Source organism: Typha latifolia, chromosome 5 (genome assembly GCF_019914945.1).
Source record: "Typha latifolia isolate L0001 chromosome 5, TyphaL0001v2, whole genome shotgun sequence".
Lineage (NCBI taxonomy): Eukaryota > Viridiplantae > Streptophyta > Magnoliopsida > Poales > Typhaceae > Typha > Typha latifolia.
In genome coordinates this window covers 10,108,397-10,180,485 of record NC_133090.1, presented here as the reverse complement: position 1 = coordinate 10,180,485, position 72,089 = coordinate 10,108,397, and the positions used below count along the sequence as shown (strand labels likewise).

General features: G+C 35.8%; 3 protein-coding genes and 2 long non-coding RNA genes across 16 annotated transcripts; 2 read left to right on the top strand and 3 right to left on the bottom strand.

Moving 5' to 3' along the window:
• Nucleotides 1-2,488: 2,488 nt before the first annotated feature.
• Nucleotides 2,489-9,528, bottom strand: LOC140788928 (ubiquitin-conjugating enzyme E2 28-like). Of its 3 annotated transcripts, none has more exons than XM_073138466.1 (5): nt 9,282-9,528; nt 8,957-9,063; nt 3,984-4,111; nt 3,492-3,596; nt 2,489-3,103 (listed from the first exon to the last, which is right to left on the bottom strand). In XM_073138466.1, the coding sequence occupies exons 2-5, from the start codon at nt 9,024-9,026 to the stop codon at nt 2,960-2,962; spliced, it is 447 nt and encodes a 148-aa protein (XP_072994567.1). In that variant the 5' UTR covers nt 9,027-9,063; nt 9,282-9,528; the 3' UTR covers nt 2,489-2,959. The 3 variants fall into 3 exon arrangements, with proteins under 3 accessions (XP_072994567.1, XP_072994570.1, XP_072994569.1); XM_073138469.1 differs by having other exon boundaries at nt 9,258-9,418; XM_073138468.1 differs by having other exon boundaries at nt 9,226-9,398.
• Nucleotides 9,529-19,484: 9,956 nt separating this feature from the next.
• On the top strand, nt 19,485-34,453 carry LOC140788748 (uncharacterized). 10 transcript variants are annotated; one of them, XR_012109089.1, is made up of 15 exons: nt 19,485-20,023; nt 22,199-22,678; nt 27,064-27,145; nt 27,251-27,354; nt 28,109-28,235; nt 28,310-28,404; nt 28,826-28,949; nt 30,145-30,225; nt 30,777-30,875; nt 30,977-31,162; nt 31,403-31,490; nt 31,560-31,636; nt 31,708-31,753; nt 32,461-32,604; nt 33,887-34,453. XR_012109089.1 is itself a non-coding variant. In XM_073138162.1 (14 exons), exons 2-14 carry the CDS (start codon nt 22,632-22,634, stop codon nt 34,079-34,081), a joined length of 1,428 nt encoding a protein of 475 aa, XP_072994263.1. In that variant the 5' UTR covers nt 19,489-20,023; nt 22,199-22,631; the 3' UTR covers nt 34,082-34,379. The 10 variants fall into 10 exon arrangements, 9 of the variants coding, with proteins under 9 accessions (XP_072994263.1, XP_072994264.1, XP_072994261.1 ...); XM_073138162.1 differs by lacking the exon at nt 31,708-31,753 and having other exon boundaries at nt 19,489-20,023; nt 28,109-28,214; nt 33,887-34,379; XM_073138160.1 differs by lacking the exons at nt 22,199-22,678; nt 31,708-31,753 and having other exon boundaries at nt 19,491-19,842; nt 19,920-20,023; nt 33,887-34,379.
• A 6,230-nt stretch (nt 34,454-40,683) lies between these two features.
• On the top strand, nt 40,684-44,849 carry LOC140789953 (E3 ubiquitin-protein ligase WAV3-like). Its single transcript, XM_073139879.1, has 3 exons — nt 40,684-41,055; nt 41,470-41,553; nt 43,312-44,849. The coding sequence occupies exons 1-3, from the start codon at nt 40,954-40,956 to the stop codon at nt 44,629-44,631; spliced, it is 1,506 nt and encodes a 501-aa protein (XP_072995980.1). The 5' UTR covers nt 40,684-40,953; the 3' UTR covers nt 44,632-44,849.
• A 2,944-nt stretch (nt 44,850-47,793) lies between these two features.
• On the bottom strand, nt 47,794-48,503 carry LOC140789591 (uncharacterized). Its single transcript, XR_012109212.1, has 2 exons — nt 48,387-48,503; nt 47,794-48,091 (listed from the first exon to the last, which is right to left on the bottom strand). It is a non-coding gene; the product is annotated as an uncharacterized lncRNA (long non-coding RNA).
• Nucleotides 48,504-56,858: 8,355 nt separating this feature from the next.
• Nucleotides 56,859-58,674, bottom strand: LOC140789545 (uncharacterized). The gene is made up of 2 exons (XR_012109205.1): nt 58,567-58,674; nt 56,859-57,341 (listed from the first exon to the last, which is right to left on the bottom strand). It is a non-coding gene; the product is annotated as an uncharacterized lncRNA (long non-coding RNA).
• Between the last annotated feature and the right edge of the window lie 13,415 nt (nt 58,675-72,089).

The following is a 72,089-nucleotide window of genomic DNA, read 5'->3' as shown; positions in this document are numbered from 1 at the left end:
TAGGCCGGATATTTCACAAGCTATTAGCATTGTTAGTAGATATATGCATGCTCCAGGAAAAGGACATTAGTAGGTTGTGAAATGGATTCTGAGATATATTCATGGTACTGTGGGTGTTGGACTAAAATTTGTGAAAGATGATAGACTTGGTCTACATCTTACTAGATATGTGGATTCGGACTATGCAGGTGATCTGGATAAGCGTAGATCCACTACGGGATATATTTTCACACTTGCTAGAGGGCCGGTGAGTTGGAGGTCTACCTTACAGTCGACTGTTGCATTATCTACCACAGAGGCCGAGTATATGACAAAGGACGAGGCGGTAAAGGAGGCTATTTGGTTGCTTGGTCTGACGGATGACTTGGGTGTATACCAGGAGAAGGTGGAGGTACATTGTGATAGCCAAAGTGCAATTTGTTTGGCTAAGAATCAAGTTCATCACACAAGGACAAAGCATATTGATGTCTGTTTCCATTTTGTGAGAGAAATTTTGAAGGAAAAGGATATTTCACTTTGCAAGATTGGAACTGCTGATAATCCGGCTGATATATTGACAAAAGTAGTGACCAAAATCAAATTCCAACATTGTTTGGATTTGATTAATGCCACTCACTATTGACCAAATTGGTTTGGCGTCTTAAGACGCAAATTTGCAGGCGAAGTATTTTTTGGATGATTAAGTCACTTTGGAATGGTGGAGAGTGATTTGCTGAAGTTTTGAGTTCTTCGCCAAGGTGGAGAATTGTTAAAAATTGGCTCAAATTCAGTTTCAAAAAAATTCAAAGATGTTTCAAAGATTTCGTGCCGCGCGTTCGAACGCGCCCTGAGGGCGTTCGAATGCGGGCTCAAACAGAGAGCAGCCTGTGAAGCAGGCGTTCGAACGGCCCCAGCCGCGTTCGAACGCGAGCCAACCCGAGAGCAGACTTTCTGCAGGCGTTCGAACGCCCCAACCGCGTTCGAACGCGAGCCAACCCGAGAGCAGCTGTTTCTGTAGGCATTCGAACGGACCCCTCCCGCGTTCGAACGCCCCTTGAGTTTTGCTGGGTTTACATTGGGTGAGTTCGAACGCGCCCCGAGGGCGTTCGAACGCAACACTGAAAAACCCTTGACTATAAATACTAAATGGGGTTTTTTTTAGGGCTAGTGGTTGGAAGAACATAATGAGGGTTGAGCCACCATTGTATTGAGAGTGATTGGAGTTCGTAAACTCTTTGTAAGATAGGGATTTGCATAGTAAAGAAGATTGCTCCGCCCGTGGACGTAGGCACATCGCCGAACCACGTAAATCTTGTCTCTCTCTCTCTCACTTTTGTCTCCATTGTTGTCTTGCTTGGTGTTTGCATATATTAGGGTGTTAATCCGTGATTAGAAGTTGCTTAGGGCTTTTCTATCACCATTAACATTCTTATTGGGGGTTTTTTTCAAGCTTTGCATTGTGTTCTCTTTCACTATTCCCATTTGTGATATTTGAGGGTGAAGGTCTTACTTTCTCTTCCTTCACCCATTTGGTAGATTTGCACAATATGACCTTCATTGTCTTCCAAAGAACTTATATGCAAATAGTCGATGTATTCATGGCTGAGACATTTACTGAAAGAGCAGAAGCAAGAAAGGTGCTCAAACTTGACCTAGACTTTAGCTTGGGATCCATTGCAAGAAAGGTGCTCAAACTTCCAAAAAATCTTTATCAAAGGGCTCTCCTAAGCCCTTGTCATCGGAGTTTTTGAAAGAGGTGAGAGAGATGCTCATGACCACATCTCAGGACTCTTTAGGGCTTTCCAAGCTCCAAGCTTTGGTTAGAGCGGATTTAAAACTAGAGGAGTTGAAAGACTTGTATGAAATAAGCTTGCCCACAAGACAAAAGGAAAAGTTTTTTATTAGGAACTATGTTGTCATTAATAAGAAGAATGTTTTCCTCCATAGAATTGTCATTGAGAAATTCAAAGAATTTTCACAGTAGCTCGAGGGAGAAAATAGAGAAGGCAGAAGAAAAACTCTTCAAGGAGAGGAGACCTAAGTCACTAGTCGATCGGGATAAAATTAATTGTTTGATTTAGTGTCCTTTGTAGGATTCAAGAAATCTAATGTTAACTTTAAAAGTTTGGTTTTGGGCAGTTTGCTTCTATATATTTGAGGAAACTATATCCATACACCTCGTTTGGTTTTGACAATTTTTATTTTATAATACCATAATATAGCCTGAAATTTATTTTAATTTTAGAAACACCGTAATATAGAAGTGCCTAAGTCAAGCTCATATACAGCATCTAAGGCCGTATGCAATATCTAAAAGTGCACTTAAATTATGTAGTCTCACATTTATAAATCGGAAGCAGCATCTAAATATACACGAAAGGAAAGGACATGGCTCGACGGCACAAGTCCATAACGGTACTCCTGTTTTAATGAGATGTACGCAGGTTGATCCTTAAGTCGATCATCCCACAATAATCCACCCAATTCTTTGTTGGTAAGGCCTACAAAGTTAGATCAAGCTTAATAAATGGTTTATTTATTACACCGGGCTAAGACTCCCGACTGGATTACATTCTCGTTGACTTCCATGTAAAGTCCTCCAGGGAAACTAAAACAGTGTTAATGTATAACGTTTTCAGCTTGTACTACTGAACAGCTCAAAGATTTCTCGACAATATTGTATCGTTCCTTCCGAATAATGCAGCAGCTGATGAATGGATAGAGATACTACTCTTTCTCGGCAGGCTTCTGTATTGCTTAGATCATATTGACCACGTAATAATAACTATTTTACTGCTTAAGTAAAAAAACAAACCATACTTCCATAATAGTAGCTTAGTCAAGGAGGGAAATATAAACTACCAGACCCAACCATTAAGGTGATCAAAAGACAACTTTGTAGGACCAAAGGAAGTTCCATTTGTTCATTGGACGAGAAATTTGAAGGCGTTAAGATTTGGATCAATATTCATCAGATGCCCTAACCCATGGCATACTTCTGGGTCCAGGAACGAGCAGTGGACTCATACTTGGCTCCGTCGGTCTTGTACATGTGAGCAATCTCTGGCACCAGTGGGTCATCAGGGTTGGGATCCGTAAGCAGTGAACAAATTGATAGAAGCACCTGGAACAGGAATCATGGACCTCAGTTTCACATAACAAGTTGATACTACTGGAAGCACTAAAGTTTTGATGTATCTAGAAGAAAAAGGCTCTGAATTATTGACTAACATCAAGCTCAGTGTTCTCGATAAGTGTTTCAACACACTAACAATAATAAGAAGAATGATGATGATGATGATGATGATGATGATCATAATAATAAGATGATGATGATCATAATAATAATAATAATAATAATAAACTGATAGATAAAATATTAGAATCTAAAAGAGAACTAGTCAAAAAATATTGAGGAAGGAAAAGCATTCTAGAAAGACATTCATAAGCATAAAAAAAATTATCTAAAAAAATCTTCCAATAAACAAGAATTGTGTAATACTTAGAATTACCTTCGATATAGTCAGAGCAGGGCTCCACTGCTCCTTGAGTATGTCAAGGCAAATGCTACCATTGCTGTTGATATTTGGATGAAAAACCTTTGTGCGAAAGGAGACCTAAATTGACCAACAAAAAATTTTCCGTTTATGATCCACATAATACGCATCCCAGGAAAAAACAATATATATTGAGACCATGTATTGCCTTAAAAGGACACTACTTTTAATATTTTAGGATGCACATGTTTCCAGACTGCAAAAGCATCTCCCATACAAGGTAAACAGAGTTACCCCCCACTTATCTAATAGCCAACTTAAGAGTTCATCAGTCCAGTTCAATGATTAGCATAAAATCTGATGATTGCTACAATAATGATTGTTAAATCAGCAGTCACAAAACTTAAACAAAGGTCAGGAACTGACTGGTTGATTCTTCAAACATCACATTACTAGATCGATGCACATGTAAACTGTTATACTAGTCAGACAAACTGAGTGAGTTACCTTTGGTGGCTTGAAAGGATAGTCTGGTGGGAAATGAATGGTGACCAAAAATATTCCACCAGCAAAAGGGCTGTCCGCAGGTCCCATAATAGTTGCTTGCCAATGGAACATATCCTCCCCCACAGGGCCTACCACCAAATAGGGAATTGAAATCATGAGAAGCCACAGAAGCATTTACAAACAACAGTAAGGAGCATAACGTATCAAGAATGTCGCTATTTGAGAATTATAACAAGTCTATATGGCCCGAATTTTAGACAGTGTCAGGCTTTAAACTTATAGCTTTCATATTACAAAGTTGAACTCAGAAAAAAAAATTAGTATAGTTGCCAGTGGATATAAGCAGGCTTTCCTTGTTTGGTTTATTTGGTAAAATTGGCTTTTATCTCTCCTACTATATGGAAAGTTTGCTGACAAGTTATGTGACAACCAATGTAGCACAGACATGGAAACAATACGGACACGACGATACGACAAATTTTCAAAAAATAGGACCCAGACAGAGAATTGGACAAAACAAATAAATAAATAAATAAATAAATAAAATACATATAATTATTGATAGATCTAAAGTAAAACTTTGTAATCTAATAGTATAAAATGCACATATATCAAGTTATAAAAACTAAGAAATATCATTCAAAGAACTAAGAAATGTACATTAAGCTATAAGAGCTAAAAAGTACATTGAGTCTCTACCTTACCAAAACCTACACCTCCAATTGAGCTATTGGAAAATGCCACTTGCACAAATTTTGACAAAAGAATTTATTTGGGCATCAAATTTCTAATTCTCAACTCGGCCATATCAACCCTTTTTGTTTCCATAATATGTTCACTACTCACTTTTGAACAACCTATAATTTCATACACTTATTTTTCAGCAAATAAACATTTACTCTATAATATGATCATTTGTAGACTTATTGATAATAGTTGCATCTAAAATTATGAGTGTCTCCACATTCGCCCAATTTCCACAAATAAGCATTATTATCCAAGAAGATGCAGTATTTTGACTAGTCTCTGTATTTTCATATTCATTTTTCTTCCACCGTAATAAAACTACATCAATAGAGAAATATGTTTTAGAATATTAACAATCTAATAGACCAAAGAGGCTATAATATAATTTAACAGAGGAAAAATAAAAGAGAGCAAAGAGGTATGCTTGCGGTATCACATATACAAATGCTCAGTAGAGGTAAGCTTGCGGTATCACATATACAAATGCTCAGTAGATACAAAGCTTGCCTTTTAGGAACAGGAGTATAAATAAACTTGCACATATACAACTAATTTTATATGCTTCTATGAAATGACGAATATACACAAATATACTTTTTGCAGATAATATGGGCAAAGTTCTACTCAATTCTTCCTATCTATAGTTCATGTGTAATCCACTATTAACTATAAGAGACCAAATACATATTTGAATTGCCTACTCAATTCATTGCAGGAATACTGAATAAAATATGCACAATCAGATTATATTTGCTTGATCATCTCTTCTCTTTTCCTAATTTTTATACTTTAATTATATTTACAAGTTGTAAATAAGAGGCTTAAATGGCCAGGCAAGTTCAAAAGTCTGCCAAACAAGGTAAAAACCAAAGTCCCTATCTTAGAGAATTACAATCTTAGCAAGTTCCAACATATGGCCCTATTAACAAACATACAACCAGCAGATCTGATTATCTCACCAACATGCAACAAAAATATCACCAGAAAAAATATCAAGCCTCTGAAACAACATATACAAGAAAAAAAAAAACAAAAAAAAAACTGGAAGGAAGGTTGCAGGTATTAGCTATATGTACAATTTCTACAGTGTGAAATATTTGATAGTAAATAAGAAATTACACTTCTACCATGTTTCCAATTTCAAAACAAGTTTATGACACGCATAAAATTCAAACTATTTGTTGGAGAAAATGTTTCCAAAACTAAACCAGTTTCAACACCTTAAGCACTTGGAATTCTGATTCAAATGAGTGGGGGATAAGATTTTGAGTCAATTGTTTTCTCAACATTATTCAAAACTCCACTGAAATAGCAGGCCCTAGAAGGCTAGAACCATATTGTGACTGATCTGTAGCACTCTGAAGGAAAAAGAAAAGGTTTCTAACTTTCTTCTGGTTATTACAAGTTACTTCAAAAGAAACGAAAAACCAAGGACATATTTGCAAATAGAGAAATGCAGGATTTGAGGCAGAAATTTTCTGAAATACAGAATGCTACATGCAACTCCAAAACACCTTGCCCTGAAATCGCAATAGTACAAGGAATGGAGGATGTTCGAGCTGGGTTGCAGTCGATTTAGATCGAGGGTGGCCTAGGAGGAGAGGTTGCTGCTGAAGTGGGCATAGCCACACAGGAAAGGCCAACAGTGAAGAGTGAGAATGGTAGAATAGAGGATGGAAATAAAGAACTTCTAAGGATTATCATTTCTTGCTTAGTGATGGAGGCAGCGGATGAAGAGGGATTGAGGGAAAGAGATGGATATGGATATTGTTAGGGCGGGCATAGTGTTAAACTGTTAATGAGTCAGATTGAGATAGGATGCGGTAGACAAGAAATCAGGTTACTAACTTACCAACTGTTATAAATATTGTGCAGGTCAACAGATACACAATACTTACATCCAACAAATATTCATATAACCATTTTCGGATCTGAATTCGAACATTTTCTATAACTATTATTTGTATCCAAATCTGAATTCGAGACGCTTCGCAAATTTTCATACGTACCAAGACCAATCTAGATAAGAAAGCAGGTTTGGTCGGATTTTATCCAACTGATTTTCAATGTTAAACATACAACAACTCATCATATGTTTTTTTTTTCCCTTTTGGCAGTGAGTTGCTAGGTTTAGATTTAAAATAAGATCTTGAAATTAGCAATGATCTCACTTAAAGATCCATGAGACATGGAAAGTGCAATCAACTAAAATTTCTCTTTTTTTTTATTTATTTAGGAGAACAAATCCACATCAAATGAGTGAATAAGGTACCATGAAATAAGGCATATACCTTGCATTGCTTTCGAAAAGAAATAAAATAAAACTTCAGAAAAAAAATCTCAAAAGAGTAGGCAACTTAGAAATGCGCTGGGCATAGTTCAGAACTTTGCTTTAGCACACAACATAACAACAATATACATGATTGCATGTAGAAACAACATCACACATATATAAGATACCTCATCACATTTAAATATGGCCCTTGAGTATATGCATTAGCGTCATCTAGAATGGCAAGAATACAGGCACATACCTAATATCTAGTATAAGGAACATATGCCAAACCACTAAATTCTATGAAGCTGGACATAATTGCAAAATCTAATTTCAAAAATAAACAACTTTAACCTCGTATATGTGCCCTAAAAAAATGAGGTAAATCAGATGGGACTTCAATAATGGCTCATCCCACAAACAAAATCGAAAAGCAGTAGTGAAATGATTGATCTCAGCAGTTAACCTAATTAAATTGCTCAACCAGCACAACACAACAGGTTGTGCAGCCATTATAAGTGAAACAAACTAACAATTAGAAAAGAAAGCCACCTAATAAGCAACCAATGAATGCAACATCAAGTCTTCCTCACCAAATTCATAAATAAGAGATCAATTAAAGGTCAATAATTACGACCATGAAATTTAAATATGATGTCGTATGACTAGTCTTTAATAATTGAATGAATCATTGCACCCACTTGTCACTTCACACAGTGAGAGATATTTCTGTAATTAGACTCAGTACATTAGGAAGTACTCAAGTTAGTTGATTAGTGGAACAGAAAGGATCAGGTCGTTATCAGAAATTTGTCAGTACATCATTAGCATAGAAGTTAGACATTGAAACCTGTAGCCAAATCAATCAACAACCTAACTCAGTGGCAGAGCATGTCTTCAATAATTGCACCAGGCACCAAATGGGAAACTGACAACATGGATAGTCCAATTTACTTAGCACAGCATCTATCAATGAGGTAAAAAACTAGAAACCTAACTACCCTTCAACTAATTTAAAAAAACTACAAAAGGCAGATACATCTATCGACCAAAGAATTTAAGGCTATATTATATCCACAAAAAGTTGTCCTTTTAGAATATTAAAAGCACAAATCAAATATGCCCATGTCAATATATAAAGAATACTTTGTTTAATATATTTAAAGGCACTAAGGTTCGTTCAAGATTTGCTTGCAATTAATTTCAAGCCTAAGCTAAAGGATAAAGCTTGGATTGATTAATTCAAGCCTATTTTAAATCAAAATTGAATCAGGTTCAAACAAAAGCTTGAATTGGATCAAGCCCGAACCAAGCTTGAATTAAATCTTGAGTGGCCTACATTTTCTAAAACCAAATCAAACATGTAATCAAATTAAATCTTATATATTATATATAGTTATATATTATTTATTATTATTATTTATATATAAAACAAGCCTTATCGAGCCGGCTTGTGCTCAAGCTCAGCTTTAAATTAAATTCATGCCCGACTCAATTGATCATGCTTGGATCGTTTCAAACATGAAGAATTTAATAAAAGCCATGCATGATGTGAAAAAGAGAAACCCACGATATGGTAGGGAATTCTATGCCTCGGAAGGTCCAAAAAAATCTTGAATCAACATACTAAGAATTACTCCCTTTCTGGATTATGTTCATGCATCTAAGAAAAAGAAAAACTCATCCAAAAAAAAAAAAAAGCAAACTGCCTTCACCCACTCATAACAGGAGTAGATTATTACGAGATGTGCCGAGATATAGAATCTCGGCTAACCGAGACCTGAAATGTCACTTCAACCAATCACACAGCATACAAAAAAGAAAGACGAAGGAAAATATAAAAAAGAAAACTACTTCGAAAAATCATCAAGGCTCCCAACAAATGAAGGTTGCATCCTGCCTTCGAAGTGGTAAAAAATAAATTCACAACACGCATCAGAATAGAACATACCAGCGCTGCATGACGTCGGAGGATCCTTTTGCAATTCCTTCAACTCCTTCAAAATCCTCTTCGACGCCATCGCCAACTACGCAAACCCCGAAACCCTAACAGACGCACTACAAACACACACATCGTTGTTCCAATCATCAAAACTATTCAGCAATCAATCGTATTCCACTCGACGCATAAAAAACAAAGAAAACCCTAATACAGAAGCATCGTCGCATCAAAACCCTAGAATCGCAAAAGAAACAACGGAGAAAAGGCGAGAAATCAACCGAATCGAAGAATACAAAACAAAGAATCGCACGACCGATCGGAGGGAGAGACGCACGCGCACAGGCGATCGAGAAGAAGGGGGCCTGTGAAGCTACAGCTCCGCTCTACCGTCCGCCTATCTCAAAGTACGCGCTCGAGCTTCGATAAAATAAATCTCGAGAGATAGAGAGGCAAAAGCCAACAGGGGGCGATGAGGTGATCTCAGCCGTCGGAGGGACCGATCAATGGGAAAATTGCGTCAGGGTCACGCGCGGCGCTGGAGCCAAGCAGCGCGTTACACGTCCAAAGTTTGAGGTGACTGTAATGGGAAAGATGCGCCGCGTTGAATTGATGATGCTTCCTTTTTCTTTTTTTCTTTTTTCTTTTTTCTTTTTTTCTTTTCGAGCGATGAAATTAAAAAATAAAGAATTATTAGGAAACACCCCTTGTTTTAACTTAATTATCGCTAATACCCTACCATATTTATTATTTTGAATAAAAAATAAAAAAAATTATATATCTAAAAAAATTTTATTTAATTTACTATATTAGATTAGCCGATACGCAATTAAAATAGGGAAAGTTATGGAAAGCTAGTAAAAAGAGTGTAAACGAAATTAGTTTTATTAACACTGCCCTGTTTTGAGTAAAATCACATGTCAATAAATTAAAACAAACTTAAGTTTATTTAGTCAGGATTATTTGCATCAAAATTTTAATTGGTTTTTAGTTTCCTTTGCAAACTTAATATTTTTCCTTTTCTATCTTCCAAATTTACTTTTCAGACATTAAATGCTTATTAAATATGGATGGGACAACGCAGGAATATACTTTTACTTTTTTTCATCCTCTTCTTCTTCTGCCCTGCTTCTTCTTCTTCTTAGTCTTTTTTATAATTGTTTCTTTTCCTTGTTTTGTTGCTATTATTTTTTAATTACTCTTTAATTACTATATGGATTATAACATCATTGACATAGTTGTTATATAGATTATGACACATTGAGATATTATATACTTATGCGTGTTATGAGTAAATGAAAGTTTGTTGTAAATTACATTATACACATTTATCCAATTTATTTCATATTATTTAGACGTTAGATTAATATTTTTTGAATATCTTTTTAAAACTACACAGAATTAAAATTTCATAGTTTAAGTATGAAAGTTATGGGTTAAGTACAAATTTAGTATTTAAACTATTAAATTTTAGTTTTGCACAGTTTTAAAAAAATATTTAAAAGATAATCATCTGATGTCTAAAAATTATGAAACCAATTAAATAAATCTATGATATTATAATGTAGAACTTTTGTATTCAAAGTTTCTTTCAAAATTTATCTAGAGTGAAAATAAGAATGTAAGTACGATATTCGTTGTTTAAGTATGAAGTTCTAATAGTAATTCACAATTTTTAAAATATATACTATAATTTATTTACAATATAAATTAAGTTCTCTTTTTAAAACATTGATTAAAGAATTTTTATTTATTTAAACTATCTCTAGTTAGTCTTTTATTATATTAATTAAAGAGCAATTAGAGAGATATGTATAAAAAAAATTAAGAAATAAAAGAAAAATAGTGGCGACAAAAGAAGAAAAAGAAATAACAACAAAAAAGAAGAAGGCAGAGAAGAAGAACTAGCATAGCATAAGGAGAAAAAGAAAAAGATGGTACTAATGATTTCACTTATATTATCTCATTAGTATTAATGAACACTAAATGATAGAAAGACAAATTTGGAAGAAAGAAAATTGAAAATAGGTCTAACTCACAAAAACAAACAGCAAGTGGCTTTTTGGTGCAAGAAATTCATCTGGTTAGGTAGAGCAATTATGTGACGAAATTCTTTTTTTAATATTTTCCATAAATTAGTTAAGCTTTCATTTCATTTTTTCTAAAATAATTTTGAGTCTGTATCGATAATGAAAATTCTATGGGTTTATTTGCATCGAAAATCCACTTGGTTTTCAATTTGGTCGCTCAGGGTCATTTTTTGTTTTCCTTGCATTTGAGGTTTTTTCTTACTTTTTCTTTGACTTTGCCCTTTTTGTCGTTTAGTGCCTCATTGAATGTTGACAGGACACTATAAGAGAAAAAGAGAAATGACATATACTCATTTTCTTCTTCATCTTCTTCATCTTCTTCATCTTCTACTTCATATGCTACTGGTAATTACTATTCTTCATCTTCGTCATCTTCTTCTTTTACTGCTCCTTTTTTTTAATCTCTTAATCTTTTTTATTAAGTTTCTAATCGCTTTCTAATATTTAATCTTCTTCTTATATAAGTCTTTAATTATTTTTTCTACTGTATCACTGAAGTTTTTAAAAGACAACGAAATATAAATTCTCACTACTATTTTTAATTAATCATTTATATTATTAATTAAAGTGTGATTATAGAGACTTGTATAGAAAAAAAGAAAAGAAAATGATTAATAGAGAGTTGTATAGAAAGCATATAGAGAAAATAACAGAAGTTGTTGTTATATTTATAAAAGTTTTTATTACATTTACAAAAGTAGGTTAATATATTTCTTCTTTTTCTTATTTTCTGTTGTTGCTATTTCTTTAATGGTGAATTAGATTAAGAAGGAGTAATAACAAAAAATAAGAAGAAGAAGAAATATATAATAACTTTTGTAAATGTAATAACAACTTTCGTAAATATAATAACAACTTTCGTTGTTTTTTCTATACTCTTTCTATACAAGTTTCTGTTAATCATTCTCTTTTTTTCTATTATGAGTCTCTATAATCGCTATTTAATTAATAAAGTAAGAGATTAATTAAAGATAATTGTGATAATTTATATTTCATTGTCTTTTAACAACTTTCATTTTTTTTCATACATATTTTATTTTCTTTTAATAACTTCAGTGGTGAAGTAGAAAGAGAATAGAAACTTGTATAAGAAGAAAATTAAAGATTAGATAGCGATTAGAGACTTGTATAAAAAAAAATTAAGAGATAAAAAATGAGCAGTAGAAAAAGAAAATGATGAAGAAGATGAAGAAAAATGGAAGAAAAATAATAATTATCACAATAACATATGAAGTAGAAGATGAAGAAGATGATGAGTACGGGTTATTTTTCTCTCTCTCTTATAGTGTTTCGTCAATATTTAATGAGGCGCTAGATGACAAAAAAAGCAAAGTTAGAAGAAAAGTAAAAAAAAGCCTCAAGTGCAAGGAAAACCAAAAATGATCTTGCCTCGCCAAATCGAAAACCCAGTATATTTTCAGTACAAATAACCCAAATCTTATTAGAGATTCAATTTTTATATAAAATAAATTAACATGATTAAGATAAATCACAAAAAACTTATTTTCTGAAGGTAAAATCACCTCAATTTGAATAAATCAGGACTCATACCCCTAGTGACATTTTGGTTTATTTTAGTTTCTAGTTTCTACTTTCCTATATACCATTTGAAGGTGGGAGTAAAGCCCACTCCCTATATGCATTCTCTCTAGAACTTTAAAACAGGGCAAAAAAAAATTCAATGAGAACTAGCAATAAGTTTTCTTGCTTTGCATAAGAAGTCGCACAACCCCAAGCCTCCTAACTGAGTAAAAGGCTGCCCTACTAAAGAGGTCGGTGTGTGCCCTCGCTACTGTAGGTAAGGTTCTCCCTAGGGACTACTGAAACTGTTTTAGCCACCAATTTTGAGACCAAAAAGAAATTTAACCTCACCTTGTGAGCATAGTTCTTCAAATGATCTAGCTTCACTTAGTGGCCTCATCTTCCTTAGCTTCTTATAGTTTCCATACTACAACATCTTTAAAGCTCCTCCTTACGTTCAATTGACCTGGGTTTGGAGCACCCTAAAGAAAGCCACGCAGAATGACGATTTTGCATGATTGAAAAATTCTAAGTGGTCTTCCTCCCTTGGCCTACCTTATTAAAGAAAAGCATGCCAATTCTAAGTTATTGATATAACGACTGATTTCTTTACGTTTAATATTTCTTTTCAGATGGACATGATAAATGTTCTTACCAAGGGATCTTGGACCTTCTATAGAAATTGTGCTCAATCTTTCTCCTTTGCGTCCAAACTTCTAGCCATTAGTAGAGGAGATTAATTTATTGCTAGTAATGGTGCAATTTATAGGCTTACTTACAAAGTATTAGTCTCATGATATTCTTTTGGAAGTTGTCTCGGATATCAGATGGCCACTCAAGATGGATGCTTATATACTCGCTCGGTTTATAGGGCATTTTGCTAGAGTCTGCATTGAGATTGACCTTATTGGTCCCTTGAAACTGTAGATGCCGGTGGGATTGGTCAGTAAGTAAAATTTCAACGCGTTGCCTACAAGAATTTACCATATATTTACTTTAAATGTAGTCATCATGGTAACAACCTTGTTACCTTGTTACCTAGCACGTGCACTAAATTTAATTTAATTTTTTTAACAGGGGTGTTATAATTACTCCCAACAAAATAAAATTTTGTCCTCAAAATTACATATCTGAGTTATTAAATAATTGTGGATAAGTGAACTAAATCTCCTCCTCAAGCTCCCAAGTAGCTTCATTTAAACCATGATTCCATCAAAGGACTTTGACCAATGGTACACTCTTTCTCCGAAGCGTCTTCACGCATCGATCGATAATCTGAATTGGCTGCTCCTCATAGGATAAGTCCTTCTTTAGCTGAATAGGTTCCTCCTTTAACACGTGAGAGGTATCATGCAAATATTTCTTCAATACTAACACTTGAAAAATATTGTGAACATGAGATAACTCTAAAGACAGATCCACATAATATGCAACTCATCCTATCTGCTAGAATATCTTATAAGGACTAATGTTTCAAGGGCTCAATTTGCCATGTCTTTCAAATTAGACTACTCCTTTCTAAGACGAGACCTTAAGAAAAACTATATCCCCAACTTAGAATTAGGCCTTGAGCATAGCTCTATAGCTCTTTTGTCGACTCTGGGTAGCCTGCAAATGCTCACGAGCTTTTTAGACCTTATCAATGGTCTCTCGTATCAACTCTAAGCTCTTTATCTTCTGCTCTCCCAATTCATCCCAACTAATAGGTGTTTGGCATCTCTGACCATATAAAGCTTCGTAAGAGGGCATCCCAATGCTGGAGTTATGACTATTATTATAAATAAATTTAATTAAAGGAAGGTGTTGATCCTAGCTAAGTCCTAAATCAATAACTAAAGTAAGTAGCATGTCCTCCAATGTCTATATCATCCGCTCTAATTGAACATTAGTTTGAGGATGATAATTAGTGTTGAAATGTAATTTGATACTTAGAGATCTAATAAAATGCTGTCATAATCTAGATGTAAACCTGGGGTTCCAACCTGAGGTGATAGAGACCGATGCCCCATGACGAGCAAACTTGGTCAATCGATTCATGACTAGCGAAATGCTACTCTATGGAATCTATGGTGCTAACTAGAAGAAAATAAGCAAACTTAGTCAATCGATCCATAACTACCCATATGGAATCTTTCTTCTTTACAATTTTTGGCAACTCAACCACAAAATCCATAGTGATATGTTTCCACTTCCATTCAAGAATGGGTACAGGTCTGAGGATCCTCGTAGGTCTTTAGTGCTCAATCTTTACTTGCTAATAAGTCAAGCACTTGGATACAAACTCTGCAATACTCCTTTTCAATCATGGCCACTAGAAAGATTTGCAGACATCATGATACATCTTCGTCTTTCCAATGGAACGTTGTAAGAAGTCTGATGGGCTTTCTCTAAAATTTCCTTTCGAAGATTGCCAATATATGGTCATGTAGAATCTATTTACAAATCTCAATTCACATATCATCAATATGAAAACCCTATTTATCGAAATTTTGGACTTGTTGTAATATTTGTAGGAAATGTGGATCCTCCGCCTGTGCAATTCTGATCCTCTTAGCTAAAGTCAGTTTCACAACCAAGTGAGCAAAAAGTTCTAAGCTTGTACTGCTAGAAATAATAAAAATATCAATCCTCTACAAATCTTTAAAGATGTCTTGTTGCTGGGTGATCATACAAACCAAGTTGCCCACAGACTTCTGACTCAAGCCGTCAGCTACCACATTTGCCTTTCTTAGATGATAGCTAATAGTGCAATCATAATCATTTACCAAATCAAGCTATCTATGTTCCTCAAGTTCAGCTCCTTCTAGGTGAAAAAGTATTTCAAATTTTTGTGATCAGTGATAATCTCACACTTCTCCCATAAAGGTATTACCTCCAAAATTTCAATGTAAAGACTAATATTGCTAGCTCTAAGTCATGAATAGGACTTTTATGCTCATAATCTTTGAGTTGCCATGAAGCATATGTGATAACTCCACCATTCTGCATCAAAACACAGCCTAGGTCTAAGTGGGAGGCATCATAATAAACCTGGTAGTCCACTCCACTACAAGACATTATACTGATAGGTACAGAAGTAAGTCTCATTTTTAGTTCTTGAAAGCTTTCCTTATAATCATCGTGATCCAAACCGGGTTAGATTGGATCACATCAAGGGGAGATTAGACTCAATGGATTGAGTCTAGTTATCTTATTTGCTTATTTGGTTTAGTTAGAAGGTTATGATTTTATTTAATTAGCTAAATTCAGCTTTGCGCAGTTTCGGAAAAATATTCGCAGAATATTCTAAAGATATTCGAATAATACCAAACCAGCGGGATAAGATCACCAACCTCCAGATATACAACTTTTGTACTCACAAAATCTCCAAATTCAGAATCTATCTACTTCAAAATGAAGGATTAATTCATAAAAGATAAAGAAATGCTGATTTAGTTAGTTAGCTAGCTTTATCTTGTTGTTTGAATTTCAAATAAATCGGATAATCCGCATGTGGATCCGATCCGCTATGGAATTTTAGAGTGGACATGTGTTGATAAGGGGATGAATGGAATCATTATTGAGAGAATTCTGAGTTTAGCTAGTTATTATTCTCGTCCTTATCTTTTTACATTAACCGTTGGATTGCCTTTATCTTCATAGGAGTAGATCATAACCGTAGATCCGATAATGAACTTGACTCCCTTTGACTCCCTTATCTAGAGGAAGTCCTCGGATATCCTTAGGAAAAACATTTAAGAACTCCCGAACTACCAGCAAGTCAGTTAAGGCTTAGGCCCCACTAAAGTCATCAAACATGATTGCCACCAACTACGGGTGGTTTACCTGTCGATATTTAAACAATTGACACTTTATGCTATCATTAAGCTGCAAAAATAATTTTCTTATTGTAGTAGTTAATGCTAGCATGATAAGTGGCTAACCAGTCCATCAAAATCATACATCTTGGAAGCTGTGGATATCAAGGACTAGTAGATTTATTTTCTTATTAGTGTTGCTTGTTTTTTTCTTCATAGTTTGACTTTAGCCCCTATGAAGATTTTTATATTTTAAATTTGTATATGAACATATATTCCTAAAGGCTTGTTGAGGTCTGTGATATTTGTAATTCTAGATTATTTACTTAGATTATTATGATATTTTAGACTTAGATATTTTGTAAAAATATTACACTGATAGATCATGTGAGAGCTACATTGCTTTTTCCATGTGAAGAACATGTGATTTTTAGAGGTAGGTGTTTCACCAAGGCTGTGACGTTATGTTCTCTAAAGCATGCTAGTAAGTAGCAGTTCCCTTTCTCCTTGATGGTAAAGTATCTCAAGCTTTATTTTGTCATCCTCAAAATCATCTGTAATCAGATAGTGTATTTGTTTGCATATCTCGTTCATGCATGGCAAATCCATAATCATTGATGGGTCTTCTCAAGCCCTACCCTATGACTCCTTGATTGTTGTGCATGTCCCGCTTGAGGTTGATAAGGCTTGTGATTATGGTTTGAGTGACTTAAAGTATATTATAGCATATAAGTCCCAAAGTCCCTCATCATCTATTTTCTCCCTTTTGCCTATTCTTAATCATAATATTTATGTTCTTCATCTTTATATACTGAATTGAAATTGTAATTATGTTAGTTTCCTCGAATCCCTTCTGTCCTCTATTAGGTCTGAGATTGCTGCTTTGGAGAGCTAAGGGCAAATTACCCCTCTCTATATGAGTGCACTAGTCAATTAGTCCCAGAGTCCCTCATCATTTCACTTTCCTATACTCCTTGACTGTTAGGTTTTTATTGTTGGCAATTGTGAACAAAATATTCTAAGTATTTTTATACATGTATATGAGTATTTATATAAGTCTAGAAAGTATTTGTTTTGAAGAATTGTAAGATTAATGGAGAAGAGTTTACGAGTTCACATCGCGTTCACACCGTGTTCACAGTATGTTCACAGGGCGTTCACATAGATAAAGAGTAGCGTTCACAAGCACGTTCGAACGCGGGCGTAGGCGTTCGCACAGACAGTAACACTACATTCACAAGCGCGTTCGAACGCGGGCGCAGACGTTCGCACATATAGTAACAACGCGTTCACAAGTGCGTTCGAATGCGAGCGCAGCGTTCGCACAAACAAGTAAGTGTTGTTTTTGCGCACGTTCGAATGCAGCCTTGGCCGTTCGAACGCAACCTGTGAAAATCAAGCCACCGCATTCGAATGCACTTTGGCCCGTTCGAACGCACCAGAGATCAAGTCGGGCCGTTCGAATGCACCCGGGCCGCGTTCGAATGCACCTACGAAGTTTGCAATTTTTTGACTTTCGTGAGTTCGGATAAGACTTGGATTTAGCTCTATCTTGGAGATCTTATATAAGTATTGTGATGTCCTAACTTTAGGGTGGTTGGTGAAGCAATTTGAAGGTGAACTTTTGAGGCTACATCGTTTCTTCAACCCATAAGGTCCTACTCTTCTACAAAGCTTAATCTTTCATCTTAAGGGCTATCTAGACGAAAGATCAATTTCATGGGCTACTGAGGTTGGATATCAATCACGAGAAGCGGTGAATCATGGGTTCTAGCGAGCAAGACTAAGAAGAACAAAGTCATTTTGATCGACGGGTTATTTTGTGAGTCAATCTTGTAACTACTACTATTCTACTGATTGGTTTTGACCCGAGTTTGGATCCTTGGTTTTTTTTTTGTTTGGGTTTTTCCACGTTAAAATCTTGGCATTTCTCTCTGCTTTCATTTTTTAATATTTCTTCCGATTTTTATTTAAGCAAACGAGTAATATCATTACTTAGGGTTTAGATACATACGTGTGTCTAGCTATTTTTTTCAATAACCTTTCTGTTCTTCATCTTTATCTACTGAATTGAAACTATAATTATGTTGGTTTTCTGGAATCCCTTCTATCCTCTATTTGGTACGAGATTGCTGCTTTGGAGAGCCAAGAGCAAATTATCCTCTCTCTATGAGTGCACTAGTCAATTAGCATAGTAAATCTTGTGTCTCTTAAATTAAGGAAGGTAATAAAAGTTGGAAGTTGTTCTATCTTGCCACCAAAATTTGAATATAAAGGAATCATGTTGACAATGTGAACAACTATAGGGGTGATTGCATTTGGGATTCACATTTAATTGAGCATGAATTAATTTCTTTTTATAAGGAACTGTGTGGTAAGGAAGTCGAGGGATACATTTCCTCGGATTACTAGCCTCTGGTTGCTTGTTTGAATGTGCCTTACTATGATGATTCATCAAGAATATCTCTAAGGTAGAGGTAAGGAAGTTCTTGTGGTCTATGCTAACTAAGAAATCTTCTAGTTCAGATAGTTATCATGCTAAATTTTATAAACTTTATTGGGATAACCATGAAAAAATATAGTACCAAGTCAAGTATAATATAAGCTATCTTACGAAGAAATTGAGGTAATAGAATAATAAAACTGAAAACAAGCTTCTCACTTAATCAGCAGCATCACAAAGAGAAGCATTAAGGAGCTTAAAAAAGTTACCGCATGTAAAGGTGATTCAACATCCTATCCTACGACAGTGAACACCCCTTGATACTTGCTCCAAATTGTGATCTCCTACTAAGTCTTAAACATAATCCCACTTATACTGCTACATTATTCTCAAATCAAATATTTATCATTATTTAATATTGTGCCCGCGTCCCACTATCCACACCCACCGCAAAAGATTAAATAAACGGATGTTTAAATGTATTTTAATTCTAATAAGTTGGACGGCACGACGACAACAGTATTCAGGACAGTTACCTACTTACCTCTGAACGGTTTTACTAACGAATGAGATTTCGTCCTTTAAGCGGGCTCCACCATCTCAAGGCCTTCTTCGATAATGATCGTCGAGTTAAAAATTGTCATGAGGTTGTTAAAACTTACTTTGCCCCCTCGCTTTTTTACGTTCGCATTTCCCACGCTCATATATCCCGTAGCTTTTGGCTTTTGCTACTTCTCTCTCGCTCTCGCTCGCCTCCCGAGTCGTTCCCCCTCTTCGAATTCTCGAATACTTGCTCTCTTCATCGATTTCTAGGCTTCTCGTTCCTTTCGCTCGATTCCGTGCGACTCGAGGAGCGATTCGAACCCCGGATCTCGGGGAACGGCGAAAGTTTCGATCTAGAACGCCACGAGTGCCTCAAGCTTGGCTTTTCTTTGAGAATTCTAGGCTTTATTTGCGTGGAATCAGTGAATTCCGGACAGTGACGAAATCGCGGAAATTGTGTTGCGGATCGGAGAAGTGGATCTTGAAGAGGGTTGGATAACAGAGGTTTGATTTGCTTTCCTGAAATGGAGGTTTGGGAAGGTCTCGCAATTTGTAGAGCTTTTAGATATCGATGATCTCAGGGAGAATCTTATTTTCTGTGAACGATCGAGCTGGAGTCGCTCAGAGGAGTATAGGAAAGTGAAATGATTGAACAATTCATCAGTTTTGTGATCCGACCTCCTAGGTACATCCATGAGCTTTTGCACTTGGTTTTCTATAGTTAATTTGCTGCAATTTTTAGCTTCATCCCCCTTTTATCATTGAAGATTGCGGCCATAGTTGTAGTAGTGCTCGCGTAGAATGCTTGCAAGCTTATTTCATGGTGCAAAGATGCAAATGTTAAATATGTAATTTTGATCTATAAATGAATGATGCAGCAAATAGAACGACATCAAACCTTAAAATAGGTTATTGTGCTCTTCAGGTTACATGTTAGTCGAATCAGCTGAGATATCTCAATGTACTTTATATTGAACTCCGATCATCTCCTTCAAGTGATTTCCAATTTTGAAGTATGACTCCATAGTTTCATTGTGGTTTGAATCATTTATGTTCCAAATACTTTGAGACATTTTAATAGGCCCAAGACATGAGCTTTAGATTAAATGGGTGGAGATTTATGTTTTCACTTGAGATCCACAGGGTTCAAAACTCTGGACCTCCTACTCTAGTACCATGATCATTCACTATCTTCTCTAAAACCTTCTATAATAACCAAAAAAAGTGTGTCACGTGCGCATTTCCATTTTCTTCCCCCTCTCTCTCAGCCCTTATGCAACAAGGGAGGTGGGGGTGAGATTTTGGCGAAATTGTTGTCTTTCCAAAATAGTAAAGAAATCCTAAAAATTACCTTTATTAAACCCCTCCACTTTCCTCTTCTCCTCAAGCCAACTTCTTCTTTCTCTTATTCTTCTTCTTCTTACGACTCTCCTTCTTCCGTTCATTACCAAAGCCACCATCGTTGTCGTTATATCTGGCCGTTGAGCTTCACTGTAGCCTCGCCAACCCTTGCTGACCTCGGGATTCTCTTCGATGGTAAATACCCTTCTTTGCCACCAAATTAATTTCAGTTTTGTGTAATATTTTGGCTTACGACATTGAAATTATGTTTTTTTTCCTTCATCAGTTGGTGAGCTCTAATTGACCTCACATTGACCGATGAGGTTTGTCTTGTTGCCCACGTCATCTTGGTACATTTGTTAAGGTTTCTAAGTTCTCCTTTGATGCTCCACCACGTGAATATCCTTCGTTATATTTTGCTTTTGTTTCAAGGCACCATTGTCATTCCTCCCATGGATGTTAGTTTTAGCTAATCCCAATCCTGCTCGAAACCCAACCAAGTAGTTGATTTCAGAGTAAGATTGGCGGCATTAGCCAAACCGACTAAATTGGGATCAATAATTGATGTCCCTAGCTGTCTTCTTTTTAAGTTTTCACTTTTTACTCTCTCTCGCTCTTCTCTCACACTCTTCTCTTGTCTCACTTCTCACACTTCATTGAGTTCATTTGATGGCCGACTTGGCGATTTTTGAACTCCAGTGAACACAAGTGGGTATTTTTTTTCTCTATTTTGGTATTTTGTTTTTTGTTTCTTCCATATTTTCTTTCTTTATCTCCCTTTCTCAAACTCCCCTTTTCTCTCTCTTCCTTTTACGGCTAAAGAACAACAATGATATCTCTCTTTATCTCACTTCTACGATAGTAAATTTACAATCGTAAAAAATTATTAGATTCAACTCAAAATTCATCACGATTATAAGTAAATAAGTATTTTTTAGTTTTTTAGCTTCATATGTGAGTAATTTTTATTTTCTTATTCTTTTTGTCATTTCTAGAAATTTTCCTTTCATTTAAAAATAATTTTTAGAATTTTACTTAATTAAAAAATAGCCCAAAATCGTATTGGCTGATATAGCCGATACTATTAAGGTGCGTCATTTTTTTTGGAAGCCTGATCTTGGTCTCAATACTCAAAACCTTAATTCGTTCCAGCACCATCTCCAACCAATCATGATTCTAAATTTGGGCTATGACAAATTTTGTATTAGAGCTAAGTCTAAGTCATCTTTTAGAGTCAATTGGAGCTTCAATTGCACGTGTTCGAGTTCACCAAGAGTTATTATTATCCTAAGTTGTAGTTTCATGCTTACTTTTATGTCAAAATTTGGAAAGGCCAATATGTATCTCGTCGACAAGTAGCCGCTACGCAGAGGATGACTCTTGATAAGTATAGGAGAGAAGGGTTGGCTCCTACCCTATGCCAATTCCCACACCAATTCTAGTTTCTACTTTTGAGCTAGTGACAAATCTTGCCCCTACCACTGATCCAATTCTCACAGTATTTTAGACTTTGGTCCAGGTTATTAGTGGGCAGATATTACAGTCTCAGGCTGCATCGGAGAGACTAGGTCATTTAGTCTAGATAAGGGCACAATATTTGATAAGTTCCTTAAGGCTTCCCCACCCTCCTTTAAGAGGATGATTGATCCAATTGAGAAGACTGCTTTGGACTGAGAAGATCCTTGAAGTTTTTAATTGACCAAATGATTAGAAGGTTGCACTGACCACTTAAATGTTCGAAGACTGAGAAGAGCATTGATAGTGCATGATTAAGTGCTATTACAAAGGAAAAGAAGAAGGATTGACTTGGGACAACTTTCTAAAAATTTTCTACAAGAAGTACTATCCACGCACCCTTACCACTAGGCATCTTATAATGGAGAATCTGGTCAGAGACAACCAGTGTATAATGGAGCACAAGGGTCAAAGCCAGAGAGCAAATAAAAGTGTGTATGCATTGTCTCAGAAAAGGCCGAGTTTTCAACTTCTATAGCGCAAGGTATTCTTTTTATATATTCCACACATGAATTTATGGGTACATGTTTAGTAGTGACTTTTAAGTGGTATATTATAATAAACTAATTTTCTTCAATTATGAATCCTAATAGGTCAATTTTAATTTTGAGAACAAAATTTCTTTTTATTAGAAATATTTGTAATAACAAAAAAAAAAAGTGTGACGTGCAGTGCATGTTATGTCTCTCCCCTCCCTCTCAGCCATTACGCTACAAGGGAGGTGGGTGCGGGATTTTGGCCAACATCGTATAAAAACCCTTAATTTATCCCTCCACCCTTCTTTTCTCCTCACATCAACTTTTTCTTCCTCTCTTTTTTCTTACTTCTTTATCGAAGCCATCATTGTTGGATCTAGTTTTCGGAGCATCGCCGTAGACTCAGCAAGCCAAGCTGATCTCGACATTCTCTTTGAGGGTAAATGCCCTTCTTTGCCACCCAATTTATTTTAATTTGTGTAGTATTTCAACTTATGGCATTGAAATTGCCAAGGCTCCCAGTATCAGGATCGGAATCGGTATCGACCGTCTAGAAAAACGATACGTATCGGCCGCTCGTATCGGATCGGACTATATTTTAATTATATAAAATTCTAAATATTATTTAAAAATGTAGAAAAATGTAGAAAAATTGACAATAAATAAATAAAAATTACTCACATATGAAGTCTAAGAACTTAAAAAAATGTATTAACTTACTCAAAATTTAAAACTTTGTTGAATACCGAGTTGGTTCTCGTAAATTTCTATAGTCTTCATTATCATAATCACCATAAGTTTGTAAATATTGATGTCTGGGACCTGATGCTCCAAAAAGTGATTTCATCATACTAGTCATATTGTATGGATCTTGTTGTGTGACTTGCGTTTGAGGAGGATAATAACCAGCATTTGAATCTTGTGCCTGAGAATACTGAGGATAATAACTAGCATATGGATCTTGTGATGGCTCCAAATAATAAATACTCGATGTACCATAATCATAGGAACTAAAATGCATCTCATGATGACGTCGTTGATATGTATATATATCCTCAGTTTCTGTTTTCACTCCTTATGCCTCCTTGACTTTCCTTAACAAATGTAGATGGAACGATCTCACCACCATATGTATTATCAGGACTATGACTAGTACTAGTAGGTATATTATCTCTCGCTGCTGAATGACTCATACCAGCCTCTGCCCTTGTCGTGGTCTCTCCCAATATTTCATTTAACCATGGGTTATCTTTGTCATCTAATAACCTGTTCTCTATTTCTCTGATCCATGGAGTCAAGGGGTCTTTTTCATCAAAAACATGATTTAAATCAATCAGTTGTTCATTTTCTGTCTTTCTTCTTAAATTTCTCTCCCTCAATCTCATATTATAATGACAAAAAACTAACTTCTCCAATCTTTCCATTTTCAATCGGTTGTGTATTTTTGTGTGGATTAAGGAGAAAGTAGTCCAATTTCTTTCACACTGTGATGAAGACACAGTTTGACTTAAAATCTTCTTTGCTATTGGCGTCAAATTTGGTGTCTCCTCCTATCCATAAATAGACCACCATTCAGCTGGAGTGTTATGTGATATAGCTGCAGCAATTTTAACAGTACTGAATTGCCCAGCTCTCAATCTATATCTCTCCATCTAAAATCAGAAATATATTATTAGCTTATTGATTATATTGAAAGTTAAAACTTGAAACAAATAATAATAAAATTATTTAATTGAATCATAACTCACTTCTTTATCGCACATGATTTGTTTTTGAATATTGGGCTCAAGCTTGCTGATTACCTTTCTAACCCCCCAACAAGACTTCACTATCATTATTGATATTTTTAGATAATTGAAATCTTGTATTAAGAAAATACCCTGTAGAAATTTAAAATTTGTAAGCATTCAAATTTTTAAATATTCATAAATAAAAGTAAATTAAAATTTAAAACTTAAAAGCATGCTTACTAGTAGTGTGTATATCTCTATGTAGTTGTTTGTTCTATCTAGAATCAATCATCTTCCACCACTTCCTATAACTTTGGCCCACATTTTTTTTTATTGATTATTTAGCTATGTCCATTGCCTCATATAAGAAACCCATCTCAGACTTGTCATCACTGTCTACAAGTCTTAATATTTTGACAAGAGGCTCAAATACTGCGGTGACAATTGTAATATTATCCCAAAATGTATTTCCAAGAGCTATATTTTTTAAAGTTTCACCTAAAGATTTATCTTTAGGTTTTATATTCTTAATTTTCATAGACCACTCCTGTGATGTAAATATCCGCATAATATCATTCTTGTAGCGCATGATGCTCTCCAAGGCTAAAAAGTGAGTGACAAATCTAGTGACGCCGGGTCTGATGATCTCCCTACTACCAGTCATCTGTCTGAGTAAATTAAGAACCTAACCATGGTTATATATAAAATTTGTTAACCTCTGACCTTCACATATGACCATGTCAATTCCAGGCTCTTTTGCAATATCCTCTAACATCAGATCAATACAATGTGCAGCACATGACGTCCAATATAAATGAGGTCTTTTAATCATCAGTAAATTTCCAGCAGTTTTATAATTTGCCCCATTATCAATAACCACTTGGACTACTCTTTTTTCACCGATTTTTTGTACCACCTCATCTATCAACTAACAAATATAATCTGCATTTTTGAAATGAGCAGTAGCATCCACAGACTTCAAAAATATTATCCCCATGCCAGAGTACACTAAGAAATTAATTATATTTCTTCTATTTTGTGTACTCCACCCATCACACATCAGTGTACAACCAAATTCATCCCAATACCGTTTAAATGTCTCAATATAAGTATGAAGTTCATCTACCTCTAAGTCAAGATATTTAGTAGTAATATCATTTGAATTATGAGGGGAAATACTAGACCCTACTGATTGTATAGCATCCACCATAGCGTGATAGTAAGGGCTATCAGTTACATTGAAAGGAATATGGTTCTAGAAGAAAAATTTAGAGATAGTTCTACTAATGTGTTTTTTTGTATTTTTAATTCCTTTGAGAGCTGTCTTGATGGAAGTCTGTGTACGATCCCTTTTTTTTCTGAAGATATGTATCCATTGATCCAATATTTTCAGACTTTCTAAATGAGGCATAACTGCATAAGCAGCACCAGGTGCTGCTGCAGCAGAGAAGCCGTTGCTGCCGCTTAGCTTCTGCTGCTGTGCTGAGAAGCAACAACAGTAGTTTGCTAGCATAGAAGTCTCTGCTGCAGCAGCATTGCTGCTGCTGTGAGTGGCAGCATCTGCTGCAGGTGCAGCTGCTGCATAATGGAAAAAAAAATTGAAAAAAAAACTTACCAAAGGTCGCCGGAGATCGAGATCGTAGGAGAACGTCGCCAGAGGTCGAGGTCACCGGAGAGACGGAGATCTACTCACTACTCAGTCGCCGGTGAGAAAGAGAGTAAGAGATCTGTGAGAAAGAAGGAAAGAACGAAAAGAGAGAAAGAAAGAAAATAGAGAAAGAGGCAGGTGGGGGGTGGGGACATCAATTATTGATGTCCCCCGGGTTGGATCCGACCCGTTCCTAACCGTTTCTGTCGGGATCGGCCAAAACAGCCGATCCCGACCGAAACAGATCGGGTTTTGGCCGAAATGGCTGGGATCGGGATCGACTATGGCCGATCTTGATCCGTTTCGGCTGATCCCACTCAGGATCGACCGAAACTGGGAACCTTGGAAATTGTATTTTTCCTTCATTAGTCAAATTTGTCGATCGGTGATCGATTGACCTCACGTTGACCCGACAAGGTTTAGTTTGTCGTCCCCATCATCTTAGTACTATGGATCCCAAAATCGGTCAATCTCGAGTGGGATTGGCCAAAACTTTGTAGCATCAGCCAAAATGAAATAATTTTAAGATTCAGGTTAAATTTAAAATGTAACTAACCTAGGAGACATTAGTAATTAATGTCCTTAATTGAATTCTATCAAATTTGCTTTTTACCCTTTATAAGCTCATTCTACAGCCGATCCAGTGAGCCCCTCTTGCTACTTCACACTTTGATGAACTCGGATAAGTTTATTTTTTCCCATTTTTTATTTCCCTCTTTTTCATCTATTTTTTAACTCATTTTTTCTTATTGCTATAGAACAACAGTAAAGAGATCTTATTTTTTTACTACTGCAGAACAATAGTGAAAAGAAAGAAAAAAAAAGAGTAAGAATATAATCTTGCCATATTATGACATTACTATTTAGATGCTTTATGGATAAATTTTTCTCATTGCAATCGAAACTTTAGATCATCAAAACCAAATTTAAATATTAGTGTTGGTTTCACTTTTATCGGTATCAAATAATATTACTATGTTAAATTTCATATTGTGTTTATATGGTGGACATACAGGGCAGAATATAATCCGGACCAGTATTTATGGGAATCAGAATTCACTCTTGCAGGAAGGAAGTTCAAACGACTAGACTTGGAGGCAAGTAAGGAGATCAGTTACCAAGGTTTCTCCTGTCTTTCTGCAGTTCCATAATTATTATTGCTCAGATATTTCTTAACCTTGGCTTGTGCTTAAATCTGACAGCTTTCAAATGGAAGAGGTGATACCTTGCAGTGCAGCCACTATGTTCCCTTTGTTATCCCTGAGAATACTGCTCTTCCCTGTGTCATTTACTGCCATGGAAATAGGTAAAGTATTGTTCTGACCAATCTGCATTTCTAGTATCATATCTCATGTTTATAACTTTGGCTTGTACTAAAGTTACCTTCTTTGGCATGGTATTGACATTTCTAGGTTCTTTTGTTTATTTTGGGAAACTGGTCCTTTTATGTCATTTTTTTCTCATGTGGTCTTTTTCAGATTAGAAAGGCTGCAGTGATTCAAGGAATATTTTCTTAACTTCCAAAACTAAAAGCAATCCAAACTTTATTGTTGGCATATCCAAGTCCTGTTAGCTTGATACCTTGGGTTCTCTGATGGGTAGCCAATACTGAGATGGGACATTAGTATTATCTCAACTCTGGTGGAAACTGCATAATTATACATATGAAATGTTGATATTTGGTGGTTGATACTGATTTTCTCTTGACTTTATACTGATATTAACTTCGGCAATATAAAAATCATAGAGCGCTTACATTTTGGGATATATTAGTCTTTGTTGCCTAGGCCCTAAGTAATAGACAGAATATTTGGGGCATGGTTCCAAGTTTCAACTTTAATAGATTTTAAACCATTCCTTGCTGATACGAAAAATCTGAGGTGAAAAATTGTCCTCCTAGTTTTATTTGTTGTCTGTTCTGAAGGTAATTATTATGTGGTTTGTCAGAGACTATTGGGTAATGGACTCTTTGCAGTTTAACTCCTTTTGCCTGCTACCATATATTTCTTTTGATCCTTCAAAAATAAGAACATCTGCTTGCTTGTCATTTGTGAATGCAGTGGATGTAGAGCAGATGCAAATGAAGCTGCAATGGTCCTTCTTCCTTCAAATATCACCGTCTTCACTCTTGACTTTTCAGGCTCAGGATTATCAGGCGGAGATTATGTAAGCCTTGGTTGGCATGAGGTATATTGTTCTTTTCATTGTCCTGTTTAAAGTTATGAAATAGGATGTTTATGATGTCAATAACTTGATGACAGAAAGAGGATCTCAGGATTGTGATCTCTTATCTACGGAGCAATAAGAAGGTATCATGTATAGGGCTTTGGGGACGATCCATGGGTGCTGTGACGAGGTAATTCTGTACAGAATCAATAGCCTGCAACTTCAGCTGATCTTTGCTGAAATTATGTACTAATGGATATGCTTTGTTTCATTATTCTCTTTTCCTTGGAGTAGATCATCTTATTCTGTGTTGTGAAAAATCATACTGTAGTAATTTGGGCATTTATTGATATTTGAATTATGAAGAGTTGTAGAGAGATTGTGAAAGGATATTTCTTATGGCAATTTAAGACGAATTACACTCCTCACTGTAATTATCTAATTACACTCCTCACTGTGTCCTCCATATATAAATATCCTGCTTCAGTGTACAACATCTAGGAGTGCCTTTCCATAGTTTATCATGCGTATTATAATGTTGGATGAGAAGATTTTCTGAGATGATAGTGTTTTCAGTTCTGTACTTGTCATGATGCATTTCAGTGCAACAGTCTTTTATATGGAGCAGAAGACCCCTCTATTGCTGGCATGGTGTTGGATAGTGCCTTTTCTAACTTATTTGATCTTATGGTGGAGCTAGTGGATGTTTATAAGATCCGGCTCCCTAAGTTTATGGTGAGCCTTTTGTTATTAAGAATTTAATAGTTTTTTTGATCTGTTATTTTGAGTCAACTGAGATATTCATTAGCAAGCATCATATTTAGTCTGACATGATGTCAATCAAAATTGATCAGTGACTTGCGGGAGTATTGTTTGAATATATGCATTACTTTTGTATATTGGTTAGGTATTTCCATTGTTTTATTGACCAAATGATTTGTTGACTGCAAGCTTCTGTAAGAAGATCAAAAGGTAGCTGTTATCCACTAGTATTTTGCGTCTGTTGCATATGAAATGTTAATTTCTTTTTTTATATTTGTATTTTGTTTTCCCTTTAGTTCGCACATTGTACCAGTGCTTATTTCACTTCATTTTGAGATTAACTTCTTATAAAATCATCAAGCACCTTATGACTTGGCTTCTTGGATGCTTTTCAGTATAACTGAGGCGTTACTTTTTATTTTTTTGCTAAAATAGAAAAACTATTTTCGTTCTTCTCCACCATGGTCTATCAGATAGCACGAGTTTAGCGGAGGGTACTGGTTTTCTGAACTTATGGGGAAACAACTCCCAGTCAAGCCTGTAAATATCTTGTTGAACATGATCTTATTACATTACTCTTAACAATTGCCACAAGTTGATAGTGCATGTAAGTTAATATAATTGTATCTGCTTATGATTTAGATAATGCTCATATTTTGATATCTTGTTCACTGAATGCTGCTATTTAATATTTTCATATGAACTTTAAGTACTTTGTCGATGAGTAGGTCAGTTATCTACAAATGTTGATGCAAGAATCTTAAGATGTAGTAGCTCATGAGATTAGGCCTCGATAAAAAAAATGCATCACGTCTATCCATTACTATGACATGATTGTAAAGAAGATGACATCTGAAAAATAAAGGGGCAAGAGGTCAAAAATTCAAAATTGTGAATTGGTGTATGATGGATTATCAGTGCCGCCGGTACTTTGTAACTTAAGTAAGTTTTTTCCAACAAATATACTGAACCTTATTAAACATCATTGTTGTCCTACAAGGGATAACTTGATGAGCACCTTTATCATATTTACCCTGTCAGAAAAGTTTATTACACTAAGATAATGTTGACACATATTTGACATTATTGAAGCATATGTGCATATATAGTTATTATGCGGATGCTTTTTAATTTTTAGATGAAACGTTTGCTATTATTGTCCCATCAGGTCAAACTGGCTATTCAGTACATGCGGCGCATTATTCAGAAGAGGGCGAAGTTTGACATTATGGGTCTAAATGCCATACAGGTTGCCTTTAATTAAGCTCTTTGTTCCATCGTAAATCAGTTTAGTTACTGTTGTTAGTTACACATTTCAAAAGAGGAAATGGAATGAAGCCAAGAACCATATACGTTTCACTTTTGAGACTACAGTTCTACAATGGCTTCTTTATTCTTTCTAGCTCGTTGCTGTCCAACTGATCACATGTTGCTGACATTATTTCATCCCACTGGTTGAAGTAAGATATTTACTTGGATGGGATATTGCTAATTAGGTCATGGCAGAAGAATCTTGCACATAAAAGATTTTAAAGTCCAAAAAAAAAAAGTCCTAAAGTCTTCTCTGACACATTGAGATTTAGCTGGTCAACATAACTCATGGTATTTATGTTGGAAGTTACAATTCACTATGTCCACAAAAGATGGATAGGTAATTCTTTTTAAGCATGAACTTCCTAGACAACTTGTCTCTTGTAAAGTATGGAACATCAGAATTTCTACAGAACATGCTTTTATGATCCCTTTTTGGAATTTAAATCCAACAGAAAATATATTGTTTGTGCTATTTTCTGTCCACAGTTTGCACCCAAGACTTATATTCCAGCATTATTTGGACATGCTTCTGAGGATAGATTTATTCAACCGCATCATTCTGATAATATTTATCAGGCATATGCGGTAAGAACATTATGTGCTACAATCATATTATACTTGATGGTGATGAATGTTGCATCTCAAGACATAATACTAACCACATCCTGGTTTTGGTTATTTTGCAGGGTGATAAAAATATTATTAAATTTGAAGGCAATCACAATTCACGAAGACCACAATTTTACTATGATTCTGTTTGGTTATTCTTTTACAATGTTCTCCAGCCCCCACAAATCTCTTCTATATGTTCAAGTAAGATGGAGAAGTACTCTGATATGGGGCATTTGAAGGCTGCTACTGGTGCCCATGAGGTGATTTTCTATTCTCCTTTGCTGATATTGGTATTGCTTGAATGTTGGAAAGACTAAGATGAAAGAAAGGGTTGCAAATGAAATACAATTGGCAAGTAAACTAGTTGTTGGTGAATTAGGTTTGTAATTTCCTATAACTTTGGTAAATGGGGGTTCTCTATGTTGCCACTTTTATAGTAGAGTGGCATGATAATTGCAAAAGGGTGTGTGCTGATATATTGACTGTGTTTCTGGTTGCAGAAGTTGTTGTATGATATCATCTCAGGTGTGCATAGGGCAAGTACTGATGCATCCAGTTCGTCATCAGCTCCACCTAGCATTCCAAAGGGTGTGGTGATATCTTCATTGTTTGGTATTTAGCATAGGTCTTTCACTAACTTGCTGGTTGCATTGACAGGTTCATCTGCAAAATCAGTTGTTCAATTGCTATCGGAAAGCATATCTCATATGGCTCTGAATAATGCTAATAATCTGGTAAGAGTACGATGGTGGACCTTTGTTCCCAAAACGGTTATAAGGTTACAAATATGTTGTTGATATTGCAGGGTTTTTTTCTTGGTCGAGACAATAGCCTTACTGAAATGGATGGGAGTAAGTGCTGAATTAGTACATTTGCGGCTGAAAAATCTCTTTTAGCATTTTTACTCCCAATAACTACTGGGAATGAACATCAAAGTGTCAAACTGTTGGCACTTCGTCCTTGCTGCACAACAGATTTTAGTTTTTAATTACTTCCTGTTCCGTGCTCATTTTTTGTTCTTTATATATATGGTGGCTTGTAAATTGGAATGTAGTAATTAATGCCCGTGATCTGGTAAGATGTTGTGATGAGGAAGATACTAATTTTGACTCATTGTACAGTTAATTATTATTGAGAAATCAATGTGGAGAAGATGGTTATTATTTAGACAAATAGATACATGGAGTTTTATTATGTTTTTATAGGCTTCTTTGCAAAACTTATCCTCTGTTTCTTCACAATCATAATGGATATGAAATATCTTGAACCCTGGTGCTGATATTGAGAGCATGGATGTGCAAATTCTTTTTTTTTGGATATATGTCCAACTTTTGCATGTAATCATCTTTTTCATAATCCATTTCCCATAATGTTTTGTTTTGCCTGAGCGCATTCAGTGACTTGCATTGTAAATCATCTTTATCACTTCTTATCAGTATCCAAATCCTTTGGCTATGAAAATCATAGTACAGATGTCTCAATACAGAGTTTTGTGTCTTAAAATAACTATTTTGCTTAATTTGTGTGACCTCTCTGACTGATTTACTCTGCTTGTTAGGACAAGTCGAACAGCAAAAATGAGGAATGCTGCTCCTATTTGAGCTCCAACAAAGAAAGCTGGGGGAGATGTTCTTCACTGGGGGAAGTAAGTAAGGGGTCATCCTCAGGCGAATGCACTGGGACCTTCAATAACAAATGTCGGGTAATAGTACCTACTGAGTGCGGCTGCCTGTTATTTACACATGAATAGAGAAGCCATGTAGATGATCCTGGCTGGATGCTTATCTCTGTTGGATCCACTAGACTTTCAACCAGCCTATTGTGTTTCTATAAGCAAGCTCCCTTTCATGCTATAGTTAACAGATCTCAGTGCCGTTTTCTGAGATCTGTTGCAGTTCCGGAAGTATTCACTAATGGATGAAGGCTGGTCCACCAGCTTAGTTTCACCTCCTGGAAAGTATGGAGCCTCAGATGACTGAGGTTCATAAAAGGAGTCAAGCTCATTATTTAAGGTCAAGGATAGACTAATCCCCTTGCTTTTTCTTCCATTCGGAGCCAATCTTCCATTTTGTTTGGGGTTGAGCAAATAGCCATTTAACATTTCATGTTTGGCCGAACCACTCTTTTCAAGGGTGATTTCCATGCATCACTTTAAGGATTGTGGTCTCATGCACTAATCCCTACCGGTGCCTAAGAGTGCACATAAGCTTTCTCATCTCCGCGTGTGAATTAGAAATTGCACCTCTCAGGACTCGAGCTATTGCTGAGGGCCAAAATTTCATCATCAGCACTTGCAATTTCTGTTGGGTCATCCCTTATGCAAGGTAGGCTAACTCAACCACAGACTTCCACTGGACTATTGTGGGCTTTTTGTGATTTGCTTCGCTTGTGGCTCTGCTTGCTTCGCTCATCATGGGGGTTGGAGATTAGCTGGTTCAACTTATTCAGATGACAATGAATAGGAAACAACTTATTTCTCAAACCTCTCCATTTATTTTCATTCTGCCACAGCTTTTCATCCTTGTTTTACACTTATTTCTATATTAGCTTTTTACAACTCAAGAGGTGATTATCATTTGTTTTGAATTGAGTTAGGAATCCTTAACATACTATTGTTTCCTCCTATCGTCGTCATGTAATCTTTTCCTGACAATATATGGTTGGCTAGTGTCCAACTCAATGTCAAACTTGCAGGGATTCATGCTGAATTCTTAGCAAAGGAAGTTTCAATGAAAGAATGTGCACCTAGAAATCTGTCTTTGTTTGTTGTGCAGAGAGCTTTTTTATTTGGTCGATAGTTTAGGAGCATGCTACAATGACCAAGCATCCAAAATTTTATATAGACATGGAATGAATGGAGGAAAGGATATGGGAACAATGTTTTCCTACTTTTGTTCATAGTGTCAAAGCAACTACGAGTGTTGTCAATACATTGCTGGCAGTTTTTTTTTTGTCCAATACTTATATGCTTCTGTTTCCATCAGATGGCAATAAGGGCATTTGCAACACCGCTGAGACGTAGGAGGAAGCCATCCCCTAAGCAGAAGGGGCAGAAGAAGCGAATATCCATATGGAAGAAAATGAAATGCGAGAAGCTGGAGAAGGGCCAGAAACTCAGCCAGCGTCTGCGGGTCTGCATTCTAGGGAGATCCAAGCACAGAAGGCATCTATCTTCGTGACAAAATGAACCCTTTGTAGAATGACTGTCTGTTTTGCAAGACTGATTTCCTAAAGGAAATATTTGATGGATCTTTTGAGGCACTCTCTCTCTCTCTGATCATCCTCTTGTGTGTGGTACGTCAATGGGACTTAACAAGTACATATTTGCTGATTGGTAATGCTGATTAGGAAAATTAGGAAGCCTTCTAAAACCCAATGCCACTGGACGAACTTGTATGTTTAACTTTGTTGATGCTTTTTTTCTTGCCTTGTAAATTAAAACAGTCTGAAGAAATGCCAGTCAAAATTGTAACCTGATGCTTTGTGTATTTGAACGTGTCGCTAGTAGATTCAACAAGAAAGAAGTGTGCTAAGAACTATGGACTCCCAAATTGTAGTTTGATAGTTACGATGGTCAACAAGTTTCTATTTCACAGTTACCTGGAGATGATGCTGTGGAAAAAAGAAGAAGAGAAATTGCAATTGCCTGACTCAGTTCTTTGAGTAGGATGGTTGTCCAGATTGCATGATAACTTTATCAGATCTTCTTCTGTGAGAGTATTTTATTGCTAGAAAATCCATATTGGAACTATTGAGACCAGTAGCAATTTACTGTGGCTTGTTCTATCCAGCTTTATGTCACCTGTCGTTAATTTTTCGACAAACCTTTTTCATTGCGATAGTTGAGCAGGGATAACTCGCAGAAATTATGCTCTTGTAGCAGTTGCATTGGTTCTTCAATCTCTGAAGTTTAATAGCAACTGCTTCAACTATACAAAATGGGTGCAAAAATTTTTATTTGCAGTTAGGTGAAAAAATTGGGAAAATGTATCACAACAATGCTGGGAATAAGGAGATATCTTGGTATTTATAATTGGCAAATTTGTGACAAATAAAACCTAAGCGAGAAGATATTTTGTTTGAAAAGGTTGGTTAGTTAAGTTTGTTTTTTTTTCGTGAAATTTGATTTATTGAAAGGTTGGAAATCTGTTCAAACAGAAGGTGGCACACACAGTTTGAAGGAATGTATTAGCAGATAGCAAAGCAGTTTCTAATGTGGGAAAGATATTTGAACCGAAATCTCCAGAGAGCAAAATGTTTCCAAGGTAGGAAGGTCGTTTGAACAAAAATCTCTAGAAAATAAAATGCTTCTAATATGAGAAGAGCATTCGAACGAAAAATCTCCATAGAGCAAAATGTTTCCAACGTGAGAAGAGCATTCAAACGGAAATCATCATAGAGCAATACATTTCCAATGCGGAAAACTCGTTCAGGCAGAAGTTAACAAAGAGCAAGCTACTTCGAACGTGGGAAAATTCATTCAGACAGATTTTTCCAGAGAACAACTTATTTCTAATGTTCGAAAGCTATTGGAACATGGTACACTCAAAATGTAAACCCGTTTGAACACTAGATCTGGTTCGAATGGGCTACTTAAGTTTTATCTTATTGGATTATATTAAGTTTTTCTAGTGGCTATCTTTCTGATAATATAAAATGGCAACTTGAAAAGGAGAGGATTAACTCATAAGAGGTGATAAGAGTGATAATTTGGAGAAGAAAGAGGAAGCCTTTGAAGATGCTAGAAGTTTGAAGACATTTGATTTAGTTTATGCTCATTTAGTCCAAGATAGAAGAAGAGATTGGCGATCGCCTCAAAGGTCATTAAGGTTGAACTAAAATTTTAATCAATATGATTAGGAGATAAGCAAATGAGGTTATGCATTGAGGAGGAATTAAGCAAAGTACTATTAAGCCGATTGTGTGCAATTTCATAGTGCTTGATTTTACTTTATAGAAGATATACACTCTTAGTTGATAAGGGTTTTTTACGTTAAATTTTATACTATTTGTGCGTTCTGTTTTACCCTTTTTCCCCGTGGAGTGTCTCGTTCGTAAAGTTCCTTATCTAAAAAGTGATTAGTTTTTTCAAGATAAGCCGGTAGTGCTAAGCTTAACAAATTTACATTCATATTCATTCAAGTTATAATATTTCTTTTGGGAGAATGAGGAAATTTTTGGTGTTCCAATTAAACCATTAGAATTGTTGCTAGGATTCAAATATGATAATACTCAGTACAACACAAGGTCTTTTAACCATAATTCTATTGACATTCGAGCTAGAATATTACTTTGGCTAGTGATTTATAAAAATGAGCCCACTTAATTTGATCACTTTTTTCTTCTTCTTTTTTATGAAAAATTTATAGATTAATGATTTATTAAGCATAGTAATCAGGTACAGCTACAGTTAAGAGCCCTTGAACAAATCCTATACTTAGCTGATATACATACAGATCGACCAAATAGAGAAGCCAGGTATAGTTAAGAGCAATACGAATCTCAAGCACTTGAGCAAAAGAATGGAGGAAGTAGGACAATACCGATGGAGACAAGCCTTCCGCTTGGCCAACCATGGCCACACCATGAATGGTACCATCATGAAGCTAGCTCAAGGAACGCAAGCAAAAGCGCATTAGCTCAGTAGACCTGACAAATATAAACCTGCAACATAAACGAAATCCTAAAAGAAATAAAATCAAAGAGAGGGAGATATAGTCGAGGCCATAGTAACTCTGAGCAGAAAACCTCAACTACAAAGTAAGCCGCTGACAAAAATAGAGGCATCCACAACTCTCTACGAACAATGCTAAAGCAATGGTGAGGATTAGGTTACGACAAGGTCCAGGCAGAGTTGGCCGCCGGAACCAAAGTTGAGGAGGTGGGAGAGGACTTGAGTAGCTTGCCGAAGCCAACACTTGAAAGTGAGGGAGCCTCATAGGGTGGGGACCAGGCATGAGGAAGATACGTCGATGCTGGGTCAACGACGAGCAGAGAAGGGGAAGAGACCAGAAGAGAAGACCACGGCGGAGGCCGGCGAAAGAGAAAGAGGGAGCAAGGTGGAATGGGTGGTGAGATGGGGGAGAAGGGTGCGGGGAATGATGACCAAGAAGATGTCTAGAGGAGAGAAGAAGAGAGAGGGAGGAAGAAGAAGAGTGAAAGCTCATGAGAAGATGCAATCAAATTTGATCACTTAATCATTCGACCATACTTATAAGACAGTCACTTTTTTTTTTCCATCTCAAAACCAAGTGATGGGAAAAATATCATATCCATGATGCGACGTTGATCTCAAACTTTCATTTCATGGCAGATGATTCTCATCTAAATTAGTTTTTTCCATCTCAAAACCAAGTGATGGGAAAAATATCATATCCATGATGCGACGTTGATCTCAAACTTTCATTTCATGGCAGATGATTCTCATCTAAATTAGTTTTTCTTGTCACTCTGCAGTTAAATATTCCTTCACTAACTAACTCTACTTTTGTTGCAAAATAGTCATATCAAATCACCAATTGGTTGGATACTTCAAAACTATAAATTTGGGACAGTCAAGTACACCAACACAAGAGTTGCAATAATTGTACATAATGCCTTGGTAAAAAGAATGCCAACCATCAGAAGCACATACTAGATTAGAGTTACAAGATGGGTCCTGAATGAGTTATGAAACAAATATATGAGCTGCCTTTAGATGGTCCCCAACTAATACATGTATAAAGAAAAAAGAGGGAAAAAGAAAGAAAAATTATAGAACAGAAGAATAAATATGTAAAAATGATTGACTCCTCCTAAATATAAGCTCTCTTAATTACCCTCTTTTCATAAATAAATTATTAAAAGTTTTCTATTCAAGATGTGAGAGTTTAATGCTCCCAATGAAGCTAGAATATAGTAATTACATTTCATTAGATTATCCAATAATTTTTTTTTTAATCTTAAAAAGACCAACAATTGAGTCCTACTAATTTGTTGAAGCCTAGCAATTGTCTCATGGCCTATTACATATGAGGAGAGATAATGCAACTGTTATTGAAGTATTCATGAGTTTAATTTTTTTTTTTTCTGATTAGAGAAGAGAACTGGAGAACTAGGATACTATTCCGCCTTGGTGACCATTTTGAGGGGTGGTCAGAAGCGGTCTATTGATTTGTATAATGACATGAAAAGAAAATCTTAATTAGTAATTTTAATAATTATAAAGTTACTCATATTTATCGACAAGTCGATTAAGTTGCTGATTGACTTGCTAACAAAAGTACAAGCTTAGATTTTGGATTGTAGTTTCCTTTTAATCTTGAGCAAATTTTAGTTTTCAATTCTAGTGGAGACTTTTATAACAGTGGAGTCAATCTATAAAATTCCGTTTCGCTTTAGCAAAAGTTCACTAGATTGTTCATAAATAAAAAATTAGTAAGGTCGCGTGGCACGAATGAGATGATTATCTCGACCTCCTAAAAAAACCCTAATCATTTTTCGGTTAGCAACTTAATTTGCAACCGTATTTTTCTTTCCACATAAATATCTAATTTTTACATTGGAAAATAAAAAGATTATTCATTTTAAGAATGTGGCCTTGATGCTCCGCTGAGTATTTAAAAGTCGCTAGGAAAATTACCAAGTCTTAGAGGAGAAATTTATATATAAGTTATTTTTCAGTTCATTGATTTTAAAATATAAATTATTAAACTGAAAAGTGATATATATATATATATTAAATTTTTTTTAATAATTTTTAAATGTTCATATAAATAGTTAATTTAATTAGCTAGTTATATTTGAGGAATTTTATAAATCACACACTATATTTTACCTATTTTATGATTCACACGTCTTTGAGAATTTTATAACTTGACCCCTCATTTTTCTTTATAATTCTCATTTAACACCCTGAATTAACTTAAATAATATTAACAAATTATTTTATTATAATATATAAAATAATTTATTAATGCTTAAATTACTTCTGTTTTCTTCATCTTCTTTTTCTCTTCCCAAAGAAGAAAAAGAAGAAGAAAAGGAGGAGAAAGAGAAGGAGAAGGAGGACGAGGGGGAAGATGAAGAAAGGTAGTGATGGCTACAACAACCATGATGATAGTGAAGAAGTTAGACGAGGAAGATGGTGGATGGTTATAGAAAATAAGAAAAACTAGTGAGGGTATTTTAGTAACTTAATCGATATTAATTAGTTAAAATAACGTTAGGGTTTTAAATAAGAATTATAGAGAAAAAAGAAAAATTGGGTTACAAAATCCTCAAAAATAATATGTAAATTATAAAATAGATAAAATTTAAAAAGTGATTTATAAAAATTATTATATTTAAAGGTCAGTTTGCTGGAGTTACATTTGAAGTGTAGTGTATCATATCTCTCACATGAGTCAATGATAGTTTGGTCAAAAATACTTTGAAGATTGAACCAGATGACATAAAGAAACTACATCACCTCTCTCACATGAGTGCCATTGGATATCCCCCCATCATACAAGATAGAGAGAGTGACATCAGATGGTCAATTGTCTCATGTACGAACTACTACATCATTAGCTAATCTTTTTCTCTTATATAGTGCCAATGCACTCTCTCCTATATATATATATATATACATATGTTCTTGAAAAGAAATATATAGTTATATTTTAACGCTTCCAATTGATTGAGCAATGCAACCTTACTAATTAATAAATAATATGTCCTCCATTATTCAGATATTAACATTTAGCTAGATAAACTAAGTTTTTATCAACTTAATGAGCTTATCCCTTAAGAATCCTGAGATGATCTCCTTGTAAAGCTACTTAAACCAATTTTGGGTCAAGTTTAGAGTTTTTTAATACATGATTGAGTGGAGATTGAGTTTAGCCTTGTCGCTTAGAAGTTGTCTTCTTTTGTACCTTAACATGTGACAATGAGTTATGGACCTTATGGTATTATATTTTTTCTTTATTACTTTTAAAACTTACCAGAGTTAATTATATTTTTACCCTCTTAACTATCACTCAGTATTATTTTCACCCCTTTCAAAAAAAATTTTGTGTACACATACATCTCTTGAATTATTTAATAGTATTTTTTTATCTATTTATTAAATTAGTTAAAATTTTAAGATATTTCTATCAAAATTTTTATTAAAATATTGACGGTCGTGGAGTGTATATATCCGATATTTTTTTTTTTTTGACGAGATGAAAGTAATACCAAGTGATAGTTAAAGGGGTCAAAATGTAACTAACAAACTGACAGTTTACTAACAAGTCAGAGATTTTTATAATTTAATTTAATTAAATTTTTTGATTTGTAATGATAGATTTTAGCATTTGTCGCATATATAAATTATATATATTTTATTATAATAAAATATATATCGACTATAAAAAATATATGCATTCGGTAATTATATGCTAAATTAAAAATCAAAATGCAGTTAAATTAGAAAACCCCCTGCAAAAGAACTGTTTCAATAGCATAACTTTGCTTAGGGAACACTTCAATACCTTCCTCTAAAGTCCAAACTACCAGTCTTACCATATCTATCTCGCTTTACATCATTGGAACTCTAAATTCCATATTAGCTACAACCAGTCCAACTTCTATGCTTCATATTATTATTCATTAGTATTTTTTATGGGTTAAAATGACACATTTACATAATTCTTCTATTTCTATGAATAGTTCAAATCTCTGTCTGTAGTTATGATTACAGAGTGAAATTAACTCTCTTTTATACAAAATAATTTATTTTTGTTCGATAACCAAACGAGACATTCACTCCAGGCCTGAGCTGCGTGGTGGAGTCACTCAAAGTACATAATTTTATATTTGCATGGTACCAATTATCTCCTAAACAATTCCAAAATTATTTTTTTTAAAAAAAAAGTGGGGACTCTGTTCTCGAAACAGCAGAACAAAGGCAAATAAACATAATTAGGAGAGAGAGAGAGCGACCCATTTGTGGGTAACCCACTAAAGAGAAGGTAGAAGAAGAAGAAGAGCAAGAAGAAGAAGAGCAAGAAGAAGAAGAAGAAGAGCAAGAAGAAGAAGGATTGGAATGGGGGGAGGAGAATCGAGATGGAGGAGAGCAGCGAAAAGGATTGGCTTCCTTTGTGCTTCCTGCTTCAATGAGACCTCTCCCTCTCATCCACCTAAAATAGTAGGCTCTCTCTCTTTCTCTCCTCCATTTGCTTCAAATTTCTTGTTTTCTGCCTGTTTGAACGGCATTTAGTAGGATTTTGATGACAATCCTTTCAACAGATCAAGTTTTTCGATTTGGGTCCTTCTTAAATCGCTTGCCTTTGTGTCTAATCCTAATGCATATCCCCAAGTACTTCAGGTTATTTTCTTTGGGGTTTGTTTCTCTTCTTTGTATGATTTGATAGCATTACCTCCCCCATTTTCCTCTTCTCTCGCCATCCTAATTTCAAATGCATTATCTATAACAATTTACTTCTTTAATTTCTCACAAGAATCGATCTCCAAATATTTCTTAGTCTTGTCAATATTTCTTTTTCTTCTTCTTCTTTTTAATTCTAATCTAATGCCAAGGGCTTGGGTGTTATTATTGCAGATCTCGTGCTCCGCGGTGAATATATCTGCAGACAACACTGAGGGAAACCAGGAAAAGAAAGAAACCACTATTTTAACCGACAAGGTATTCCTTTTTCCTTTTTAAACTCCTTTTTTCCCCCCTTTATTTGATCCTCCTGTTCTTTTTCTCCTATAGTTATGCAAGAAAGCTAGTTCATTATCCAAAAAGTGATGTTCTTAGGCATAATCAATAGATTCTTATGGGTCAAAGGGGAGGCATTATAAGTGTTCATATGCCAAATCTATAGGTCAAATGAGATAGTATATGAAAGAATGAAAGGAAAGGTATAAGAAGCAAGATGATCTAATATCATTTTGATTTCTTGAGTTATATTTTTACTGCTCTTAAAATTGACAGAGTTTAAACTGTGTGTTTCTTTCAATCTTAGGAAGCATGTTCATAGTAAGTCATTTGGTCAATTCAGGTAAAGTAATTTTGCAAAATGTATTAAATTTTAATTAAGCTAATTTCATCCATTAGCTTCATACCCTTATGTTGATTCATATGTCATCATCCTCTTGTTGCTATCTAGTTTAGCAACAGAGAAAAATAATTAGGGATTAATTTTAGTTCGGCCGATATGCAAATAGGCACTTGGATTTTCAAGTATTTGTGCAACAAAAGAGGGGAGGGGAGAACACCCTAGGTTGGCTGTGTGTGTGAGTCCTCCACAGGCAGGGAGAAGCCGTGTATAACCGACAGCCCCATAAAAACCGAGGTGGTGGGCCCACCTCGAAACCCACCAAGCTCGGCTTGTGGTTGGATGGGTCCCACCCTGACCGGCCCTGCTGTTTCGCAATCATCCTGTCTCGGTGCTCCTCCAGCACCATCGCGGTCAAAAGGGTTCCTTCTACGTGGGCCCCTTCCGTGGTTTTAGCCCATCTTGACCTTCCATTTCTAACGGTCCCCACTTTTGACGGCCGGATTTGGTGTACAGCTCTGATACACCGCAGCAAATAATTCAGACAAGACTACCTTTTTCTTAGCTGAATTGTGGACCATCACAAAGTTCAAAAATTTGTAGCCTAAGCTGCCAAAGTAATTGGGAGTTTTTTTTTTTGACTAAAATATACTCATCTTTTTAAATTTTAACTGAAATAGACTACTCTCAAATTTATTTACTAAATGGGGTATAATTCATTGTAATCCTAACAAAAACGCTGAACTATCACCAGACAATTTTTTTTCTAAATTGTTGAACGACTAAGTTAAAATGATTTATATACATTCAGCATTTTATGATCAGACAAAATAATTGATAAATAAGTTTAAAGGTAGTACATTCGGTCAAAAACTTAGTATTTGTCATCAAAAAGTGGATCACATCTACTAGATTCTATCTCTTTGATCCATCAAGTGGCTAAAACTGATATTTTACTTGCAATGCTCGATCGATAGGTTAGTTGTCACAGAATTTAAGTAGCAGATTCCTTAAGTATCTCCTTAAGAATTTAAGGATCTGGTTGGAGATTTATTTGAGGAATTTTGTTTTGATTTGTAGAACCATCCAAAGGAGAAGAAAATAAACAAATTATTTGACCCTTAAAATTTAAGGGGTATTCGGTACTCCCGATTATAGTAATTGATGCTTTCGACCATTTTTATAGAGTATCGTAGAATTTGTCTTTGGATTAAGAGACAAAAATTAGAGATAAGTATTGAATCGTTTGTCTAAAGATTTAGTATCAAGAAACAATAACTTTAGATATGCTTTACACTTCCTTGTTTTGCAAACATCTTTTGGCTTTCAAATTGAAATTTTCTATTTAGAACTTGATAGTTCTATTCTTGTAATGCATGTTTTGTGCAAACTATTTGCAGAACATTTGTGCAATTTGCCTCGAGTCTCTCAGCTGTGGTGCCACTGATGGTGGTAGCAGTGGTAGCGGCGGCGATTGTGAGAGCGACCGTGCCATTTTTACAGCCCAATGCTCACACTCCTTCCACTTCCTTTGCATCGCTTCAAATGTTCGACATGGCAACACCACATGCCCGATCTGCCGAGCTCAATGGTCTCAGCTTCCGCGAGATCTCACCGCACCTAGCTCTCAGCACCATGCTGATCCCATCCTTCGCATTCTCGATGACTCCATTGCAACTTCCCGTGTCAACCGGCGCTCCTTCCTCCGTTCCACCCGGTACAATGATGATGACCCGATTGATCCAACCATCATCGAGTCTTTGCACCCTAGTCTCCAGTTCATGCTTATTCCTGCACCAGTAGCAGCTCTTAGTCGACTACCTGGACGTTCGCCATCTGCTGATATGTTAGTTCCACAGCAATGTACTTCACCAAATTCTTGGAAGAGAGCCTACCTCTCAGTAAGACTAGCACCAAAACAAGCCACAGATCTTGTCCTTGTTGCAAGCCCCAATGGTCCACACTTGAGGCTCCTCAAGCAATCCATGGCACTTGTAGTCTTCTCATTGCGGGCAATCGACCGGTTGGCCATTGTTACCTGCTCCACCACTGCTACCCGTGCCTTCCCCTTGAAGCGCATGTCAACGAATGGTAAGCGGATGGCTCTACAAATCATTGATCGCCTCTGTTACGTTGGTGGAGCTGACCCAATGGAAGGGCTACAGAAGGGAGTTAAAATACTAGAAGACCGGACTCACCGGAATCCTCTCTCATGCATACTCAACTTGTCAGACAGTCCAACTCGAGCCCGTGTCGGTCGAGACTCAGAGCTGCCCTTTCCAATTCACCAGTTTCACATCGGTTTTGGATTCGGAATGTCGAATGGATTTGTGATGCATGAGTTTGAGGAGTACTTGGCAAGAGTTCTCGGAGGCCTTATCAGAGACACCCAGTTGAGGATTGGCGATCAGGGGGGCTCGGTGAGGTTGGGGGAGCTGAGGGGTGGAGAGGAGAGGAGAATTCCATTGGATTTAACTGGCGATGACAGCTTCATAACTGTCAGTTATAGCTACGTCGAAGAAGGAAGAGAAGAGTGGCAAAGGACCGGGGAAATGGTTGTCGGATTCAATGAGAAGAGTGAGAGAAACAATGACGACGGTGGATGTGTGCCTGGAGGGAGGGACCTAAGCATTGGAGGCAGAAGTAGCTGCGCCGAACGGTGGGACTACCTTGACCCCTTCATGGCTCGGAGATGGGCTAAGCATTTGCACAAGGCATGAGGTTGAGATGTTTCTACTGCTACTTCTCAGCTATTGCTTCAGTTTCAACTCATGGACAACATAGTCTGGTTTGCTTTTGATCCACTGGTGTGCTTTTTTCCTCTTTTTTTTTTAATATTCATGTTCTGCATAGTTGTTTCTCTTACTATCATTTGATTGTGGATCATTTACATAGATGAATATATCTAGCTAAAAAAAAAGAAGGTTGCTGTGCAGAATCTACTTAGTTTGATTTCAGATTGCATTTTGGTACAGAGAAACTGTGTTAGCATCAAAATTTCAAACTCTTGATCAAGATCGTGCCTGAGGCTACATCTAATATGCCTCGGATGAAGAGAAGAAATTAAATTTTTTTTTTTTTTTAAAACTGTATTGCAAACTCGGAAGTACTTTCATCAATAAATAATACAAATTAATCATCTATAAATTTCCAGGATCTACTTGATTATAATCACCAGTATTTCCAAGAGGAGAAGGCAGGCTTCCACCATTTCTTTCAACCCAAGAGCCTCTGTGATCTGAGCTGGTTATGGCTTGCAGACAAATAACCTTAGATATTTAAATATACGAGGTTCATAATCATGGAGAGTAATATATGAAATTATATTACTCCACCTTAAGGCTAGGTGGAGGGGAGGAGTTTTTCCTTCGCAGGTAGTCACTCGCGCTTTTGTCCTTCCCTCTCCTCTAGGAGCTTTTCACTGGCTCTAGTAGTGCTATGCTAGAGTTCAGAGTTTTTCCCTTTTGAAAAAACCTATAGACACAAGTATGTATCTAAATACTAGGCAATGATATCATTCGTTCGCTTAAGTAAAAGTCCGAAGAAATATTAAAAACGAAAACAGAGATGAACGCTAAGATTTTAATATGGAAAAACCCAAACGGAAAAAAACCACGGATCCAAACTTGGATCAAAACCAATCACTAGGATAATAGCAGTTACAAGACTAACTCACAAAACAATCCGTCGATCTAAACGACTTTATTCCTCTCAATTTTACTCGCTAGAACCCATGATTCATTACTTCTCGTGATTGATGTCCAACCTCAGTAGCCCTCGAGATTGATCTTTCGTCTAGATAGCCCTTAAGACGAAAGATTAAGCTTTTTAGAAGAGTAGGACCTTGTTCGTTGAAGAACCGATGTAGCCACAAGAAGTCTCCTTTAAAATTGCTTCTTCAACCACCCTAGAGTTAGGGCATCACAATACTTATATTTAATTTCCAAAATAGAGCCAAATCCAAATCTTATCCGAACTTATGAAAGTCTAAGAATTTCAAACTTCATTGGTGCGTTCGAACGGCCTGACTTGATCTCAGGTGCGTTCGAACGGGCCAAGTGCGTTCGAACACAACAGCCTGAATTTCTCAAGTTGCGTTCGAACACGTTTGTGAACGCTGCTCTCGGTCTGTGTGAACGCATGTACCCGCGTTCGAACACGTTTGTGAACGCAGTTCTCGGTCTGTGTGAACGCATGTACCCGCGTTCGAATGCGCTTGTGAACGCATCTCTCTGTCTGTATAAACGCGTGAGCCAGCGTTCGAACACATTTGTGAACGTAGCTCTCTATCTGTATGAACGCATGAGCCCGCGTTCGAACGCGTTTGTGAACGCAACTCTCTGTCTGTGTGAACGCATGAGCCCACGTTCGAACGCGCTTGTGAACACAGTGTGAACGTGGTATGAACGCGATGTGAACTCATAAACTTTTCTCCAATAATCTTGCAATTCTTCAAACCAGAGATTTTCTAGACTTATATAAAAGCTCATATACATGTATAAATACACTTAGAATATTTTATACATAATTGACAATAATTAAAAACCTAACACCTTTCTCGTCACCTTCGGCAGTTTATTTTGTCTTCTCGCTTTCCTTTCTTCTTCCCCCTCTTCGGTCCTCTTTCTCCCCATCACTGTCCGCCTCGCCTTTCCACTATCATTGGTGTCATCATCGTCCATCTTGACGCTGCCCCCTCCTCTGCTTTTTGTGTCCCCGTTAACAAAGGAGAGGCTGTTGCGTTTCCACTCTTGTATCAAGTTATAATTGTTTGATTGAATTAATAATATAATCAGTAAAATATATGGTGTTATATTTTTATCTTAAATATATGAGGAATTTCCTTTTGATTTGATTTGCTTCAATATTTACAAATTAACCTCTATGTTTAAATATTTGCAAAATATAGGGCTAAAATTATAGAGGGTGTAAATCGAAAGTGGTTGAAAAGGAGGTGTTCAATTAAATCTACTTCAACTAACCTCTGAATTGAGTAAAAATAATAATAATAATTATTTATTACTTTTCATAAAAATGGGTCATCTTGGAGAGAGAAATTGAGAAAGAAAAAGGAATAATTTACCTTTACAAACTAAAAGGGTGATCAGCATTTTAGGTCATATTAACCAATATTTCTTGTTAATCTTTTAAATAATTATACAATTTTAACCATTAGATTAGGAGAGAGAAATTAGTTGTTGGTAATTAAATCACTCATCTTAGATGTTTGATTTGAAATTTTCCCTTTTTAAGATCTTGACAATTCCAAGTTCACCTATGAGGTGTCTTCAATCAGAGAATTTTTAGGATTGGGACTTGATTAAAGTAGAACTCTCAAATAATTAATTTTTAATTTAGCTTGAGTTTTCTAAGTTAATATGATCTATGCTTTTTAATTTTTTTTTTTTTTTTTTTTTTTTTTTTGCACGAGCATTTGTCTACCACCAGTTCATATGTCTTGATCTAATATTAAACTTAATTATACAATATATTTTGAAGTGCTTTATGTCCACAAACTTATCATTATATAAATATTACACTTACAGGCATGAAACACAAATCTTGCTGTTGATGGACCTTAAAGTAGAAAGGAGATTTTACACTAATTACCTCCTAAACCGATTAAAAAAGATGTAGAGAAGGCTAATAAAGGCTAATAAAGAACTCTGTTATTTTGGACATTGAGGAGAGAGAGAGAGAGAGAGAGAGAGAGAGAGAGAGAGAGAGAGGAGTGTGTATATATAACTACCAAACTCAATTTAAGTCCTAAATGAGCCTGAGTCTATTACATAGATAGTGAGCCATTGAATTAAAGATCTAATACTGATGCATACTTCATAATATATATTAATGTATATTACATTAGGAATTAGAAAGAGGTATATTGAAGTATTTCCTCTGCTTTATAGTTTTGGAAGTACATTTATCTAACAAAGAAGCTTAAAAATAAATTATAAAATACCAATCAATCACGAGACACTGTATGGTAATACTATTATCTTCGGACAATTACAAAAGATAAAATTTGGTGGAATTCAAATTAATTTCCTCCGGGTCTGAAGGCGAGATAGTATCAATGTCCAGCTCCAGGATCTGTGTTTCCATTAGGAGAGGAAATCACCGGTGATGGCCCACTTCTTAGTTCTCTTCCATACCTCTGTAATCTAAGCTGGTTATGGCCTGCAGACAAACCAAGCTTAGATATTTAAATATGCGAGATTCATAGTCATTGAAATTAAAATTGTTAACTCGATAACTGTTCTAAAAATTTAAGCTATTAGAGAACAATAATTTTTATAGTTTATATTCTAACAAATATATAAAATTGTACAACAATTTTTAAAAATTACAACACTGTTAACGTTATCATTTAAATATTTCTTAACAATATTTTAGATGATGACACTACTATCTTCAATCTATGGATCTTCCAACCAAGTAGAAGAAAAGGTAGGAAAGAGGATCGAGGTCATACCATGAATCTCTGATCGCTGCAAAGCTCTTGACTCAACTTTTTCAGTGCAACTGCAAGCAAGGAGGATCAAAAGGAATACTACGAGTGAATTGCTTGTCCTTCCCATCTTAAAACTTGCTATATTTTTAGTCTTTGCAACGTATTGTATGCATATATACTAGAGGAAACATCTCTGTCCATCTGACACGGTAAGACCACCATTAATTCCTGAGTTAAATTAGAAGTGATTGAAACTCTTAGATGTTTGATTTGAATTTCCTTTTGTCAAGTTCTTGACTATTTCAAGTTCACCTATGGCTATGGGGTGCCTTTCATCAAAGTCAAAGATGACCATATATAATAAACGGTGGCTGGTCTTCTTTTCGTGCAGTCCATGCATAGTCTTACAAGAACGAGCAACAACCGGAAAATTGATAAAAAGGTGACGATTGTTTAATAAGAGCAGTTGACTCGACTCAAAGAAATTGCCACATGCTTCTTCTTTTCTTTCAGACAATTGCGTATGAAACTACGGAGAAGTTTCCACTAATGATGTCCTTTTTGCCTTGAATTTAATTGAAGTCATATCTTGGGTGAGATGTCCGAAAGCGAAATGGATAAGGATGGAAAGAGGAAGAGTATTGTCTAATACTGACAGGAGGAGTGTTTGGAAAGGACTGGGAATTCCTAGACTGCTGCGAGGAAAAGGAAGGCACACTGTTTAATCACACAAGTGATCAACAAATGAGAGGTGAAATAGAGCAACATCTTATCTATGCGTTCCTTAAATGAATACCCATCGTGCCCATTCCAATGAACTTAAAAGTATCATTCATATCTTCAAGGCACATAGCTAGGACTATTTAGTCTATATACCCTCCTAATTATGAAGTTTGTAGGAGACCAGTTTAAAAGAAGTTACACAAAACAAGAAGGAGAAAAATATTATACAATGAACGGATGATCATATTAGAGGAAACATCTCTGTCCATCTGACACGGTAAGACCACCATTAATTACTGAGTTAAATTAAAAGTGATTGAAACTCTTAGATGTTTGATTTAAAATTCCTTTTGTCAGGTTGTTGACTATTTCAAGTTCACCTGTGAGGTGCCTTTCAACAGACTAGTGCCAGGATTGAGACTTGATCAAAGTCATAAATGATCATATATAATAAACGGTGACTGGTCTTCTTTTCATGCAGTCCATGCATAGTCTGACAAGAACCAGCGACAACCAGAAAATTGATAAAAAAAGGTAAAGATTGTTTAATAAGGACAGTTGATTCATGACACACAAAGCGTTGCAATTTTCTTGAAAATTTGCATATAATATTCAGTCTTTTTAACAAAATTATAATTTACATCTTAAAATTTTACTATTTACAAATCAAGTCCTATAATTGAGTGAATATGTACAAAAAATATCCTGTTATTAGATCTATAAGGAAAAAAAGAGAAAAGAAAAGATAGAGAGGGGGAAGAAAAAGAAGGCGACTCATGTGCCTTGCAGGTGCACTCTGTTTATTTAATTAATTTCTTTTTCTATGAGATGTTACTCTTTTAGCGAACACTTAAATTCATACATTATCTAGTTTGACAATATATTTCAATAGAAAAGGCTATCTAATTATGAGTTTGAAAGTTATATTGTTTATCAATTTGTCTAGACGTATTCATCTAAAGAGCTAACTCTCATGAAGAATGAAAGCCACTATTGATCATTTAGAAAAATTTTGTTAACTAATTATAGAGTTTATAGGGTAATTTTTATTTTGTCATACCTTGATTGTACTTGTGCATATGTTTGGATCTTGGCCTCATATATGGATTTGGGATGAGTTCTAATTCTTGAGTACAATTTCTTTTGGATATATATACATCTTGCCTTTCATTACTTTATTTTCTTATTTTTAGTTTCAAATTTATGGAATGTAATTTATGATGTTTATGGTTTTGGAAAATTGAATAATAAATAAAATTACTTTTGTTTGACGATAGGTTGGAGGCAGTTTCTAACCTTGGGCGTTCGAATGACTAATGGTTATAAACCCCATGCACAATTTTTTTGGGTTACTTTTACACTTTCTTCTTCCCCAAACTTTCTTCTCTTCCTTACCTTGTGTTCCTCCATTGTTTTGGAGACCAAGAGCTTTGATGTTTCCACATCTTCCTCGAATTGTTGTTTGTCTCTCTTTAGATCATATCATTTTTTGAGTTTTCTTCACTTGGAATTGATCTTATCCCACTTGTTTTTCATTAAAAAATTTGGTCTCTAATTCTTCTTACTAGATAGATCTTAGTGTTATTGTCACTAATTTTTTTATTAGTAAGGGGTTGATTTTGTTCAATTTTTTTCGAGTGTTTTTCAAACTGATTATTCATGCATGATAAATATACTTCGTTTGAATGTGTTCTTGAGTTACTTACTCTCTGCAAATTCATGTGTTAAAATCATGCCTTAGTCAAAAGTGTTAAGTCTCAAAAGATTCAAATACAAAATAAGATTAACCCATTTACAAGATTACTATAAAACTTAATGTAATAACCCAACTTTAAAAAAATTATTATTATTAATTAATTTTGGGCACGACGTGGCCGGCCAAAGGCCAGCCTCGTGCCCATGCAAGATGCTCATGCAGCTTGCGTGGTGGGGTGCCATGCGCCCACTGCCGCTGATGCAGCCAACCCGGCTGCGGCCAGCTGGCCGCGGCGGGCCGCGGTGCCGCCGCTACCCCTCATCCACCGCCTTCCCCTCTCTCTCTCTCTCTCTCTCTCTCTCTCTCTCTCTCTCTCTCTCTCTCTCTCTCTCTCTCGGTCACTCTCTCACTCTACTCTCTCCCTACTTTCTCTCGCATTCCTTCCTCTCCTCGTTGCCGACGTCGGCCCGCCGCCACCTCCCCGAAGCCGCCGCCGCCGGTGAGATCCCTCATTCCCCCTCTCTTTCCTTCTCTCTCTCTCTCTCTCTCTTGCCCGAGCTCGGGCTCGTCGAAGCCGAGCCGCTGGCTGGCTAGCAGCGGCCGGTGCCCTCCTCGCCAGCCCGGGTCCGCAACCCCCTCCCTCACCTTCTCCCTTTCTTCTCTTCCTCTTCTCCTCTTCTTCTTCTTCTTCTTCTTCTTCTTCTTCTTTCTTTCTTTCTTTCTTTCTTTTTCTCCTTCTTCCTCGGCTTCTTCTCCTTCTTTATGTTATTTAGTTAGGTATTTTTCTTGTTAATTAATGCAAATAGATTATTTAGACATTAACTATTTTAATAATATTACATATTCTTCAATATATTTTTATTAATGATAATTTTTATAATTAATGATTAATTAGGCATAAATATAGGTAATACTTATATTTATTTATTTATTTATTTACTTATATGTATATTAAATTAATAGATAGATTTGTAAATTATAATTATTAGATTTATATTCTAATATTCTTATGATATATATTTTAAGTAATTCTATTAATTCATTATATATTGCTATTTTTGTAACAAATAAAATACTAGGCTTACGTATTTATTTATTATTTTATAAAGTAATCAAGATATAATTATAGTTAGGTTTTTATCTATATTTATATTTATATTTTTATATGTAATTAAAAATCTAGCTAGTTATAAAGATAAGTAGAAATTCTAAAACCTTCTAAATCATCATATATTACATGAACGACTTTTAATTAGATGAACGACTAACTTTATGCTACTTAAATATTTTCAGACCCCTAACCCCTTATGTGAGACCTTATGAACCCTGACGTTGAGTTGATGTTTGACTGACGAATGTGAGAGTTGCGTGGAGACTATATTATATCATCTTTCTTTTGATTTCTATTTCACCTAAATTCCTGTTATGCATTGACTTGTTATCGTACTGGATATATACATATGATCTGTCATTTAGAAGGAAAGCATGAAATGTGATTGATATGATAGTTGATAGAAAGCGTGAGGATACCCGAGTGAGCGCGAGGGTTAGGGGCGTGCTTGGAGATGATTGATCGCTCGACATAGTCGTGATCCTATTGGCCTTACGTCCGAGGTCGTTAGTTTGTGTGCGCAGCAGACATTCGGACACATGCTGTTCGCTAGGGCATATATGGCGAGTTATCCTCACGAGGTTTCTATTAGCTATGAGGGTGCCCGGTCAGAATGGATGTTGATACCCTTACGGGTGGCGGGGTATGGTTATATTTGAGATACTATTGCGGGTGACGGAGTATGCTTTGAGCCTTTGGACATGATGTTGAGACCGGGTATCAGGTGTTGACTGTACACAATGGTCTAGTATGATGATATTATATCGAGATGTCAGTGATGATCGTGATGTTGAGAAATGCATATGATTTCATTATCATTTGTTATACTTGATTATCGAATAGTCAATATGCATCATAGGTGGTTGTATTTGATATCATAGCATGATCATGATCGGCATGCATCATATGTGTTATATTTGAGAGAGAGTTATGATGATGGTATGACATGGAGATATATTTATACATTGTTGATGATTATATATTTTATCAATTATGACATGACATGTTATCTATTTTTCATTTATGTATTATTGATGAACATTCATATACTCATTCATGACATGCTGCTCTTTCTGATTTATATTATCCAATACATGATTTACTCTCTGTTTGGCATCACTGATTCGGGGTAAGGTTTATTAACTGAACTTTTTGCTCACGACTCTCTTTATTTTTTTTCTAACCCCCTCAGATATGTGGTACGTGATAGCGACTTAAGATATCTTGAGAAGATATTTTAGAGAGATGATGAAGTGAGCTATAGATGCGAGACGGTATAGATGATAGTTTATATAAGAATTGAGTTGTACTAGTATTTGATATTTGTACTATTTTGTATTAGACGATGAATTATATAATACATGTCGAATCATAGTGTACTCTTATATTAGTCGTTTTAGTTGTATCTTGATGGTTTGTTGTGGCCCTGTGTGGGTCCTGTCAGATTATGTACTGATTTAATGTATATTATTGTGGACTAGGATATTCATATGTTAACAAATTTATTTGGTTAATAGTATGATTTATCTAGTGATAAATTATGTGATCATGGATAGGTTAGCAGGTTTTATTTGATAATGTTATGAGTATATGTGCACAGGAGAGTATTTATGCATAACGGGCCCCGCCCGACTTGTCGCGTGCGCCGCACGTGCCGTGTGGGCACGTGGGCATGCACATGCCCATGCCGGGTGGGGGCGTTACACTTAATACAGCAAGATTTAGAATATATACATCATATTCTAATCAAACTAACAAAAATTATATAACACAACACAAATCTAGCAGAATTATTGACAATATTTAGTAATAAATCTACACCAGCTTTTGGCGGTGGTGTTGTCGGAATTGGCGAAGCGGTGGCGGAGATCAAGATGTTAGTGACAGCGAGGCTCTAGGAGTGGACCTCCATAGTGACGGATTCCCATATCCGGCTCTCGTGGCGGCGAGGCGAGAATGCCTTGAGGTTAAACTCCATCGAGTACTCGATGCCGGAGGAGTTGTAGTACACATGAGAGTTGCTTCCGTCGATGAGCACATAGTTGTCGCGAAGCAACACCACTAAAGAGTGGTAAAGCTAAGGAGTCGCCGCCATGCTTGCATGTCAAAGCGTGCTCTTGAGTGATTTTCGTTGTGGTAGATGACCAGCGTGAGGGATGAATTCTTACCGAGCTCCAACTTGGCTGTCTCCGCTGGCGCGTCATTGATGATTAGCACTTCCTTGCCATTGGGGAGCAAGATTTTCATGTTGCTCATAGGGGAGGATGAGAGTAGAGATGGTGATTTGGGAAAGAGCCAAAGAGGCAGCTGGGTGAGAAGTGAGAGAGTGAGGTAAGGTAGGTTGGGTTAGAAACTTAGTTTATATATACTAATGGATTGGCGGGTTGATACGATCCGACTTGACTCGTATGCTTAAATGGGTTAAACGGGTCACTAGTATAAACTCGAACACGACCTAATTATTAATCAAGTTAGATGTATTGACCCATTTATGACCTAAACCCGATTAAGAGCCGGGTTATTGTGTCGGATTATCGGGTCGGATTAATATTTGCTATCCCTATCTATGAGATAGAAATATGATTAGTCATGCTCTATTATTAGAAGAAGAAAAAAAATCAAAATTTATAACTTATCTGTTTTTCCAAATATGCCCTAAGGGACGTAAAACAGAGACAAGGAACGAGCATATCTGATTAATGCAACTGGTATTGGTGTTCTGATAAATCTACCTGGTATGATGTTAAGATGTATTGAGGTTATTGTCTCTTCTTTGGCACCAGTGGAGGGATTACCTTTCGGTATTTTCATCTCCCAATTGTGTACACTTTATAGAGCGACAGTGGATCCATCAAAATCAGGAGCAAACTACACTCTTCTCGTCTCACTCACGGCTCATTGAATATTGAAGAAGCCCACACACTGCTGAGAGTGATTCTAAAGGGTCCGATGATGCAGTTACTACTGTTTATGCTAGGCTTGCTCATCTTCAAGAGAAGTTTGATTCTTTCTCAATGGAGATGTTCACCCAGATACAGTAAATAAATTCTTTTAAGGATGTTATGCTTTAAAGTACTGATTCTTTCTAGGTGGACAATGATTATTATCTACATCTTATTAAGTGCATATTTTTTTGGTTATTATATTGTTTTTACCTGCATGCGTTTTACCTGGTATTGAGTTTTTTTTTTGTTGACTATTACATGTCTATTGAAATATTTTAAGTCTATTATATCATGCTCAATAGATAGTTTGTATCTTTAGGTTAATTACATTTTATCCCCTTGTATTATGCTCATAATTATTTTACTCCTCTATCTTTAAAAAGTTTTAAATAGTCCTATACTTATAAATAAAGCCACTATTAGTTTTTCTGTTAAATTTAATAGATTACCATGACTATTTTAATTATTTCACTGTATTATATCAAAATTTGCATGTCTTTTCTAACAAACACAATATGAGTGTTTTAGTCATTTTAACATCATTTAGTTAAGTTGAACGAAAAAATTAATAGTTTCACTTTAGTCATAATGACTAGTTTGAGTCTTTTTAAAATATATGTGGGCAAAGTGATTTTATGTATAAAAACAGAGGGGTAAATATAATTAACCCTTGTATTTTTTAGACACTTATATTAGGCTATAGGTTTTTTCTTGCTAAATTATTAAAAGGGGGGAGATTGTAAGATTTGTTTGGTTGGCAATTAAGTGAGCAAAACCTCATAATAAATGTATTAGAATAATAATTAAAGAGCATGATATGAAGATTTAATATATAGAATTCCATAAGATTTCAAGTAGGCATTCGAACCCGCGTCCCTGAGGCACAAAAGCTTTCGTGTGGTGTTCAAAGGACCTGCATGGGTGTTCGAATGCATCTACCAAAGGGACAATGGAAGTTTGTAGTGCTTGAACAACCCTCTTGGCTTTCGAACTCTTTCTTGAGATATAGTCGCATTGCTGAGGCATTAGAATGACCCCTTATGGCATCCATATACATTTGCCCGAGGAGCAAAAGAAGCTATTAGGCATTCAAAGCCTTTGTAGGCATTGGAACGGGCTTATTTGACGTACCCAAGTTGTCCAAGGCATTTGAACATAATATATGAAACAATATGTCGCGAGATCTAGGAATAAAAGAACTTCAGATATAGTTGTGATATTCATCGGGTAATTTGTAAGTAGTTTTTGTATTCGCTAGTGAATAGGATCCATAATTTTTACTTAGGTTTAGAGGTTTTTCATATAAATCCTTGCATTGCTTAATATTTTATAGTTATCTTTTATTATTAGGTCTTAATGTAAAAAGTCATCTCGTTCATATTAAGGTTAGCCCTAGAATTTTTTTTTTCTCAAAACACTTGAAAATAAGATATAAATTTAGTTTTAATGTTAGGTCGAAACGTATGACTTGTGAAAAAAATGCTCGTGCGAAGAAGATCGGAGAACGAAAATAAAATCAAGTCAAAATCAACAAATGAAATGTTTAATTTCAATGGGCTAGGTGTGCACTTTGGCACGGAAATTACATTGGAGTCACTATGTAGTTCGGAGTTGAAAGTCACTATGTAGTCACTGTGTGCACTAAATAAGTCGGGCGCACGCCTTGACAGTCTAATTAGAAGTTGAAAGTATGACAGTGTTTCAAACTTATTTCTTTTGGGATTCTTCTAGAAAGGAGCTTCTTTTCTAACTGAGTTAAGTAGAGATTTCATATGTCGATTGTTTAGAGATTATCTACCATGTTTTAAAACAGCGAAGAAGCTTAAAGAACAACAAACATATCTATCATCTACTTAGATTGATCCATGTCGAGTTTAATACAATCAACGAGGAGCAATCTATTTCACCGAAGTAGTTCATCGATGCTAAAAATTTGAGCAAGAGAAGGATTTCAATCTATGAGAACATTTTGAGCACGATAAAAATAGATAGGAAGAAAGAAAGATAACAAAGAAAACTTAGCAAAGAAAATAATACTTCTTTAATTATCTTTCTTCAGTATATTACATGTTTGAGTCTCAAAAAGATTCTTCTAGTAAACCCTTAACCCACTTCCCAAGAAACAAATTTTAGTCCAATAAGACTCTTTACATAACCCAATCAAACCCTAATTTACACTATCCAAGACTCCTTCAAAAAGTATATAAAAGAAATTCATTCATCGTCATTATTCACTGCTACGGTAACATAAATTAGTACAACGTTGTACCATTTTGCTACATTAATACAGGGAAAATAAAAAATAAAAATATCACTAATAACCTTAGGTCTAAAACTATATGAAAATTTATATGATTTCCATCTTTCATCCCTTTTCATCTTAGTTTATAGTTATGGATGTATAATACTGCCAGGAGGAGGGTGCCCAGAGGGACTAGGAATTCCCGGACTGCTGCGAAGGAGCTTTCTTCCATCCTTCCGAATTATTAGCTTGTTTTCTTCTGCAAAGAAAAAGGAAGGCATACTGTTCAATCACACAAGTGATTAACAAATGAGAGGTGAAATGGAGCATCATCTTATCCATGCGTTCCTTAAATAAATACTCTTTGTGCCCATTCCAGTGAGCTTAAAAGTATCATTCATATCTTCAAGGCACATAGCTTCCACTGTTTAATCTATACTTACTCCTAACAAAATTTGTAGGCAACCAATTTAAAAGAACTTATACAAAACGAGGAGAAAAATGTTATACAATGAACAAATGATCATCGCTCAATTGCTATAATAATATTAGATGTTATTATTAGTATGTTACCTAATAGTTCAAGTTTTCGGGTGTTATCTAATAGAATATCACAGCTCTTTTTGCTTATATATATATATATATATAATAACTTGAATTTTTAAATCAACTGGTTTTGTAACGTTGGAGATTACGAGAATAAATTAAAAGGAACAATAACGTGGATTTCCTTATAATCTGCACTCTTATTCTTAACGTTTTCTTCTACACTGCTAAGTATATATGGAAAAGAGAAACATTTCTACAAATTTGACTGCTAAACCTAGTATTGATCTTGGCAGACTTGTTAGCTGTTAGAACTAATATCAGCAAAGATGAAGTTTGATATGTATGGCATGGCTATTAAATGATGTAATTGCGTTGACCCTTACCTAAATCTTATGAGTTTATTTAATGATTTTAGCAGTCTGATCCTTGAAGAAAATTCCCTGCTCTTTTGAGTATCTAGAATTAGTCCCTTTTTTTTAACTCTTTATAATTCATATTACTTTAATCCTTTTTTCATGGTTTATGTCTTTTATAATGACAGAGGACGAGAGCTTTGTGACCTCTTCCTAACCGTATAATGTGTTCCAGAGTAGGGACTGGAATTAAAGAAAAAGTGAACAGTTTTATTCTCATTTTTTAAGGTTCTCATCGATCACAACAAAAAAAAAGTACTCTCAAATTGTAATACATTAGTTTCAACTTTTATTTACTATAAACCCAAAAAAAACATCTCATCTTTCTTTGTTGCACTGTGAAACCTCAATTATTTGACTTCTCTCTTGTTTTTTTGCCAACAAAAACTAAGAGGATTTATGTAAATTGGATGATAGTTTAGAGGGTACTCCTTATGTAATTAGCCCAAAAGAAAACTAAAAACTTTATAGATACAAAACTGGAACAAAAGCAAGAATGATAGAAGAGGATCGAGATCATACCATGAACAACTGATCGCTGCAAAGGTCTTGACTCAACTTTTTCAGTGCAACTGCAAGCAAGGAGGATCAAAAGGAATACTACAACTAAACTGCTTCTCTTCCCCATTTTACTACTTTTATGTTCTTTTTGTCTTTGTAACATATTGTATATATACTAGAGGAAACATCTCTGTCCATCTGAACCAGTAAAACCACCATTTCTGAGTTAAATTCAAAGTGATTGAAACTCTTAGATGTTTGATTTGAAATTCCTTTTGTCAGGTTCTTGACTATTTCAAGTTCACCTATGATGTGCCTTTCATCAAAGTACTGCTAGGATTGAGACTTGATCAAAGTCATAAATGACCATATATAATAAACGTTGACTGGTCTTCTTTTCATGCAGGCCATGCATAGTCTAGCAAGAACTAGCAACAACCGGAAAATTGATAAAAAGGTAACGATTGTTTAATAAGAACTGTTGACTCAAGACACACAAAGCGTCACATTTTTCTTCTTTTCTTTTAGAAACATTGCATATGAAACTACGGAGAAGTTTTCACTTGCTAATGATGTCATATTTTTCTTGAATCTAATTGAAGTCATATCTTGGGTGAGGTGTCCGGAAGAGAAATCGAGCATAACACTGGAAAGAGGAAGAGTAGTTAACGTGGGGAAGTACCCATATGAGAGTTTAGTTTCATATTGAGATTGTAGTTATTATTACCACAGCTACAGTATTCGTTTTAATATATATCATGCAAAGTTTCATTACAGAAATCTTTATAGAGTTTTACGTTTTTCTTATAAGTATACACAATCTGACAAATATATCATATGTCTGTTTAAAGTTCTCACTCTGAAATATATTACAACTTATAATCAGTACGCACGTACAACTTTCACTGTTGTATGATGATGTGCTTAATAATGCTAACTGATCGTCCAAGACTAGTCTATGCTAGCTCATTGTATGATTTGCTTAACGATGATACCTAATGTTTGACCTACTAAAGTTTGGAACTGACACGATAGAATTTCAATCCATTTTGTAGACGAGATCCTTCGTGGAGAGATTAGCGTGTCCCAATGACTTTCAAGTTTCAACCCATATTGATGGGCCAAATGAGTAATAAGAGCTTGTACTCTCATACATCACTGCAACAAGATTTATAGTATATCCTCAGATGGTATAGCATGAATCAGAGTAACTTTGTCCTAACTAGCAGATGCATGTTGAGAGTCGTAGGAGTGATATTATATAAACAAATGAGACTAAGCATCATAGCCCACTGAAACAAGACGTGCATGTAGTGCCATGTTATTATCCCAAGGTTCCTTCCTTTAGTCCCAGAATAGTCCTGGCAATCTCAGGTAAATTAGGAGCATCGCCATATTAGTATGTATGAAAAAGACAACTTTCCATCTGGAACGCATTGATGATCTTTGACGTACAGAAGGAAGCATTGACATAAGACCTTCTCACTAACTCAACAAATGCAATTCCATTAATTCTGCATACTTCTGTCCACCTTCAATCAGTAAAAAATATGTGCAATACCAAGAGAAGCAAAATTTGGTAACATCAGAGGCCTCTCAACCACAATGGGCGTTGTTGATTTGAAAATATGATGTTTGTATCAATCTAAGGCTTCCTTGGTGATAAATTAATTTCTGTGGCAAAGAAGGTGATGAAGAAGACCCCCTCACCCCACCCCCAGTAGGTCTTTGGGTCTTCTGGAAACAACTCCTACTTAGGCATGATAGACTAAAATATGAAGGAACAAGCAAAAAACAAGTCATCATCTTCAACCTCAATACATACATCAAAATTATTTTGGAGGAGAGTTTTCTTTGCATCTAATCCAAGGGAAAGCCAAATATACAATCATCCACGAACATCTACTCGAAATCAATTAAACTAAAAAATGCATGATGCAGAAATTAAGTGGCATACCCTCACGTGTAAAATTATCACATTGGCAAGTTCATATATATACAATTTAATTTTAGTATTAGGTCAAAACATATTGTTTTCAAACTTATCTAAGAACGAAAGCAAAATTAAGTCAAAATCAACAAATATGATGTTTAGCTTTAACAGGTTAGGTGCACATCCTGGCACAAAAGTTACATTAGAGTCACTAATCTAATCAGAAACTGAAAATCTAAAACTGTTTCAAACTTATTGTTTTCTTTTGGGATTCTTGTAAAATAAATCAAGGACATTCTAATACATTTGTAAAAAGATGCTAAATGTCAGATTAACATAGAGAACTTAAGGCAGATTAATGTGTAAGAGATTTAGAGTTCTATTTTTCTCAAAAGAGCTCTTTGTTTTTCTAAGTTCGGGAGAGATTTTTTTTTTTTTTTTTTGAAAAGCTGGCTATATTAGACTGACCTATCCTCCTGCGGGGATCACGGCCTCCTCCAAAACGAGGTTACATAATTCCACGGGGATAGAGTCCGTCGGCCCCAGCCGAGCGGCTCCCAGACCCCGCTTACCACATTTGGCCGCCCAGTCGGCCACTTTATTCCCTTCTCGCCTTACATGACTCAGGCGACAACTTACAAAAGAGCTGAGTAATGCGCTGCACTCAGCAACTAAACACCTAATTTCCCAAGGGCAGCTGACTCTATTCTGCATGATCCTTACTAACTCCAATGAGTCGGATTCAACTTCCACCTTGGTGTAGCCTGCCGCAAGTCGCAGTCCCAGCCGAAGGGCGTGCCCCTCGGTTCGTAGCGGCGACTCACCCACAGATGGTTCCCACGCTGCTGCGACCAGGGTACCGTCAGCAGCCCTTATTACTGCTCCCGCCCCTCCGAGACGATCCTTCCCGGAGAATGCACCATCCACATTGACCTTGATCCACCCTTCCGCTGGGTGTGTCCACCTTGCCACCTGCGGCCTCACGAGCGTGGACCTTGGCCGCCCTTCCTTTGCATAGTCCTTAGCAAGTTGGACAGCTCTCCGGACTAGCATGTCAACGTGCATCTCGGCGCCGCCAAAAACCCTTGCATTTCGCAACTTCCACAGCAACCACAACGTGGACGCTATTTTTGCCTTGCATTCCTCGTTTTCCTTCAGATCAGCGAACCATGACGTGGTGATCCAGTCTGCTGTCAGCGTGGATGGCCACTCGTCACCCCATCCTTGGCTTGTTGCCAGCGTTCGCCAGACTTCTTTCGCAACCCTGCACGTGAAGAACAAGTGTACTATGGTTTCTCGATGTATCCCGCACATGGCGCAGTTCTCGTCCGGTCCGACGCGAATCGCGTAGAGGCGCTCCCGCGTTGGCAGCCTCCCCCATAGTAGCTTCCAAGCAAATAGACGCACCCTCGGGGCCACCCGCAGTCGCCACAGTTCAGACCATCCCTCCCAACTGTCTTGTCCCCTCGGATTGATGAAGGCGTAGATGGATTTGGCCTTGGGTTCTCTAGCTCGCTCCGGCCACCAGATCCACTTATCCGGTCCGATCTCCTCCGTCAGCTCCGTGGTGCCGATCTGGAAAGCCAGGTCTACTCCGGCTGCCCCCACCAGTCGGTCCGCCTGACCCCTAGCCTCAGCGATGAGATCGCTGACGAGCAGTTCTTCGTTCATCAACCTCGGGTGCATTTGCCGTGGCTGTCGGTTCCACGGTACCGATGATAACCAAGGTTCAGTAGCCGCCTTGGTTGTTCTTCCGTTGCCTATCAGCTTGCGACATCCGCCTCGAATCATGACCGCCGTGTTAATCAAAGCCCGCCACACCCATGAAGCCCTAGCTGGAACACTAGGGCTCCATGGGTTAAGTTCACCGTACTTCGCTCTCAGTAGCTTCACCCACGGGCTTTCCTGCCGGTTCAAGACTTTGAATACTAGGCTTTCTTATCGCCAAGCCCCCTTCGGCCTTCGAGCTCGTCACCGTGTTCCAGTAGTTCGGGAGAGATTTCATACCTGTGTCGCTTGGAGATTGTCTACCATATTTTAAAACAATAGAAGAGTTTAACGGACAGCAAACATGATTATCTACTGAGATCGATCCACGTCGTGTTTACTATAATCAACGAGGAGTAATCTATTTCACCAAAATAATGCAGAAAGTTCGAACAAGAGAAAATTTTAAGACTGAGGACACTCAGCAAAGAAAATAATACTTCTTTAAAATATCTATCATCTGTTTATTACATGTTTGAGTCTCAAAAAGATTTTTCTAGTAAAACCTTAATTTACTCCCCCGACAAACAAACTTTTATTCCAACAAGACTCTTTAGATAACCTAATCAAACCCTTATTTACACTATCCAAAACTCCTAAATTATAATCATAAAATATCCATTCATCACCACTATTCACTGCTACAGTACCACAAATAATATGCTGCTGCAGTATTTTGCTACAGTAATTGGGATAAAAATAAAACTAATAACCTTGAGTCCAAATCTATATAAAATCTACTAGATTTCCATCTTTCATCCCTTTTCATCTTGATTTAGAGTATAGTTATCAATGTACAACACTAGGAGGGTTCCCAGCGGGACTAGGATTTCCTGGACCGGTGCGAAGGAGCCTTCTTCCATCCTTCCGAATTATAAGCTTGTTTTCTCCTGCGAAGAAAAATGAAAACATTCTATTCCATCATTTAAGAGATCAACAAATAAGAGATGAAATAGAGCAACAACTTATCCATGCCTTCCTTAAATTAGTACTCATTGTGCCAATTCCGATGAGCTTAAGTATCATTCATATCCCCAAGGCACCTAGCACTGCTTAGTCTATACTCAATCCTAAGGAAATTTGTAGGAGACTAGTTTAAAAGAACATATACAAATCAAGGAGGGGAAAATATTATATAATAAATAATATTGGATGTTAACGATATGATATATACATATTGTTGGTCAATTACCTAATATCTGAAGTTTTTAAATCAACTGAGATTATGAGAATAAAATGGAACAATAATGTGAACTTCCTTATCTTCTGCACTCTAATTCTGAACGTTTTCTTCTACTCTGCCAGGTATATGTGGAAAAGAGAAACATTTCTACAAATCTGACTATGTCAAAACTAGTATAGACCTTGACTAACTTGTTCTCAGTAGCTGTTAGAAGTAATATCAGCAAAGATGAAGTTTGATATGTATGGCATGGCTATTAAATGATGTAATTGCGTTGACCCTTACCTAAATCTTATGAGTTTATTTAATGATTTTAGCAGTCTGATCCTTGAAGAAAATTCCCTGTTCTTTTGAGTATCTAGAATTAGTCCCTTTTTTTTAACTCTTTATAATTCATATTACTTTAATCCTTTTTTCATGGTTTATGTCTTTTATAATGACAGAGGACGAGAGCTTTGTGACCTCTTCCTAACCGTATAATGTGTTCCAGAGTAGGGACTGGAATTAAAGAAAAAGTGAACAGTTTTATTCTCATTTTTTAAGGTTCTCATCGATCACAACAAAAAAAAAGTACTCTCAAATTGTAATACATTAGTTTCAACTTTTATTTACTATAAACCCAAAAAAAAACATCTCATCTTTCTTTGTTGCACTGTGAAACCTCAATTATTTGACTTCTCTCTTGTTTTTTTGCCAACAAAAACTAAGAGGATTTATGTAAATTGGATGATAGTTTAGAGGGTACTCCTTATGTAATTAGCCCAAAAGAAAACTAAAAACTTTATAGATACAAAACTGGAACAAAAGCAAGAATGATAGAAGAGGATCGAGATCATACCATGAACAACTGATCGCTGCAAAGGTCTTGACTCAACTTTTTCAGTGCAACTGCAAGCAAGGAGGATCAAAAGGAATACTACAACTAAATTGCTTGTCTTCCCCATTTTACAACTTTTATGTTCTTTTTGTCTTTGTGACATATTGTATATATACTAGAGGAAACATCTCTGCCCATCTGACCCGGTAAAACCACCATTCCTGAGTTAAATTCAAAGTGATTGAAACTCTTAGATGTTTGATTTGAATTTCCTTTTGTCAGGTTCTTGACTATTTCAAGTTCACCTATGATGTGCCTTTCATCAGACTACTGCCAGGATTGAGACTTGATCAAAGTCATAAATGACCACAATAAATAGTGACCGGTCTTCTTTTCATGTAGTCCATGCATAGTCTGACAAGAACTAGCAACAACCGTAAAATTGATAAAAAGTAACGATTGTTTAATAAGAACTGTTGACTCAAGACACATCTAAATTATGTTTCTTTTATAGTATTAATCAAATTTTGTAAAACTATCAAATGATAGCCCCAACATTTTGTGTCTGTTTGTTTTCTTTTGAAATTGTATTGACCCATTACCAAACTCGGATGTACATTCATCAGTAAATATTACAAATTAATCATTTGTAAATAAATTTCCTCTTAGTAGACGGGAGAAATATCACTGTCCTTTTCGAGGATCTACTTGATTGTAATCACCAGTATTTCCAAGATGAGAAGGTAGGCTTCCACCATTTCTGTCACCCAAGAGTTCTCTGCTATGCCTCTGTGATCTGAGTTTGTAATGGCCTACAGATAGACATGATCATCGGGCGGGCCGGGCTTTTCGGGCCAACCGGGCTTAAGTATTTGTTCACGGCCTGACCCATCAATCACTCGAGCTGAGCCGGGCCGGGTTTGGGCCGGGCTAGAATAGTCTAGCCCGTTACCACCCGTCGGCCCGTGAGAGATCAGGCTAGCCGGTCGGGCCGAGCTAGCCCGACTCACCAATCACTCGGCCCAACCCATATTTTAGCTATTTTTAGAATTTTTTTAACTATTAGCTTATTTTAAAAAAAAATATTCTTATTCCTCCATCTAAAAAAAATTAAAATAAATTAAAATTTTTTAAAGGTGTGCTTAAAATAATGCAAAACAGTATAATACCAAAAATTACTGTAGCAGTGGTAAATTACTGTAGCAGAACGGGCAAAGTACTGTAGCAACCGGGCGGGCCACTGTAGCATAACAGGCGGGCCTAGTTGCGGGCCAAACGGGAGGGCTTTCGGGCCGGGTCGGGCGGGCAAAGGGCTAGCCCGTGCCGCCCATGGGTAGTTCGGGCTCGGGCCGGGCCGAGCTTAGCCCGGTCCAAACCGGGCCGAGCACGGGAGGGCTGGGCCATTTGATCATGTCTACCTATAGACGAACTAAGCTTATAGTTTTGTCATCCTTTACCCGAGTTAGAAGTACATTTATCTGACAAAGAAGCTTAAAAATAAATTATAGTCAAATAGCGATCAATCATGATACAGTGTATGGTAATACTATTATCTTTGGACAATTACAAAAGATAGAATTTAGTGGAATTCAAATTAATTTCCTCCATGTATGAAGGCGAGATATATCATTGTCCAAATCCAGGAGCTCGGTTTTGAAAAGAAGGATGCCCAATAGGAGAAGGCACCAATGGTGGCCCAGTTCTTAGCTCTCTTCCATGCCTCTGTAATCTAAGCTGGTTATAACCTGCAGACAAACCAAGCTTAGATATTTAAACATACGAGGTTCATAATCATAGAGAGTAATATATGAAATTGTGCAACGGTCATTGAGAATTACAACACCATTCATTCAAATATTTTTTAACAATTTAAACGATGGCAAAGACTATCTTTCAATCTATGGATGGAGCTTACAACCAACTAGAAGATAAAAGGAAAAGGTAGGAAAGAGGAAGGTATCGTTACGATGAACAACTGATCGCTGCAAAGCTCTTGACTCAACTTTTTCAATGCAACTGCAAGCAAGGAGGATCAAAAGGAATACTACAATTAAACTGCTTGTCTTCCCCATTTTACAACTTGTTATGTTCTTTTTGTCTTTGCAAAGTATATATATAAGCTTGATGATCTGTACATCTGACCCGGTAAACAAACCAAGCTGAGTTTCAACTCAAAATGCTTGAAATTATTAGATGTTTGATTTGAATATTTCCTTTTTTAATTTCTTGTCAATTCCAAGTTCACCTATGAGGATTGAGACTTGATCAAAGTCATAAATGACTATAATGAAAGGTACGTGACTGGTCTTTTATCATCTATGATTAACAAAGAGAACTTCTTATACTCTATATTCCATGATACTTGGATAATTCTGTGTTTTATGAGATTTTCCATGCATAAATTCTCTTCTCCGGTCAACTTCTTGGACACTATCTCCATTAGTGCAGCTTCTCAACACAAGTTCGTTCATTAAACCTAGTATCGTTATTGTAGGATTGTTTATTATTTAAGCCCCTGTTTGCAATAGACCCATGCATGATAAAAAAGAGACACACTATGTTTATATAAAATAATTATCGAAAAAAGACACAATATTTAGATGAAAAACATCCAAAAAAAAATACTACTAGAATTGCAATAGACCCATGGTCAAAAATCAATCATAATAGTTAGACTAGCTTAATTATTAAAATTTGTCGTTTTACGAGATGTAATTAATTAGAATTATCCTAAATTCATGGAAAAGGGGAATCCATGATTTTGCACAATTGTATTTATCTTGTGTTATCTTTTTTTTTTAAAAAAACTTTAGACACGTGTATGTATCTAAACTCTAGACAATGTGTAACACCCAAAAAAATAATGAAGGACAAGGCACATGCCCTGCACGTGCCCACCCTCATTCCCCCCATGTCTTTGTGAAGAAGGGCAGTGTATATCAAAAGAAAGTTTAGCGAGTCATTGTGGAAATGAGGGATAGTTTAGGAGGTGAAAAAATATTATCCTAAAAATATATAGTCATTTAACGTCATTATTACAATGTTATAGCATTTTCCTACACTAATACTGGGGAAAAAATAAAAATAATTCCAAAGAATCTATATGATTTCCATCTTTCATCCCTTTTCATCTTGGTTTAGTCATGGATAGGTATAGCTTGTTTTGTAGGAAGAAAGGCATAATGTTCAATAACACAAGAAATCAATAAATGAGAGGTGAAATGGAGCCGTTAACTCACCAATTGTTTTAAAAATTGAACCCAAGACCTCTAGCTCTGGTATCATATTAACTCACCAGTTACTCTAAAAGTTTAAGTTGTTAGAAAACGATGATTTTTATATTTTATATTCTAACATAAGCAACATCTTATTATTACGGACTAGATCTAGACCGACTCGAATATAATAAAATTATAAAAATCTAGATGATGTAGTGAGTTAAGGTTCTAATGGCTCTAGTTTCAGATCAATCGGATGTCTGAATCAAAAGATATAATTAAAATAGTGGAGTAAGGTCAGAATGAGACAAAACGGTAAATATCCAATATTGAGGTAGTCGTCGGAGGGTGGCGGACGACCAAGGGCAGTGGTGGACGACCGTATAGTAGGGTGGCTGCTGGAGTTGATGGTGGTTATGTGTTGGAGGTAGAATTTGAGTTTCTAAATTAGATCTACTCTTAAGAAATTAAAGACAATCTAACGACTATAATAAAAATGGTAAATACGAGAATAAGAAAATAATTAAACTCAATTAATTCTTAATGCTTGGATACTTGGATGCTTAAACTAAGAAGCTCAGGCCCGCTCTATATAGAGGTCGAGAACAATAAGTCATATTCAGACTTATCCCTAAAGACTTATATGACTTGAACTAGGACTTATTTTAAAGATTTACATGATTTAATTAAACTTGCCTTAGAAGCTTGCATAACTTAATTGAACTTGCCTTAGAAGTTTACATAACTTAATTGAACTTACCTTAGTGGTTTAAATGACTTAATTAGACTTGCCTTACGAATTTATATTGAAGATAAACATGACCTAGAGATAAACATGACTTAGCTAAATCAGCCTTCCTTATCCTTCTCGAAATATTTCTTCGTTATGCCATAGATAAAGTCATAATCTGGAGAAACCTTGAATATGAAAGTTGCAGATCAAGACGTCTTCAATCTTCTCAAAGTGCTTTAATAATATTTAGTCAAATGTTGAATATCTGTAGAATATTTTTCTGAAACTACACAGAAATTAACAAACTTAACTAATTAATTAAACTCTAACATACTTAGACTCTAATTAAACTACATAAGCAGAATAAATAAGATAACTAGACTCGATCCATCAAGCATATAATATCTCTATGATGTGATCCGATTTGACCCGAATTGCATCACTTATTCATGCCTTCCTTAAATGAATACTCATTGTGCCTATTCCAATGAGCTTAGAAGTATCATTTGCATTTCCAAGTCTTATAACTGTTATTGATTAGACTATACTCAATCATACGGAAGTTTGTAGGAGATTAGTTTAAAAGACACAAAACAAGAGGGAGAAAAATAGTATACAACTAACAGATGATCGCTTCACTTCTCTTGTATCAACTGCTACAATAATATTGCATTTTAATGATATCATATGTGTTATTAGTCAATTACTTAATAGCTCAAGTTTGTATATCAATAGGTGATTTAATAGGATAATAGCTTGTTTTTTTGAAGGTCGTGGGTTCAAATATGTCAATAGCTCACTTTTATTGCACCCACACATCTTATTTTATATATATATATATATAATAGTTGGTAAAGTATCTAATAACATAAATTTTTGGATCAATTAGTTATCTAATACTGGAGATTATGAGAATAAAAAAGGAACAACAACATGGACTTTCTTAACGTTTCCTTCTACTCTGCTAGGGATATATGGAAAACAGGAACATTTCTACTAATCTGACTATTAAAACTAGTATACACCTTGACTGGCTATTAAATGATGTAATTTTGTTTGACCCTTGTGTTCATCTTATGATTTCAGCAGTCTGATCTTTGAACAAAAAGTCCTTGCTCTTTTAACTCTTTGTAAATCTCATTACTTTTTTATTTCATGTTTTTTCTCTTTTATAAAATAAAGAAAAACTGAACAGTTTTATTCTCATTAATTTTTTAGTAGATTTTCTGAGATTTAAACTCATGATCTCTTAGACGCAAGAAGAAATCTTACCATCACATTAAACATCGCTAGCTGTACATTCCCATCAATCACACTCACAAAAAAATAATACTCTCAAATTGAAGTACATTAGTTTTAACCCTGATGTACATCTTCTTTTTTATACATCTTCTTCTTACCAAACTATCACATGTTGATCCACCACCTAAATTATGTTTCTTGTATAGCATTTCTCAAATTTTGTCCAAACTATCAAATGATATCCCCAACATTTTGTGCCTGTGTTTCTTAAATTATTTTGACCCATTACCAAACTCGGATGTACATTCATTCATCAGTAAATATTACAAATTAATCATCTATAATAAATTTCCTCTTAGTATACGGGAGAAATATCACTGTCCTTTTCCAGGATCTACTTGATTGTAATCACTAAGTATTTCCAAGAGTTCTCTGCCATGCCTCTGTGATCTGAGCTGGTTATGGCCTGCAGACGAACTAAGCTTATAGTTTTGTCATCCTTTGCCCGAGTTAGAAGTACATTTATCTAACAAAGAAGCTTAAAAATAAATTATAATCAAATAGCTATCAATCATGATACAGTGTACGGTAATACTATTATCTTTGGACAATTACAAAAGATACGATTTAGTGGAATTCAAATTAATTTACTCCATGTCTGAAGGCGAGATATATCATTGTCCAACTTCAGGAGCTCGTTTCTGAATAGAAGGATGCCCAATAGGAGAAGGCACCAATGGTGGCCCAGTTCTTAGTTCTCTTCCATGCCTCTGTAATCTAAGCTGGTTATAGCCTGCAGACAAAGCAAGCTTAGATATTTAAATATACGAGGTTCATAATCATAGAGAGTAATATATGAAATTGTGCAACGATTATTGAGAATACAACACCATCCATTCAAATATTTTTCAATAATTTAGACGATAAACAACGACTATCTTTCAATCTATGGATGGAGCTTCCAACCAACTAGAAGATAAAAAGAAAAGTAGGAAAGAAGAAGAGATCGTTACGATGAACAGACGATTGCCGTAAAGCTCTTGACTCAACTTTTTAGAGGATTAATTCCAAGTTAACCTATGAGAATTAAGACTTGATCAAAGTCAGAAATGGCTAGAATGAAAGGTACGCGACTGGTCTTTTATCATCTATGATTAACAAAGAGAACTTTTGTACTCTATATTCCATAAATACTTTAATAACGTTGACTGGATACTTGGATAATTAGGTGTTTCATGAGATTTTCCATGCATAAATTCTCTTCTCCTGTCAATGTCTTCGACACTATCTCCACTTCTCCACTGGTGCAGAATCTCAACACAAGTTCGTTCGCTAAACTTGGTATTATTATTGTAGGATTGTTCATTAATTAAGCACCCATTTGCAATAGACCCATGCATGATAAAAAAGAGACACTATGTTTATATAAAATAATTATTGAAAAAAGGCACAATATTTAGATGAAAAACATCCAACAAAAATACTACTAGAATTACAATAGACCCATGGTCAAAAACCAACCATAATAGTTACCATTAACACAGACTATCTTAATTATTAAAATTTGTCGTAAAAGTTTTACGAGATGTAATTAATTAGAATATCCTAAATTCATGGAAAGGGGGAATCCATGATTTTGTATAATTGCATTATCTTGTATTATCTTTTATTATCCTAAATTCATGGAAAGGGATGATAGTTACTATTAATACAGACTAGCTAGATGTAATTATTTAGGGTATCCTAAATTAGGAAATCCATGATTTTGTATTGTCTTTAGGGTTAATTATGCTGACACCCTAAACTATACTCGGTTTTCACGGAGACTGCCTAAAGTTACAATATCTCCTCTAAACTTTAAAAAAAATTTAATGTCACCTCTAAACTTTAGAAATATTTCAATGTCACCCTTCCATTAGTATGTCGTTAGAAAAATTAGGAGAGTCAACTTTCATATCAGACATAATTAATTCCAAAATAACCTAGATGCCCTCATTCTGTATTTTAATCAAATTAATAGAGATTTAAATCAATTGCCACCACCGGTTTGCCGTCAGACGACTATGATTGCTCCATTCGGATACCCCCTCTCCCTCCTCTCCCTCCCCTCCCTCTCTCTCACCTTTACTGAGACAGTGGTGGAATCTCTAAATTTGATGATGGAGAGTCTAGATGAGGCGGCTCGGCTCCTTACGGCTTGTGAAGATGCTCGGCCACAAGGAGCAAGGCGCAGATGCGCGCCGACAAGGAGAGCCTCATCGACTTCTGGGTGCAGGAGAGCCATCTTTTCAACTAGATCGCCGGCCTTGAAGGCGGTGGCACGCTGGGCCTTCTCCGACAGCACGGATGGTGAAGACGGGTGGTTTGGGTGAAGATTTTGAATGGGTTTGGTGGAGTAATGGCAGTGGAGGAGGGTTTAATGAAGGAGACGATGGTTTGAGGCTATTTCAATAATTTATTTATTTTATTTTATTTCGCTAATGAGCTAGTTTACTTATTAGGAGTATAATAGTCATTAGTTGTATTCCGTGACCGTAGGAGTGTCTATCTTTTATTATCCTCCTTTAGAGTTTCCAAAGAAATGTAGTTTTGTTAATAAATACAATTGATTTAGAGTGGGCTTTCCACTGCACCACAGTGATTACATCCTA

Excerpts from the sequence above, each read along its gene's own strand:
- LOC140788928 (XM_073138466.1), bottom strand. The coding sequence starts at position 9,026 with ATGGCGTCGAAGAGGATTTTGAAGGAGTTGAAGGAATTGCAAAAGGAT. Across the intron at positions 3,597-3,983 it reads ATCCTTTCAAGCCACCAAAG|GTCTCCTTTCGCACAAAGGT; the intron begins GTAACTCACTCA and ends TGGTCAATTTAG. Across the intron at positions 3,104-3,491 it reads CTGCTCTGACTATATCGAAG|GTGCTTCTATCAATTTGTTC; the intron begins GTAATTCTAAGT and ends TTCCTGTTCCAG.
- LOC140788748 (XM_073138159.1), top strand. The coding sequence starts at position 22,632 with ATGCATTGTCTCAGAAAAGGCCGAGTTTTCAACTTCTATAGCGCAAG. Across the intron at positions 27,355-28,108 it reads ATTTACTGCCATGGAAATAG|TGGATGTAGAGCAGATGCAA; the intron begins GTAAAGTATTGT and ends TTGTGAATGCAG. Across the intron at positions 28,236-28,309 it reads TAAGCCTTGGTTGGCATGAG|AAAGAGGATCTCAGGATTGT; the intron begins GTATATTGTTCT and ends ACTTGATGACAG.
- LOC140789953 (XM_073139879.1), top strand. The coding sequence starts at position 40,954 with ATGGGGGGAGGAGAATCGAGATGGAGGAGAGCAGCGAAAAGGATTGGC. Across the intron at positions 41,056-41,469 it reads CCTCTCATCCACCTAAAATA|ATCTCGTGCTCCGCGGTGAA; the intron begins GTAGGCTCTCTC and ends TTATTATTGCAG. Across the intron at positions 41,554-43,311 it reads CCACTATTTTAACCGACAAG|AACATTTGTGCAATTTGCCT; the intron begins GTATTCCTTTTT and ends AACTATTTGCAG.